Genomic DNA, 72089 nt, shown 5'->3' on the forward strand with positions numbered 1-72089 from the left:
TGGGTGCGGGGCCCAGGGCTTTCATATACTTATAGCTCTAGTGCATACATTGCATGGCAATCCCTACTCACTCACATTTATATCTATTGATGGGTATCTCCATAGCCCGTTGAGACGCCTAGTTGATGTGAGACTATCTTCTCCCTTTTTGTCTTCTCCACAACCACCATTCTATTCCACATATAGTGCTATGTACATGGCTCACGCTCATGTATTGCGTGAAGATTGAAAAAGTTTGAGAACACAAAAGGTATGAAACAATTGCTTGGCTTGTCATCGGGGTTGTGCATGATTTAAATACTTTGTGTGGTGAAGATAGAGCATAGCCAGACTATATGACTTTGTAGGGATAACTCTCTTTGGCCATGTTATTTTGAAAAGACATAATTTCTTATTTAGTATGCTTGAAGTATTATTATTTTTATGTCAATATTAAACTTTTGTCTTGAATCTTTCGCATCTGAATATGCATACCACAAATAAGAGAATTACATTGAGAATTATGCTAAGTAGCATTCCACATAAAAAATTATGTTTTTATCATTACCTACTCAAGGACGAGCAGGAATTAAGCTTGGGGATGCTTGATACGTCTCCAATGTATCTATAATTTTTTATTGTTCCATGCTATATTATATTCTGTTTTGGATGTTAATGGGCTTTATTATACACTTTATATTATTTTTGGGACTAACCTATTAACCGGAGGCCCAGCCCAGAATTGCTGTTTTTTTGCCTATTTCAGTGTTTCGCAGAAAAAGAATATCAAACGGAGTCCAAACGGAATGAAACCTTCGGGAACGTGATTTTTGGAACGAACATGATCCAGAGGACTTGGACCCTACGTCAAGAAAGCAACAAGGAGGGCACGAGGTAGGGGGCGCGCCTACCCCCCTGGGCGCGCCCTTCACCCTCGTGGGGCCCATGTTGCTCCACCGACATACTTCTTCCTCCTATATATACCTACGTACCCCAAACTACCAGATACGGAGGCAAAAACCTAATTCCACCGCCGCAACCTTCTGTACCCGTGAGATCCCATCTTGGGGCCTTTTCCGGAGCTCCGCCGGAGGGGGCATCGATCACGGAGGGCTTCTACATCAACACCATAGCCTCTCCAATGATGTGTGAGTAGTTTACCTTAGACCTTCGGGTCCATAGTTATTAGCTAGATGGCTTCTTCTCTCTCTTTGGATCTCAATACAAAGTTCTCAATTCGATGTAATCTTCTTTTGTGGTGTGTTTGTTGAGACCGATGAATTGTGGGTTTATGATTAAGTCTATCTATAAACAATATTTGAATCTTCTCTGAATTGTTTTATGTATGATTGGTTATCTTTGCAAGTCTCTTCGAATTATCAATTTGGTTTGTCCTACTAGATTGATCTTTCTTGCAATGGGAGAAGTGCTTAGCTCTGGGTTAAATCTTGCGGTGTCCTTTCCCTGTGACAGCAGGGGCAACAAGGCACGTATTGTATTGTTTCCATTGAGGATAACAAGATAGGGTTTATATCATATTGCATGAGTTTATCCCTCTACATCATGTCACACTGGTAGAAAAAGGGCCTATAGTCCCGGTTTCGTAAGGGCCTTTAGTCCCGGTTCAAGTCCCGGTTCAATCCAGAACCGGGACTAAAGGGCGCGGCCACGTGGAGCTCCACCTTTAGTCCCGGTTGGTAACACCAACCGGGACTAAAGGAAATTTTATGACTTTTTTTGAAAAAAAAATTTGAAATTTTTTTTTAATTTTTTTTTATTTTCAAACTTCTGAATTATTTTAACCTCTAGTCTGTAATCACCACCCCTCATCACTTCTCAATTTATCCTCTAATCACCCCTCATCATTCCAAATCATCTAACTTCCCGAACGGTCACCCATCCTCCCACTCCCCCAGCCTGAGCACGCTTAACTTCCGGGTTCTATTCTCCCTCGCTCCAAGTCTGCACTTGTTGCTTTCCTGACAATAGTAAGATGTCAATCCTATTAACCTTCAGGAATTTTGCTTGAGCATGAAGTGACACATTTCACTGTTTGAGTTTGAAACTATTGTTTTAAAAAACAATAATTATTTAGTAACACTAATATTTCTTGAATAATTAGTTTGACCATTGTTTGACCATAGTTTGACCACAGTTTGACCAGATTTGACCAAAATTAAAATAACTAAAATAATTATTTAGTAACACTAATATTCTAGAATAATTAGTTTGACCATTGTTTGACCACAGTTTGCCCACTCTAGATCTTAAAAGCCCCGTAACTTTTTTTCTATTAGGTTTTTGAGGATTTTGAAAATGTTTTACATCTCGAATGTAACTTTTTGAGTAGATGATTTTTCATATAAAAAACTTTTTCATCCGAGTTAGTATGCAAAAGTTATGCCCATTTTTACAAATTTCAGAGAGATTTTGCAAATAAAGTCAAAATTCACATTTGCAAATTTTCCCAACAACTAGACCACATATCACATGAGAAACTTATTTTCTTTTATTTTTTTGACATTTCCATTATTTTCTTTTATTTTTTTAAAACTGAAAAGGCGATCCACGGGGGGGGGGGGGGGGGTAGAGTTTGAAAATGGGACCTTTAGTACCGGTTCGTGGCACGAACCGGGACTAAAGGTCTCAACTCCATTAATCCCGGTTCGTGCCTCAAACCGGGACTAAAGGTCTAATCTTTAGTCCCGATTTGAGGCACGAACCGGGACTAAAGGTCACCGCACCCTTTAGTCCCGGTTCATGTCTTAAACTGGGACTAAAGGGACCGAGTGAACCGGGACTAATGCCTTAGCCGCACGAACCGGGACCAATGCTCACATTAGTCCCGGTTCTAGACTGAACCGGGACTAATGGGCTGAGCCGGCCTGGACCATAGCCATGTTTTCTACTAGTGTCATCTTGCTTAAAGCGTTACTCTGTTCCTACGAACTTAATACTCTAAATGCATGCTGGATAGCGGTCGATGTGTGGAGTAATAGTAGTAGATGCAGGCAGGAGTCGGTCTACTTATCACGGATGTGATGCCTATATACATGATCATACCTAGATATTATCATAACTATGCTCAATTCTATCAATTGCTCAACAGTAATTTGTTCACCACCGCAATACTTATGCTCTCGAGAGAAGCCACTAGTGAAACCTATGGCCCCGGGTCTATTTTCCATCATATTATTCTCCCGTCAACAAGTTATTTCTGGCGCCGTTTATTTTGTTGTATTTACTTTTTAGTCTTTATCATAAAAATACCAAAAATATTATCTTATCATATCAATCAGATCTCACTTTCGTAAGTGACCGTGAAGGGATTGACAACCCCTTTATTGCATTGGTTGCGAGGATCTTATTTGTTTGTGTAGGTGCGAGGGACTCGTGTGTGGCCTCCTACTGGATTGATACCTTGGTTCTCAAAAACTGAGGGAAATACTTACGCTACTTTGCTGCATCGCCCTTTCCTCTTCAAGAGAAAACCAACGCAGTGCTCAAGAGGTAGCAACGCGCTACTGGTAAGAGTGCGCTGCTGCTAACTTTATTCCCCTCGCTACTACTAGTTTTATTAGTTTCTTTTTTTCTGCATATTTGTTTTGTACTTGAACGGGCTTTATACAATAATCTTTACCATATGATACACATACAAATGTAATCATTGCATATACATACAAATAGTCTCGTCAAATCATCTCATCATCATAATCATCATCCAACACAAAGTGGTCTCTCGTCATCATCTCAACTACTTGCGCGAGAATAGATATCACTATGAGTGAGAGCGGAACTATGCAGTACATGAGTATGTATCCCTCTATCGCATTAGCGTGAACCTAAACTAACTATTCGTTGTCACTCGGAAACCAGAAAGTGGTACACCTGGGTCTGGCACTCTGGCCACTAGTCGTATACTCCTGGTGTAGCACTTCTTCGCCATCAATGAGCTATGCACCTGCATCGTCACATGAGTCAATGATATGCAACATATATAGTTGAGCAACAGAAAGAGACATGCTTGGCAAAAAATAGAAGCAACATATCATAAGCATAAATAACAAATTTCATCGTACCCAAAATGCACTAACTGGAGTAATCTTCGCTAATTGAGGAGGACGGTTTAGTTACATCACAAATAAAGTTCTGTCATGCATAACTCAAAGTTTCGTCATACAGAAAGTATGGACTAAACGGACACATTGTCATATATCGACAATCACTCCAACACGCCGTGCCATCCATCCAAGTCAGGGAGATAGTCCCCGAGCTTAGTGAAAGGCTTCAGGTCGAGACGCTGAGCGGCTATGCGTGTTCGGACGTCTTCCCGTGACATTTTCCCTTCCTCGTAGAACATCCCTGTTTTTTCGAGGACCTCCTTTATGCTGATTTGGGAAAGTTCACGCTGGATGTGATAGAACTCAGCTCGAAGTCGATGATCCGGGATATCTCCTAGGTTCTTTGCCCATTGCAGAATATGGGCATCGCCGGATGTAGGTGACATGCGAAGGTTCTGCTGATCCCGTCTGAACTCCAACATGTAGTGTAGGACATAGACTCCATCACTAAGAGTATCACTCGATTGCTGGATGCAGCAGAAGTCGGTCTTATGGCCGAAGGCGGGCCTGCCGTTCCTTGCCTTCTTCGTCTTGATATCTCCACCCCATACGCCGTAGTAAAAGATAGCACTGTCGAGAACAGACTTGATATGGGTGTAATCCTTTTTGTTCATGTTCTTCGATGAGTCTAAGTAAAGAGCGTGGGAGAATCGGGGGTAAAGGATGATGAGGACGGCGCGCCTGCCGCTGTGCAAAATAAGTACAAATCAAATTAGCCTCCACCGTGCAAATGAATGATTCAAATCGAAGGAAGGATATCCGCAGAGATGACTTACATGGGATGATAAGGCACCAGAATCGTATCCTTGTCCTTATTGGTGACCATGAAATTGACGATGTAGTCCCTCGCATATTCACGGTGCTCTGGGCAGACTGCCAAGAAGCCCTCGTGCATGAAGTACGGGTCAGCGACACGGATATAAGATATCTTCTCAATCCCGATGACGTAGTTCATGTACAAGGCCAAAAGGAGGACAAACGTAAAATCCAGCTTCTTCAAGTGAAACATGCCGAAGATGTAATCGAATCAAAGGAAGAACTTCTCTTCGCGGGGAATGTGTCGACGTACAACCTTTGCCACGACACGTTAACCACGTAGAGTGGGTATCCTAGATTTTCCGAGGCGATGAGGCTTTTCTCTCTCCGCAACACATCGTCATGAAGTCTCCTTAGATCGTCGTATATGGCCCCTACCGCTGCCTTAGGTAGGATTGGTTCACCGTGGATATGCCATTTTGCCGCACCGGGGATAGGTATACGGTCTTGAACCCGAGGCTGCTGAGGTGGTTGGATAATAGAAGCAGCTTTGTTGCCTTTCCTCGGTCACTTCCTATGCTTCTTTGCCACCGGAAGGTCGTCTATAATACTTTCAGTCTCCAGAGATGGCAATTCAAGCACCGACTCATGACGCTAAAACCTTGAGTACTCATACTGCTGAGCCATCAATCCTTCGTCATCGTAGACGCCAGTATTGAGATACTTTAGAGGGTCATCGTCATCCTCATCCTCATCTATGGTGACATCATCAGCGACTAATGGAGCCTCTTCCTCACCCCGCCGCTATCACCCAGCACGACAGGCGACGCTAATTGGGTAGGTGGGGTGTTGATGTTCATACCTTGCTGAGGCTGCGTGGTTGTGGGTGTGCTCTCGGCCGCCTCCAGACGAAGCACACTCTTTGTCCACAACAGGACCCACCCCTTGCAATCGCCAAGCCGCCGCGGGGTCTCATCGTCATCCCCCTAGTACCAGAGGATCCAAATTCTCGTGGCCCGGTTTGTCACTGGCTACGGAAACCTTGAAGACGTCAATGGGGATCGGCCGGCTGTGGAACAATGGTTCCTTCGGCTTCATTATCGTCGCCTTCCCCACGTCCACCTTCCAGTCGCTGATGGTGTACAATATGGTGCACGAGGTTACGTCAGCCTACAAAGACATGTCTGTGACGTGAGACATCTGAAAGGCAGCGGAAACGTGAGATTATACATTTATTGAAGTGGGCCGGTGTGACAGGTACCATCAGGGCTTAGAGCTCAGCCAAAGATGAAGCACCGCCGAGCACGTCCGAGATGGAGGACGGGCTGAGCAGGTCCGGGAGCCGGTGCAGGAGCAGGTGTTGGTGTTGGTGCAACGCTAGTCGAGCTGATTCCGAAGAAGTCGGCAAGGGGAAAGTCCGCTGCATTTTTATTTGGATTTTGCCTGCTCCAACTGACAACGGCGGGAAGCAAGCCACCAGACAAATTTGCAATTGCCCGTTTTGCGGCAGCTACCACTATTGCGACTGTCTCAACTGATTTCTTCCCAACCGCAATCTCAACCTTCTTGTCGATGTTTTCTTTAGTTAACCTCCGTCTTTCCTTTCTCTCCTCCGTGGTCTCACGGTAGTACTTCTTCCACGTGGCACCGTCTCCGACACCGTGCACGCGTCCATACGACGGCCAAGTGTCCACCAGGAGTCGTTTCAATATGTTCAACGCCCGGTTGAATTGGGTGTTCCACTTGCGCCTCGCCAACGCCTCACACGGCGAGTCGCTTTCGGCCGCAATCCCGTGCTGCTCTCTCCGCAAAAGGAACAAAGATCGTTTACAAATATGATTAAACGTGCAGTCGAATTGATCAAAAACTAATATTACCAGTAGTCTCATGAACTCCATCGTGACCGGGTCTGTCTCAAAAACCTTCTTGACTGGGTCCCTGCAGTAATTCTCAAACCTGATCCCGTTTATTTGATTGTTGTTGTACAGTTCAAGCATCATTCCTCTCTAGCTCACTGTCACAAAAACACAAACAGACTCTCATACACATGAGAATTGAACATGAACTAGCTAGGGAGGATTGAGCATCACTGACTGGACTTATGTGTAACCTTGCAGGTTCTTTACTTTTAATTGATGGTTCAGCAGCAGGAAAATTACTATTCACCAATCTCACCAAACCATGAGACTGTTTTTATGGTTTTAAGTACATTCAGAAAAAACACAAGGAGGCACCGTCACTGTCATCCAATGAAACCCATTCAAAGGTAGGTACATCGTCCTTTGGTTACTACTACTCCGTCCGTTTCTAAATATAAGCCCTTTTAGAGATTTCAATACGGACTACATATTGCTTCTTATATAGTTCATATTGAAATCTCTAGAAGGTCTTATATTTAGGAACTAGCGGCGTTACCCGCGCATTTGCACGGCTAGACCTATCACTAAAACACATTACATGGCTGACTTGCTCATAATATCCAGTCTTATTTGCCGTTTATATGTTATTTTGCATTGAGCAATATCTCCTTAGCACAACTGAAATATGTATGAATACTTTGACATGGTTTGTCTGTACAACATTTGGTTTGAAACACTGTTTCTCGCTCACCTTTTTTGTTTGTCTAATTATTTTGCGAACCCATGCTGTTTTGCTATGACTTATGATTTAGCACAACTGAAATTACCTGCAAAAAAAAGAAGAAATGACTTATTTCATATTTTATATGGCATGTCGATCGGATCCAATCTCTACTGTTACACTTATAACATCATTTTGCTTTCTGTACGATGCACATCTGACACATGTATCACGGTTGAAACATCACGCCTTGTCCTCTTAGTCGATGTCTTACATGTATTGAACTGTTTGCCCTACATGCATCTATTTTAATTCTTTCAAATCTATCATACGTTTTGACATGTCTTCGTCCAACCCACGTTCATTTATTTTCCTACATATTGTTCCACACATGCATGTTGGTAATCTTAGGCATTGTAGGTTGCCAATGTCATTAGTAGTAAGTCTTGGATGGTATAAAATAATTTATTTTAATTTAAAAGTTTTGATAATTTTAATATAAATATATTTTAAAGTTTGGTCAAATTCGTGATATAGTTATGGAACCAATATTTTTTTTATTAATTTCTTTATCTATAAACGACTTATTTTTGTCTACCTCACAGATATTTTTATTATATGTAGTATAAACTCTCATAATTTTTTTTAGTTTTGCAGCCAGACAGCCATATCATTTTTTTATTGCTACCGTCAGCAATGATCTCATTTCTTCCAATATAATAATAATCCGCTCATGTACAAATCCGGGTTAATAAGTCTTTCTACCCATTAGAATTAGAAAAGGCTACGTCGTAGGTGTATTGCCCAATTATCCTACTACATACTCTGTTCCAATTTAAAGGGACTATTCCAAAAATCATAATTTTCCTATTTGTAAGGCCCATTATCTTGAGAATATGCAAATATAGCTATCCCCAAATTAGATTGTGTCAAATTTCGGTTCTCAATGTGAAATCAACCTATGCATGAAGGAGCGAGAGGGCCATGCCTGTAGCATTAGTATGTTCTATAGCACTTAATTAGGTCCTCCTTTTTTCTGAGGAATTTTTTATGTGATTTGCAAGATGAGCCCAATTAACCGGATCGGAGGAGTATTAGATTGAACATTATAGTTGCTATAAATGCAAAAATGAAGCGGTGCTTCGAAAATAGTAGATGACGTCACCTTGTCAGTATACACATGTATCTTCTGTTTCTGGAAATCTTGAAGAAAAGACAGGCTTGGGAGTGTCAAAAACATAAATTACCTGCACTTTTTACAAAGAGTTATGCATATATGTCCTCTTCCATGTATAATAGTAGCTTCTTCCCTGTATAATAGCGCATATGTAAGTCTTTGAGTTTCTCTTCAAAATAACGATTTAGAAAAACATATTTTTTCCATTAAGAGGAAATCTAAAACATCATAACAGTGTGTACTCAATTTTGTTGTCTTAGATCAAATGGTGATCGTAACAATGACTTAAGATCAGATCAAAGTGTCTACGCTGAAGAAATAGGCTGTTACTAAAACACATGGTTTGCAAGATCTAGTATATTTCAAACTTCCTTCTGCATTTTATGGATCATCTTTTTTTCTTGATCAAGACGCCCATCTTAGTAACCATTTTACAATACAAAATAGTTATGTGTTTGCAACAGAAACTCGTGTATCTTTTTCTATCTTCATGTTGTCATGTACAGATACTACAAACAAAACTCCATAGGTTTGTCAAATTGTTTACTTCTTGTACCTTTCTTTTGAGTGAAAATATTATGAATATTTTTAATGGTTTTTTCGTGTTGAGATACTACAGAGACATGAAGGCTTACATATATAAGGCCCTATACAAAACTGGGAATAAAATAGATATTAAACCATTAGGAATTGAGTTTGTTGCTCCTTTAGCTTGACTACATGGTAGGTCTGGATTGAACGACACTACAGTAAGGTGGAAGGGGACATTGGATTAGAAATGCATAAAAAATAACCCTGATAAAATCTGTAAAAAACCTGACGTAGATGCTAAATGGATTGGATAATCTAACAGCAGCTTCTAATTAAGAAAGAATATATTTGGAACAATACCGGCTGGATCAAGCCAGAACTTGGTGGTGAACTGTGTTAGTATGGACAGGTGACATCGGCGGTGCTAGTGGCATGGCATGGAAGCTTACCTGCTGGAGGTGATGGTCACAGTCGAGCTAGGTCGATACTGTGACAGGGAATACCATGAGTAGTTTGAGATCTCGTTGGGATGGCGCGAGGTTGCCTGCTTTTCATGACTAATTAGGAGAGCAAGTCACCAATCTAACAACCTGTATAAGTACAAATTTATGTATTACTTCTAAAAACACATCCCTGTTATTCATAGGCAAACCTGTTTTAGAATAATCGAACAATGATGAATGAGCGTGGGTATAACATCCAAATTAGTCATATATTATGTGATAGATAATATCCACATGTATGTAAGCTTCTGCAGTAAGGAATTAGCACCTGATAAATAGCAATTTTGAAATTATTCCTATCAATTTACATGAGAAAGATTGAAATTACCACTGAAGATTGCTATAGACCAAAAAAAAAACTTTTCATCTTGGATGCTTACCAGATTAAACTACCCCTCGAAGCATGCCGTTGATAGGTGTCCTCCGGGGATCAGAGACGGCTAATAGTTCTTGTCAGGGTCCTATTGCTACGTGATGATCGAGGTAGGCCCCTACAGTGACACAATCGTCCGAGCTTTGACATGGATAGAAGCAGCCTGTGACGACATCAATCAAGCAGTTGGACATCAGCAACACAACAATCAGATGGAAGTTCTTGGTCGAGTTAGTAGTGTCTCATGTCGAGCTGTCCCGCTGCTGCTGCGCCGCCAGAATCCGTCCAGCATGAGCATCAAAGACGGAGGGATCTGACTATTCCCCACCTTGCACCACCTTAATTGGAGACTGGAAGGGACGATTATATGTGTTTTTATATTTGACTCATTTTTTATTACGGGAGGAGAGGAGTCTACCTCACGTGGGTGGAAGAGGTGGTGTTTTTGGAACTTGAATTGGATTTGAAACGCACCGGGACTCTCCATGAGACTTGTACTGTATTCAGCATTAGCCCTCATGTCCTTGCGTACGTACATCTATTTTGATGCTTTACAGATCAAGTATTTTAATCTATCACATCAGAGAATGTGTGGTGACTCGTTTCCAGATAAATTTTTCTATAATGCAGAAAAAGAAGTCCAGATTGATTAATATGCTGAAATCGTGGCATGATCAGATGCATTATTCTGCTCGGACTCGGTTTTTTTGTGTGGGTTGCTGGGACTCTTCCTTGTAGTTGGCAACCATACTATGAAGTCTCACGCCTGATTGTTTTGGGAAGATCTTTTTAATAGAAAAGGCATATGAATTGGATGATAGACGTGTCAAACTATATTGTGTGACATGCCAAATAGTTGTACATAACAATATTTGTATGTAACGCTATATCTTTAAAATCTAAGCCGTTAAAATCTAAAATTAACGATTGAGATAATTTAATCTATGTGGATGAACGTGGTGTCTTATTTTACTTACGTTTTAATTATATAATAGATAATAGATGGAGGGAGTAGATCCTACGGTAGCCTGTTTTCTCTATATTTTAGGTTGTATTAAAACCCAGCCAGCTCATCATTGTAGCTCTGAGATCCATTGCGGAAGGACCCTACCCATCCACGCCATCCAAGCCACACGACTGAGATCGTGCCCTCGCGTGGAAGCCACACGGCCGTCTTCTTCTCTGGGCTGCTGAAGATGTGACTGTGCCGCACGGAGGCTTGGAGGACTAGCACACATGACACATTTTTCTTCCTCCTCTATGGTTTGTGGCTACTCGTCTTGGTCATTTTGGGATTGATTCTCTTAGGACGCGTCAGAGAAGAGCCAACTGACGAACGACTCAAGCTTGTCTGACTCGGAGCCCGTTGTAATCTGCGGCTCAGCGGTCTGGAGCAGATCATTCTGGGCTTGCTGGTCGAATAGGTGGGACGCAAAACCCTCCCAGTCCATGTCCAGGAGATCCTCCACCCGAGGAGAGTGGCCTCCGTAGTCGATGCCAGTCAGCACACTAGCTGGCATGTCGCCAATGCTTGATAGCAGGGCCTCAATCTCCCTTCCCTCCTCCAAAATCCCAATCTGATCCATTGAGTTGTTGGCGTAGTTGGTCTCCAGGACATCACCATTCAGATCTACGGGGTCCATGCCCGTGGCCTCCTCGCTGCAGGGCATATCATCAGTGATGTTGTTAATGGGCTGGTTCTGGTCCGAGTCGCCCTGAGGTAGCCTTGATGTTGATGATGATATGGCACGGACCGGGCTACAGCCTTCCTTTGACTTCGTGGGCTCAGGCACCGGCTGCTTCTTCGTGCTGCTCCTGGGCGCCCGGCCGCCTCGCCGCTTGGAAGCGGCGGAAAGCCTGTTGATGTCGATGGTTATGGTGGTTTCGTTGCCAGCGGTGTACGTGTGCCGGAAGCTGTGGATCTGCCGACTGAGATGCGCGTTCCAGTAATTCTTGATCTCGTTGTCAGTCCGCCCTGGCATGTGGTTGGCGATCAGGGACCATCTGTGAGCCAGTTCAACAAAGTGCATGCTCGTCAATGAGAAATATTTAAATCTACATGGAAGACAGTATTTTACGAGCTAAGATAGTACTAATCAGAAACACCCGGCTGAGCGGACTAGTTAGAGAGTATAGCTTAGGATATAGATATATCCTCGACCGTATTGAGCGTTTATTGCATGGACCAAAAGAACCTGGCGCGGTGCTGACAGAAAGATCGACCACTGCACCTCCGATCCGACCGGTATGGACTGTTTTATCCTCGGTTTATAGGTAAGGCAAGTGGGCACGAATAAGATCTCGGCTTACACCCTATAAGCAGGTCCAATATAAGTTGAGTGTCCTAGCCGGGTGCAACACTCGGCTTACTATAAGCTGAGGCCAAATTTGTCCATGCTCAGTATTTTTGATACTCGGCTTTATATTATTTTCCTGTAGTGGGCCGGTACATACTAGATAAAGTACAGTTGGAGTAGTATAACAAGTATATTCTACCATCTTTATTTAAGATGGAACCTATACCATCCAATCCTGTCTAGGTACACATACTGTTCTTCGATGTATCCTCAAGTTCTAGAGTGTAACAGTAGGTGTTCCTCTTCACATGCAATTCAGCAAGGATGTCCTAGCTAGACCTTGCCCAACTCTCGCCGTGCTTCGGTGCTTGGACCCCATCACCGCCCTACCATCGATGATGTATGTGCTATTGTACTTAAGTGCCTGAACTAATCGGATACTGGAACCAGGCACCACTCTACCGCGAAATAATTCAGCGAAGGTCTCGTAGGTCTCGAGGATCAGATGGTTTACCTCTGGCATTGATAGTGCCATTTTACAAGTTTATGCCCAAACTAATTTGTAAGCTCTTTAATTAGTTATATTATCACTCATGTTTCATTGCTGGTACAGTTAATATGACCGACACAAATGTGGCGAGCATCATTGTAGGAACATGGGCACACGATCATGAACCATGCGATTTCTGGCTGGAAAGGACCAGTACGCATTCTCCATCACTGGGATTAGCATCAATCACCTCAGCTGGACAGCAATGTCATGTTCGGCATGGTTTTGTGCACTTTGCAAGATCCACACAGCACCACCAAGTACATTGACAACTACTGATGTCGAGAGCTGAGGTCCAGGGTTCTACTAGACTACTAGCAGCTGCCCTCTCTAGTGTACACTGACCTTTCTGATAGAGTGAGGACGTCTTGAGCACAGCACCAGATTCTGCTGTCCCACAAATATTAGAAATTAATGGTTTAGTGTACCCCCTCTTCTTTAAAACTTTAGACGTTCAATGAAACATACATCACAATCACGAATAGATCTGATCATTGAAACGTATATCATACATCACAATTATGAAGCCAACACGTTGGTTTAATGTTTAATGATTGTTGCATTAAACATCTAATAATCATTGATTTAGTAAACCTGTTCTTACTTTAAAACATATATAGCCAACAATTTACTATGCGTGGACTGCCTAGAAAAGGAGAACAGATATATAACTATCAGTTTTGCTAGAACTCATCTAGATGAGATATAATTTGGTCTCATTCACTTTTTATAGCCATTGGATGTGATGCTATAAGATGCGTGTGTGCTGACGTGGGTTGTATCTATTCTTGTTTTCGAAGTGAATGAGACCAAATTATATCTCATCTAGATGAGTTCTAGGTACTCCCACTATAACTATTGGGTGTTGCCTTTTGTATGTCAGCCAGTATTACATCCTATCTTGCATACAAGAGGATCGAAACTATATCTTTTGTGCGGTAAAATAAAATTAATTGATGGATCGAAGTTAAAAATAAATAAACACTGATTTTGAACACTGACCCACTTCACAGGTGCAAAGGTTAGATGTGATTGGATCCATAGTCTCCTCTTTTTCAGAACGAAAACAAGTGGATTGTATTTAAGAATGACGGTGATAGAGTTTCCGGATTTACCAAAGTGTGAGAGATTTAATAGAAGTTCAGTCAATGCACGAACGCAACCTTTGTCAATGTGTATGTTGTTGGATTTTTACCGCATAGTTAAGAGAATATATAGTGATAAACCGAGTGCATGGCAAACACGAAACCCAAGGTTTTTTTGCCAAGTCTTGTCACGTGAGAGTAGAGAAACTAAGTCGATGAAGAGATAGTACACTATTTTTGTACAATTATGTGGGCCATACAATCGTATAGTCGAGAGAAACTGCCTTTAATCTATAGGGACACAACATTAAGCCAACACTAAATGTGAAAAGGAGTGAAAAGGGGGATCACTAATTTATATTACGTGTTCCTTTTCGGTCAACTATGATAAGGAACTATGAAAGCATATATTATTTCTAGGTATGAAATGAATATAGCATCAGTTAAAATTAAAAGCATATATTAGTACAATATCATTAGCAGATTAACACACAGACGTTTACTACAATAAGTTCCTCAAATTTGTATGTAACTATCTACAACTTAATTCCTTTTTTTAAACCAGCAAAATATATATAAGAATATAACATTAATGGAAAATCAGTGTTTTTTCTTGGCATGCTTAATTTTTCCTTGGTCCTATTTTCCAAAGAGAATAAATTATCAACTTTAAATTTTCATTTATAAAAAGTATAATGTGACTTCGTTTATAAATAGTTGTTTTATATACTCACATATTCTCCAATGTTATTCTTTGACCCCTTTCCAACATTTTCTGTAGAGAAGCAATGCAAATTTATACAATGAAAATATTTTCATTGAAAATACAATGATGTATATATATTTGTGTGTATAGATATAGATATAGGTAAATTGTTTGGGGCACCTAGGTGCCTCAGCACCTAGCTTTTAATAGCTCGCATGTCAACCCATTTGCATTTATTGATTTGAAAAGAACAAAAACACACGGGATGGAGAGAGAATAACAGAATAAAAAGGAAAGACATATATACAAGTTTACATGCATCCTCTTTAGATTGAGGTATACATACATGTACACACAATGTGACTCGCCAGCTTGCGGACGTTCTACGAACAGATGAATACATGTCCACATAAAAATTGATACCTTCATAGGTATCCATCACAAAATATTTTTATTATTTATATCAACAAATTGTGCACCGACCCCAAATAATAGAGACATACCCGTGGTAAATATACCAACTAATGAAATTATGTACATATGCGGGTATGTATATATCCAATGATTTATTCTAGGTTCTAGCTAGTAAGAAATTATTTGAATACATGGATATGTATATACCTAGGGACAAAATTATATACATACGTGGGTGTGCATATACCTACTAACGAAAACATGTACATATGCGGGTATTCATATGCCAACTAACGAAATTATGTATATATGCGGGTACCATGCAAAAAAGTACATGTATGTATATACCCAACTATGTGGTGGTAATGTATATACGCAGTACTAAAATTACATATCATACTAGGGTATTTATATACCTTGTGATTTATTCTACCAATCAATAAGTGCTATATAAGGACGTAATAAATGTTGATTTTTATTCACTATGATATTTTAATCTCTTTCCTTTTCTATGATGTGACATGCATGCATGAGATGTTAAAATAATTAAAGTCTGCCAGAGTAACTAGTAATTAAGGCATTTACATTGGTTTTTAGATCAGCCACTAAACATGATCCAATGGTGGAGAGGCAAGGTGCCCAGGCACCTGGGTGTCTCAAGCGGCCTAGGGATGCCATGGAATGAAAATTCGGAGGCGATTCATCTGGCATGTCATACTAAGAATACACATTATTAACTCAATGTTGTGAGATTAGATGGAATAATGGGACAATCAATAGTTCTTTTTTTTTATATGGTATATCATCACATGGTTTTAAAGTTTTCATCACCGAGTAGAATATGGGTTTTGTATGTTCTACCAGTACACAGTTTCAAATTTGAACGTCGACTAGATCAATTCATCAGTTACTGAACCAACATATAATTAGTACATGTGAAAGCCGTACACTGTTGTGAAATTACATGAGCACAAAGAGTTTAAGATTTTGCTGCGAGACACCATTTTCGTCTCCTTACTGGGCTGACAGGTTGGTTTTCATGGCTTTCTATGTTCATAGTAAGGAAGTCGTCTGAAAATAGAACTACACACATAAATTTCAACAGAAAATAGTAGGATAACATATGTTCTTGGAAGGGTAAGATTGTGCCGGCTACATTTTATTGTTAAACGTGACACAAACTAAGAGAGGAGTATACTGTTGGGACAAACCCGGTTCGGCGTCGAACGCCAAGTAGTCTCCAGCGACACGAACGCCGGACAAACCTCTATCTCTCTTGCACTCGCTCAGATGGAGGTGGAAGATGATGAGGAATACATTGGATTTTCGGGCGACAAACATCCCGCCACACGAACGGCGCCATGCCAACGCACAACGGTTTCTTTTTTCTTTCGAGCTCAAATTCGCTCGGCACTGCACCGTATAACAATGGACTGGATTTCATGACTTAAGTAGCCAGACACACCGGCCACCACGCAGCCACTCTGGCATGCGCGCACACATGACCGGTCACTAACTCCACGTAGACGCGCTAACTAACTCAACTCACGGACGGCTTCCTAGCCTGCGGGACGCAGCGTCCAGGCTTCCGCTGCGCTAGCTGCGCACGCACGCACGACCGCCTGGCGACTCGCTTGCCTCGAACGGGAACACGGCCGGGCTCATACCACCGTGACACACACTGCCACTGCCACAGACGCAGACACCTACGGACATGACACGCACGCACACTGATTATCGGCTTATTCCTAACACTCACCTCCTAAGCCATGAACTAAAGGAGGGAGGGACTGTCGTCGTCGATGTCGCCATGTATACCTGGCCATCTGTCTTCTCGGACCCCGCTTCAAGACGTTGCACCGCTTTGCTGCAGCCTCCGCCGCCACGCAACACCTCCGCCGCCACGCCGCCGTGTGTCATGCCGCACCACACTGCGCCGTGCCGCCGCATCCACGACCTCTCCACCATCACGCAGTGGCTTCACGGCCGCGGCGCTCGCCGCGTGTTGTGCCGCATCACGCAACGCCGTGCCGCCGTGTCCGCGGCCTCTGCAACACCACGCAGCGCCTCTGCAGCCGCCGCGGACTCATTGCACGCCACGGCCCGAATCTTGATGCTCTGAATACCAAATGTTGGGACAAACCCGGTTCGGCATTGCACGCTGAGTAGCCTCCGGCGACACGAACGCCGGACGAACTTCTATCTCTCTCGCACTCGCTCGGACGGAGGTGAAAGATGATGAGGAGGACACTGGATTTTCCGCCGACAAACATCCCACCGCACGAACGGTGCCAGGCCGACGAACGGCGTTTTTTTTCTTTCTAGCTCAAACTCGCTCGGCATCACACCGTACAAAAATGAACTGAATTACATGACAAGTAATCAGACACACCGGCCACCATGCAGCCACTCTGGCATGCGCCCACACTTGTCCGGCCACTAACTCCACGTAACTAACTTCATCCATCTAAACAACCTAGACGCGCTAATTAACTCAGCTCACGGCCGCCTTTATAGCCCGCGGGACGCAGCGCCCGCGCTTCCGCTTTGCGAGCTGCGCGCGCACACACGAGCGTCTGACGACTCGCTCGTGTCGAACGGAGACATGGGCTCATACCACCGTGACACACGCTGCCACAGACACATACGCCTACCGACATGGCACTTCCACGAACCAGTGCCCGGCTCGACCAGCACGCACACGCACGCACACTTATCATATATATACTGGTAGCGGTATCCACATAGAGACCCATACCTGTTGCCAAGGGTGGCATGCAGCTTGACGATGAGATCGTCCTCCTCCCTAGAGAATTTGCCCCTTCTCACCTTGTCTGTCAGGTAGTTGAGCCACCGCAGCCTGCAGCTCTTGCCACACCTGAGTAGCCCTATATGCATACCAACCGAAGCAGCAGGGACATGTTACCATATGTAGCACGTACATGTTATCTCTTATCATTAAGATTTAATTAATTAATTAGTAGCTGCCAAGAACAAGCAAAACAGCTTATGCCATATTTACCCGCATTCTTGGGCAGAGACCTCCATAAGCCCTCGCCGTGCCGAGCAATATATTTTGCGAGTATATGGTCCTCCTCCGCCGTCCACCTTCCTCGCTTCAGCCCAACCTTCTGGCAGCAAGGTGCCCTCCCCATCCTCTCGATCGATAGATCTTGTCAGTTGAAAGGGGTAGCCCGGTTCCAAAGAAGTTGCTACTCCACGTATGTATAAAAAGGAGTTGGTGTGTGAGATCAAGCTAGGGACGGGTAGACTTATTATAGCTTGATCAAAGCCTGGGCCAATTATTAGTTCGTGATAACAGGCGACAATATATATTAGCTCCAAGAGCGGTAGCTAAGGTACTAGCTACGAGAGCTACGAGTGATGACTCTCTCTCTCTCTCTCTCTAGAGCAAGACTAGGCGTCATCTTGTACCTGCACGTAGTGGCCGTGTGGCTGTCTGACTGTGGAGGCCCCGTGGCACCAAGGCTCACCACCATTCCTTGCGTGGCCTCGCCAGCGACCACGTTGTCACACACATCGTCGGTCGCTCAATTGTACATATTTTTTGTGATGACCCAGACTGTTATATGTGTGCATGTAATCGTAAAGCTAGTGTTTCTGCTTCAGTAATTATTATCTAAATACTATTACAAGTTTTAAACAGCGGGTCATGCATGCTACTTAGCGGTGGCATGCTATGCCGGAGCTATAGCGAAGCTAAGCCCGACTTAAGGCTTCTTTGATTTAAAATACTCTCAATCAAATTTTGAAGGATTTTAATCCTTCGGAATATTTCTTATCCCGTTTTTTCACTCGTAGGATTGCAAAGCAAAGTTTTTTTCCTTAGGCGGATTCATTTGCACTTGATCTCAAAGAAATTTCCCGCCCACTCCAAGCTCTTTCAAAGAATCCTACGTTTTTCCTGTGTACCATCAAACATCCTTACAATTCTGTAGTATTTAAGGTGGCATGCCACACTATTCCTAAAAAGAATTTATCCATGTATTTTGGAATTCTTGCGAATCGGAGAGGTCGTTTTCGATAAATTATGAAAAATGAAGAAATAAGCATACAATTAATAGGCATCATATTTTATATATCACATATACTTGACGTAAACATGTTCATGCATCAAAAGACAAGCACTGATCATGCAGCGTAATTCAACCAACAAGCTTTTCACTAGTGCATCACATATAAACTACATGAATCCGCTAATTCTCCATCAACCGTAAACATACGGCAAAGGCCTAAAAATAGACGGTAAAGAATTCGCCTTCAGTTTGCTGACAACAAAGATATTCGACAAAGTATAAATCGGCAAAGAGCCGCTTTACCATCGGCTAAAAAAAGACAAACGACAAAGACTTCGCCGTCAGCGAAGGTACGTCTTTGCCGTTAGCGAAAGTACGTCTTTGCCATCAGTTGTATATCCAGAGACAACAAAGATAATAGTAAAATATTAAAAACAAAGCAATTGTCTGGGAGGTTGTGGTCGCCGGCCAGGGCATCGCAGCTCCTCCTCACCGCCGACCCATGGTGGTGGCCCAGCAGGAGGCCCTCTCCTGGAGGTGGCTCGGTTCGGCTCCGCCGAGCATAGGAGCTGGTGGGGCGAGAGAGGCGACCCAATAGAAGGCCCTCCACGCCGTGCGACCTAACTGGCAGTGCAAGGGAGGGGCGGCGCATCACCGCAGCTCCTCCCTGTCGAGGGCCCATGGAGGCGGCACAACAATATGCCCTCCCAGGTTGTGGCTCGGTGTGGCTCTGCCGTGCGACCCCGCCAGCGGGATGAGGAAGTGGCAGGGCGCGGCTTCTCTGAGGCACATTGCTATTGATGTGGCTCGCTGGAGCTCCTCCCGGGAGGCAACTCAGCAGAGGGTCATCCATGGCTCGGCTGCAGCTCTGCCACAAGCAGAGCCCCTCCACGCATCGCGACCCCACTGGGGGCAGGATGCATCGTCGTTCGTAGCGCTTTCTCGCCTGGGTGGAGAAGAGATTTTTCGATAAAGGGGGTTTCATTGAATTGATATATCGAGCTGATACAATCGCATCTAAAGAATGCCCGGCCTCTACATAACTTGATGCACACAGCCAAAAAGTCCAACCGACCCAAAAAAATCGTTTTACAACTTAAAAAGATAAATTAGTCCAAGCCTATGATGTGGCAGATTCTATCCGGAGATCACACCGCCATCCATGGGGGAGAAAACCTCCCTGGCCGTACGCTCAAGCCGCGTAGACGCCATCATCAAAAGGTCCCTGTCCTCCGGCCTCTGCAGGATAGACCAAGTACGGAGCCATCGCATACATACATAAATAACCTGCATAGGAGAGAAGAGATGGGGAAAGGAGAGCAAGAGAGAGAGAGAGAGAGAGAGACCAGTGGTGGGTAGTGCACGTGGTGGGGGTGGGCTTCCCTGCCATGTCACCGATCTTTGGGAGGTAGAGCCGGACCAATAGGAAGCAAGTACAATTTTCACTACGTCATTGGTCAGCGTAGTGTGTTTTCTCTTACCCGTGAGTAAAAAAAACAGACGACAAAGTTTGTCTTTACCATCAACAACATGAAGGCAAAAAGTGGTCTTTGCCGTTAGCCCTGATGAAAAAACTGACGGCAAAGAGCTCCACAGATGGCAAATTGCATGACTCCTATAGTGATATAAAAATTATGTGTAAGAATAAGGCAACAAATTGGCCCATTGCAACGTGATTTCAGCAATTTGAGAAATTTCTGGCCTAGCAGCTGCTTAATGGCCTAAATGACACCAAATTTAGTGAGCCACCACATGCAATTCCAGCTGGTCTGCTCTTTTGTCAATTCATCCAACCTTGTATGATTCATATTAGTATTTGTTTTAGTATTTCTGACTTGGAAATACTAACTTGGGTGTTTTCTATTTAATATATTCCAAAATATAGCTAATTTGTGTAAAAGTCATACAACATATTTTTACGTAAGATTCCAAAATCTTGATATTCATTAACGAAGTATATAAAAAAATACGCTAATATCTACAATACAAAATATAACATGCTTCAAAAATATATTTTATGATGAATCTAACGAAACTGATTTGATGTTGTACATAATAATTTCCCCCTATGAATCTGGTCATACATAAAAAAAGTTAACTTAGACAAAGCTAAAATCTCTGGGCAAACAAAAGGAGCATCACCGATGCAGTTAATAATACACGCCAGTGACCTGCCATTATAACAGACGATGTGCACCACTTCTGGAGAACTTGGTGTCCACTGCAATAATGACATCCTATACTGACGTGCTTCTCCTGACCATATGGGAGGACGACATCCTATCCACCGACAAGACACGAAGAAATTGAAGCCATCCTCCATTTCACCATGCATAGCTGGAGAAGAGTTCGGGGCAGCAAGGCGAAGTTGGTAGAGTGGCGAGCAATGAGAGAGAAGACCATACGATGGGTTATGCCAGGAGAGGCCAAGTTGGTTGGCAGGTCCATGTGGTGATAGTGCTAGCTCCGAGGTGGATGCTTTATTAAAGCAAGCAGTCAACAAATACGTAATTTGATACAAGCTCATAAAATGAGCAGAAGTAAAACAAAACTCGCAACAACCGTCATAAATAGGACCGGATGACTAAACATCTATCCTACTCCCCCGTCCGGTGAAGAGTGTAAGTACATGATACTTGCACCTTTGGAGGGAGTATTATTGAATCCTAATTTGAAACCGTCACCTAAACCAATTGTAAGTACATGATATTTGCACCTTTGGAGGGAGTATTATTGAATCTTAATTTGAAAACGAGCTCTGTTGGCAGTTTCGCACTGAGGTTAAATTTATGCCTTTTGCCGAGGGATGCTTGAGTTCGCTAGAAGGCGGAGTTGTGATCGCACAAATCCTAGTAGAGTAGAGTACTTTTCTGAGAGGGACCACTTCCAGTATTCCATACAAGTCATTATTACCTACACGAGTGATTGAGATACTGCTATTTACGTGGCCTGATGAGAATTTGGTAAGACTACCTACTCAGCTACACAGCCCCATATCTCATAGGTTTTCTCCTGAGGACACACGTACTTGTCGTCCAAGCCGTCATGCAAGTTTATAATATACGCAACATTAAAATCTAATCAAATCAAACAATGGTTCCTCAAAATCTTCAAAATAGCATACATTATATGGATATAAAAAAGGGGATCGGAGGAGGGTACCTTCTAGGATGAATTGGTGAAGGAATCCACGGACCAAATCGTCAGATCTGATGGATTTGGGAGAGGGGATTGAGAGAGGTAGTGGAGAGGGCCGCCGCCGCGGCTTCTTCTGTTCTGTAACTGCTGCAATGGGTTGGGTGGGGGAGGAGAGGGCCGCCGCGGCTGATATAAGTCACAGTGCAGCGCCCGACGGCTAGGCGCTGCACTGCTGGGTGCGGGGCCCAGGGCTGCCATGGTGGACTGGCGTGCAACGCCCCCGAGTTAGGTGTTGCACCGTAGGATGTGGCGCCTGTGTGGCGGGCGCTACACAAAAAGGTCAGAGACGTGAAATAGTTTCACGACCAGTTTATTTTATGAATTGATTTCATCCCAAGATCAAAATTGTCAAATTTGCCACCATTCGACGCCTAACTGGTTCCTAGCACTATGACTACGAGATACTGAACCCCACCTACGGTGCCAGAGAAAGCACCACGAGATGGCAGAGGGCCTCACCGCCTGAAACTGCCAATGGAGCTTGTTTTCAAATTTCAAATTTCCTTAACGCAATTTTTTTTGAAATTTTCTGTGCACACATGTATACTAAGTATGTGCGAAATTTCACAACGTTATACTTTCACATGTGATATATAGAAAAAAGACAAATAGATATTTCTAAAATTGGCCTTTTATTTTGTTGTTGGTCCTAAATTTTATATTTTTACAACCTACAAATCACAATATTTTTAAGCAAAATTTCATACATTTATTTGGAACACATATATCTTTCCATGAAAAAAGGTTTATGTTTTAAACTTTTAAATATGCTTTCGAATTTTTTAAAATACCAAGCTCTGTGGATGCCGAGCACCAAAGTCTACACTCCCTCGTCGACCAGCGTCCATCGATGCTCGTCGATGGACGAGCTAGGGACACTAGACACAGATCCGTCCGCGGATGGAACAACACAGATCCGCTGATGGAATCACCGCATGCAGCAAAAACATTTCTATATTATCCCGCAAGGCTACAGCCACATCCGGCCGCTGATTGGGGGATTTGTAGGTAACAATGCAAATATATAAGCCATCACCATCAAATCCAAAACCAGTTTTTTCTAAACACGTGAACTAAAAAGTTTCGTATTTTATCTATTTTCCGATAAAAGCGGCTTTTAGTAACAGGAAATGTACCATCATTAGGATATAAAGCATGATGAGCAACACACGGTCTCTGCACAAGTAGAATGCACACGGTCAAACACCAATGGTCTGACGAAAGATTAAAAAAACAAAATATCGATAACAGTAGAATCCTAAGAAATACAGTTAATGAACCTACTTGAAAAAACGTTCAACCAATGACCAGAAACAGTGTTTTATATACTCACACATTCTCCAATGTTATTCTTTGACCCTTTTCCGACATTTTCTGTTGAGAAGTATTGAAAATTTATACAATGCAAATATTTTCATGGAAAATACAATGATCTATATATATTGAAAGTACATTACAGAAGATTATTTTAAACCAATTAGGATCTCAGGTCAATCACTTATTGTGTGTGCGTGAGCTGGGGCTCGTTGTTATGCAATATTAATTTGATACCTATGTATATATAAACAATAAAACTTTGGATGAGACAAGCGTCTATATTATTATACATGATAATAATGCTATGGAATGAAAATTAGGGGGCGAGTCATCTTGCATGTCATACTGAGAACGTTATTAACTCAATGTTGTGAGATTAGATGGAATCATGGGACAATCAAATAGTTTTTGTATGTTCTATCAGTACATACTTTGAAGTTTGAACATCAACTAGATCAATTCATCATTTACTGAACCAATATACACTACCAGAAATTAGACTTTTACCAGCGGCTAATCATCGTCTGCCAAGTTTTCCCCTAGCGGCGGCTAGGGTTTCGTCTCCTCGCTGGCGATCTCCTGTCGGCGAGTTCCTACCCAACAAATCTTCGATCCCCTACCATAGGGCTCCTCCCCAGAGTAGGGTTCTCCTGTCCACCAATCAATTCCACGTCTTCATCGTCGTGATGAGCACCGCGACAGATGCGCAGTCCGGGACCAGCGGAGGCGGCAAAGAGGACATGAGATCAAATCTGGATGATTTCATGGAACAACTGAATCTAGAGGATGAAGAGTTCGACGATCTAGTTATCGACGAAGATGATCAGGAGATCAATGAAAGTGTGCGATGGCTTGCCCTAGCTAGGGTTCATACGGAGAAGTCCTTTAGCCACACGGCCTTCTACAAGGATATGCGCGCGGCCTGGAACCCGACGCAACAAGTAAGATTTCGACCAGTCGGCCCCAAATTGTTCATTGTTCAGGCATCCTGCCTCGGCGACTACGAACGCATGATCGATCAGGGACCATGGCTGTTCAGGAACTCTGCGGTTCTGATGTGTCCCTATGATGGATTCACTAAGGCGGAGGAGGTCCCAATGTTTTTTATGCCGATATGGCTTCAGATTCATAAACTTACTGAGGGTTTCTGCAAAGTTAGCATTGTTGAGCATCTGTTGAGGAATTCAGGGGAAATCTTGGATATGAGGTTGAACGACAATGTTCGCGGTGACTATGTTAGAATCAGGGTGCGCCATGACGTGCGCATGCCCTTTACTATGTTCGTGAGTATTGTCAGAGGCAAGGAACGACAAGTGTTCCTAGTGAGATACGAGAAACTAGCTCGCTTTTGTAGCGTTTGTGGCATCATTGGCCATGAGTACAAGGAGTGTGGGTCGGGGATCCATGATGAGAAGAGCAAGAAATTTGGGGCATGGTTGTATGCAGATGGCCCGAACAAGCAAAAGAATGAGGGATCATATGATCGGGGGGGGGGGGGGGTGGATATACTCAAACTCCCAAGTCCAGTCATAAATCAGGGAAGGTTGTTGTTGATCCCGAGGTTATGGACACGGCCTCTAGCCCCTCAAAGGTGCCTCAGGCAGTGGAAAGGATTGATAACACATCAAGGAAGAGGTTAGCGATGGATGGTGTGGACACCTCTATTAATAAGGCACAAACAGCAAAGGAAGCGACCCTTGCCCTAACTCTGGGTAAGGGAGAGGACAGTGGCGGTGCTATGTCACCCAGCAGCAGTAATGGCAGTAAGCGTGCGAGAGTGGACTCTGAAGATAAAAGATCGGCGGCCTCCTTCGAGGAGGACCGCCGGACACAATGAGTTCGCTAATCTGGAACTGCCGGGGGGGGGGGGGGACCGCCGGACAGTTCGTGAGGTCTTGGCCCTCTATAAAGCCAATTCCGCGGGGCTTGTTTTCCTTTCTAAAACTAGACAAGCCTCTAGTAAGATGGAGAAGCTTAAGTGGAGACTAAGAATGAAGGGTTTTGCTGGAGTTTCTAGCGATGGCCTCAGTGGGGGCCTTGCGCTATACTGGGACGAGAACCTTCAAGTTACAGTTCTTGATTCATGTGCACGGTTTATAGACGTGCGGATTGTTGACGGGGCGAATGATAGGTCTTGGAGAACAACTTATGTATACGGTGAACCGAGGACAGAAAATCGGCATCGTATGTGGAGCTTACTATCCAGTTTAAGAGCAGTGTCTGCAGAACCATGGTTAGTTTGTGGAGACTTCAACGAGGCAATATGGCAACATAAGCATTTTTCTCATACGCAGCGGTGCGAGACACAAATGCAACTGTTTCGTGACTGTTTGCTGTCGTGCGAACTAATGGACCTGGGCTTTACCGGTACTCCTTTCACATACGATAATTGTTGGAAATATGCCCTAGAGGCAATAATAAATTGATTATTATTATATTTCCTTGTTCATGATAATCGTTTATTATCCATGCTAGAATTGTATTGATAGGAAACTCAAATACATGTGTGGATACATAGACAACACCATGTCCCTAGTAAGCCTCTAGTTGACTAGCTCGTTGATCAATAGATGGTTACGGTTTCCTGACCATGGACATTGGATGTCATTGATAACGGGATCACATCATTAGGAGAATGATGTGATGGACAAAGACCCAATCCTAAGCCTAACACAAGATCATGTAGTTCGTATGCTAAAGCTTTTCTAATGTCAAGTATCATTTCCTTAGACCATGAGATTGTGCAACTCCCGGATACCGTAGGAGTGCTTTGGGTGTGCCAAACGTCACAACGTAACTGGGTGGCTATAAAGGTACACTACGGGTATCTCCGAAAGTGTCTATTGGGTTGGCACGAATCGAGACTGGGATTTTTCACTCCGTGTAAACGGAGAGGTATCTCTGGGCCCACTCGGTAGGACATCATCATAATGTGCACAATGTGATCAAGGAGTTGATCACGGGATGATGTGTTACGAAACGAGTTAAAGAGACTTGCCGGTAACGAGATTGAACAAGGTATCGGGATACCGACGATCGAATCTCGGGCAAGTATCGTACCGCTAGACAAAGGGAATTGTATACGGGATTGATTAAGTCCTTGACATCGTGGTTCATCTGATGAGATCATCGTGGAACAAGTGGGAGCCAACATGGGTATCCAGATCCCGCTGTTGGTTATTGACCGGAGAGTCATCTCGGTCATGTCTGCATGTCTCCCGAACCCGTAGGGTCTACACACTTAAGGTTCGGTGACGCTAGGGTTATAGAGATATTAGTATGCGGTAACCCGAAAGTTGTTCGGAGTCCCGGATGAGATCCCGGACGTCACGAGGAGTTCCGTAATGGTCCGGAGGTAAAGAATTATATATAGGAAGTGCTATTTCGGCCATCGGGACAAGTTTCGGGGTCACCGGTATTGTACCGGGACCACCGGAAGGGTCCCGGGGGTCCACCGGGTGGGGCCACCTGCCCCGGGGGGCCACATGGGCTGTAGGGGGTGCGCCTTGGCCTATATGGGCCAAGGGCACCAGCCCCAAGAGGCCCATGCGCCAAGAGAAGAGGGAAAGGAAGAGTCCTAAAGGGGGAAGGCACCTCCGAGGTGCCTTGGGGAGGAGGGACTCCTCCCTGGCCGCACCCTTCCTTGGAGGAAGGGTCAAAGGCTGTGCCCCCCCTCTCCCTTGGCCCTATATATAGTGGGGGAAAGGGAGGGCAACCAAACCTAAGCCCTGGCGCCTCCCTCTCCCTCCCATGACACATCTCCCTCCTCCCGCAGCGCTTGGCGAAGCCCTGTTGGAATCCCGCTACTTCCACCACCACGCCGTCGTGCTGCTGGATCTCCATCAACCTCTCCTTTCCCCTTGCTGGATCAAGAAGGAGGAGACGTCGCTGCTCCGTACGTGTGTTGAACGCAGAGGTGCCGTCCGTTCGGCGCTAGGATCATCGGTGATTTGGATCACGACGAGTACGACTCCATCAACCCCGTTCTCTTGAACACTTCCGCGCACGATCTACAAGGGTATGTAGATCCACTCCTCCCTTGTTGCTAGATGACTCCATAGATAGATCTTGGTGACACGTAGGAAAATTTTGAATTTATGCTACGTTCCCCAACAGTGGCATCATGAGCTAGGTATATGCGTAGTTTCTATGCACGAGTAGAACACAAAGTAGTTGTGGGCGTTGATTTTGTTCAATATGCTTAACGTTACTAGTCCAATCTTGATTCGGTGGCATTGTGGGATGAAGCGGCCCGGACCGACCTTACACGTACTCTTACGTGAGACTGGTTCCACCGACTGACATGCACTAGTTGCATAAGGTGGCTAGCGGGTGTCTGTCTCTCCCACTTTAGTCGGATCGGATTCGATGAAAAGGGTCCTTATGAAGGGTAAATAGCAATTGGCATATCACGTTGTGGTTTTTGCGTAGGTAAGAAAAGTTCTTGCTAGAAACCCATAGCAGCCACGTAAAACATGCAAACAACAATTAGAGGACGTCTAACTTATTTTTGCAGGGTATGCTATGTGATATGGTATGGCAAAAGGATGTGATGAATGATATATGTGATGTATGAGATTGATCATGTTCTTGTAATAGGAATCACGACTTGCATGTCGATGTGTATGACAACCGGCAGGAGCCATAGGAGTTGTCTTAATTTATTTATGACCTGCGTGTCAACATAAACGTCATGTAATTACTTTACTTTATTGCTAACGTTAGCTGTAGAAGTAGAAGTAATAGTTGGCGAGACAACTTCATGAAGACACAATGATGGAGATCATGATGATGGAGATCATGGTGTCATGCCGGTGACGATGATGATCATGGAGCCCCGAAGATGGAGATCAAAAGGAGCAATATGATATTGGCCATATCATGTCACTATTTGATTGCATATGATGTTTATCATGTTTATACATCTTATTTGCTTAGAACGACGGTAGTAAATAAGATGATCCCTCATTAAAATTTCAAGAAAGTTTTCCCCCTAACTGTGCACCGTTGCAAAAGTTCGTCGTTTCGAAGCACCACGTGATGATCGGGTGTGATAGATTCTTACGTTCACATACAACGGGTGTAAGCCAGATTTACACACGCAAAACACTTAGGTTGACTTGACGAGCCTAGCATGTACAGACATGGCCTCGGAACACAAGAGACCGAAAGGTCGAGCATGAGTCGTATAGAAGATACGATCAACATGAAGATGTTCACCGATGTTGACTAGTCCGTCTCACGTGATGATCGGACACGGCCTAGTTGACTCGGATCATGTAATCACTTAGATGACTAGAGGGATGTCTATCTGAGTGGGAGTTCATAAGATGAACTTAATTATCCTGAACATAGTCAAAAGGTCTTCGCAAATTATGTCATAGCTCACGCTTCAGTTCTACTGTTTAGATATGTTCCTAGAGAAAATTTAGTTGAAAGATGATAGTAGCAATTATGCGGACTAGGTCCGTAAACTGAGGATTGTCCTCATTGCTTCATAGAAGGCTTATGTCCTTAATGCACCGCTCAGTGTGCTGAACCTCGAACGTCATCTGTAGATGTTGGGAACATCTGACATACAAATTTTGATAACTACGTGATAGTTCAGTTAAACGGTTTAGAGTTGAGGCACCAAAGACGGTTTTGAAACGTCGCGAAACATATGAGATGTTTCGAGGGCTGAAAAATTGGGATTTCAGGCTCGTGCCCACGTCAAGAGGTATAAGACCTCTGACGATTTTCTTAGCCATAAACTAAGGGAGAAAAGCTCAATTGTTGAACTTGTGCTCAGATTGTCTGAGTACAACAATCGCTTGAATCGAGTGGGAGTTGATCTTCCAGATGAAATAGTGATGGTTCTCTGAAGTCATTACCACCAAGCTGCTAGAGCTTCGTGATGAACTATAATGTATCGGGGACATATATGATGATCCTTGAGATATTCGCGATGTTTGACACCACAAAAGTAGAAATCAAGAAGGAGCATCAATTGTTGATGGTTGCTGAAATCACTAGTTTCAAGAAGGGCAAGGGCAAGAAGGGATACTTCATGAAACGGCAAATCAGCTGCTGCTCTAGTGAAGAAACCCAAGGTTGAACCCAAACCCGAGACTAAGTGCTTCTGTAATAAGGGGAACAGCCACTGGAGCAGAATTACCCTAGATACTTGGTAGATGAGAAGGCTGGCAAGGTCGACAGAAGTATATTGGATATACATTGTGTTGATGTGTACTTTACTAGTAATCCTAGTAGCACCAGGGTATTAGATACCGGTTCGGTTGCTAAGTGTTAGTAACTCGAAATAAAAGCTACGGAATAAACAGAGACTAGCTAAAGGTGAGATGACGATATGTGTTGGAAGTATTTCCAAGGTTGATCACATATCGTACGCTCCCTCTACCATCGAGATTGGTGTTTGCGTTGAGCATAGACATGATTGGATTATGTCTATCGCAATACGGTTATTCATTTAAAGAGAATAATGGTTACTCTGTTTATTTGAATAATACCTTCAATGGTCTTACACCTGAAATGAATGGTTTATTGAATCTCGATCGTAGTGATACACATGTTCATGCCAAAAGATAGTAATGATAGTACCACCTACTTGTGGCACTGCCACGTAAGTCATATCGGTATAAAACGCACGAAGAAGCTCCATGTTGATGGATCTTTGGACTCACTCATTTTTGAAAGGATTGAGACATGTGAACCATGTTTGTTGGTAGATATGCATGAAGAAACTCTATACAGATGGATCGTTTGGACTCACTTGATTTTGAATCACTTGAGACATGCAAATCATACCACATGGGCAAGATGACTGAAAGCCTCGTTTTCAGTAAAATGGAACTAGAAAGCAACTTGTTGGAAGTAATACATTTTGATGTGTGCAGTCCAATGAGTGCTGAGGCGTGTAGTGGATATCGTTATGTTCTTACTTCACAGATGATTTGAGTAGATGTTGAGTATATTTACTTGATGAATCACAAGTCTGAATTATTGAAAGGTTCAAGTAATTTCAGGGTGAAGTTGAAAGATCGTCGTGACAAGAGGATAAAATATCTATGATATGATCATAGAGATGAATATCTGAATTACGAGTTTGGCACAGAATTAAGACATTGTGGAAATTGTTTCACAACTAATACAGCCTGGAACACCATAGTGTGATGCTTTGTCCGAACATCATAACTGCACCCTATTGGATATGATGCATACTATGATGTCTCTTATCGAATTACCACGATAGTTTATGGGTTAGGCATTAGAGACAACCACATTCACTTTAAATATGGCACCATGTAATTCCGATGAGATGACACCGTATGAACTATGGTTTAGAGAAACCTAAGCTGTCATTTCTTAAAAGTTTGGGGCTGCGATGCTTATGTGAAAAAGTTTCAGGCTGATAAGCTCGAACCCAAAGCGGATAAATGCATCTTCATAGGACACCCAAAACAATTGGGTATACCTCCTAGCTCAGATCTGAAAGCAATAAGGGATTGTTTCTAGAATCGGGTCCTTTCTCGAGGAAAAGTTTCTCTCGAAAGAATTGAGTGGGAGGATGGTGGAGACTCGATGAGGTTATTGAACCGTCTCTTCAACTAGTGTGTGGCAGGGCACAGGAAGTTGTTCCTGTGGCACCTACACCAATTGAAGTGGAAGCTTATGATAGTGATCATGAAACTTCAGATCAAGTCACTGCCAAACCTCGTGGGATGACAAGGATGCGTACTACTTCAGAGTGGTACGTAATCCTGTCTTGGAAGTCATGTTGCTAGACAACAATGAACCTACGAGCTATGGAGAAGCGATGGTGGGCCCGGATTCCGGCAAATGGCTCGAGGCCACAAAATCCGAGAGAGGATCCATGTATGAAAACAAAGTGTAGACTTTGGAAGAACTACCTGATGGTCGTAAGGCTATTGGGTACAGATGGATTTTAAAAGGGAAGACGGACAATGATGGTAAGTATCACCATTAAGAAAGCTCGACTTGTCGTTAAGATGTTTTCCGACAAGTTCAAGGAGTTGACTACGATGAGACTTTCTCACTCGTAGCGATGCTAAGAGTCTGTTGGAATTATATTAGCGATTACTGCATTATTTATGAAATCTTGCAGATAGGATGTCAAAACATTGTTTCCTCGACGATTTTCTTAAGGAAAGGTTGTATGTGATGCAACCGGAAGGTTTTGTCAATCCTGAAAGATGCTAATAAGTATGCAAAGCTCCAGCAATCCTTCTAAGGACTGGAGTAAGCATCTCGGAGTTGGAATGTATGCTTTGATGAGATGATCAAAGATTTTGGGTGTATACAAAGTTTATGAGAAACTTGTATTTCCAAAGAAGTGAGTGGGAGCACTATAGAATTTCCGATGAGTATGTGTTGTTAACATGTTGTTGATCGGAAATGACATAGAATTTCTGGAAAGCATATAGGGTTATTTGGAAAGTGTTTTTCAATGGAAAGCCTGGATTAAGCTACTTGAACATTGAGCATCAAGATCTATACGGATAGATCAAAATGCTTAATGGTACTTTCAAATGAGCACATACCTTGACATGATCTTGAAGGTGTTCAAGATGGATCAGTCAAAGAAGGAGTTCTTGCCTGAGTTGTAAGGTATGAAGTTAAGACTTAAAGCTCGACGACGGCAGAAGAAAGAGGAAGGACGAAGGTCGTCCCCTATACTTTTATCATAGGCTCTCTACAGTATGCTATGCTGTGTACCGCACCTGAAGTGTGCCTTGCCATGAGTCAGTCAAGGGGTACAAGAGTGATCCAAGAATGGATCACAGGACAGCGGTCAATGTTATCCTTAGTAACTAGTGGACTAAGGAATTTTCTCGATTATGGAGGTGGTAAAAGAGTTCATCGTAAAGGGTTACGCCGATGCAAACTTTGACACTAATCCAGATTATTCTGAGTAGTAAACTGGATTCGTATAGTAGAACAGTTATTTGGAATAGCTCCAAATGTAGCGTAGTAGTTGCATCTACAAGATGACATAGAAATTTGCGAAGTACATACGGATCTGAAAGATTCAGACCCGTTGACTATAACATCTCTCACAAGCATAACATGATCAAACCCAGAACTCATCGAGTGTTAATCACATGGTAATGTGAACTAGATTATTGACTCTAGTGAACTCTTTGGGTGTTAGTCACATGGGGATGTGACCTTGAGTGTTAGTCACATAGCGATGTGAACTGGATTATTGACTCTAGTGCAAGTGGGAGAGTGTTGGAAATATGCCCTAGAGGCAATAATAAATTGATTATTATTATATTTCCTTGTTCATGATAATCGTTTATTATCCATGCTAGAATTGTATTGATAGGAAACTCAAATACATGTGTGGATACATAGACAACACCATGTCCCTAGTAAGCCTCTAGTTGACTAGCTCGTTGATCAATAGATGGTTACGGTTTCCTGACCATGGACATTGGATGTCATTGATAACGGGATCACATCATTAGTAGAATGATGTGATGGACAAAGACCCAATCCTAAGCCTAGCACAAGATCATGTAGTTCGTATGCTAAAGCTTTTCTAGTGTCAAGTATCATTTCCTTAGACCAAGAGATTGTGCAACTCCCGGATACCGTAGGAGTGCTTTGGGTGTGCCAAACGTCACAACGTAACTGGGTGGCTATAAAGGTACACTACGGGTATCTCCGAAAGTGTCTGTTGGGTTGGCACGAATCGAGACTGGGATTTGTCACTCCGTGTAAACGGAGAGGTATCTCTGGGCCCACTCGGTAGGACATCATCATAATGTGCACAATGTGATCAAGGAGTTGATCACGGGATGATGTGTTACAAAACGACTTAAAGAGACTTGCCGATAACGAGATTTAACAAGGTATCGGGATACCGACGATCGAATCTCGGGCAAGTATCGTACCGCTAGACAAAGGGAATTGTATACGGGATTGATTAAGTCCTTGACATCGTGGTTCATCCGATGAGATCATCATGGAACATGTGGGAGCCAACATGGGTATCCAAATCCCGCTGTTGGTTATTGACCGAAGAGTCATCTCGGTCATGTCTGCATGTCTCCCGAACCCGTAGGGTCTACACACTTAAGGTTCGGTGACGCTAGGGTTATAGAGATATTAGTATGCGGTAACCCGAAAGTTGTTCGGGGTCCCGGATGAGATCCCAGACGTCACGAGGAGTTCCGGAATGGTCCGGAGGTAAAGAATTATATATAGGAAGTGCTATTTCGGCCATCGGGACAAGTTTCGGGGTCACCGGTATTGTACCGGGACCACCGGAAGGGTCCCGGGGGTCCACCGGGTGGGGCCACCTGCCCCGGGGGGCCACATGGGCTGTAGGGGGTGCGCCTTGGCCTATATGGGCCAAGGGCACCAGCCCCAAGAGGCCCATGCGCCAAGAGAAGAGGGAAAGGAAGAGTCCTAAATGGGGAAGGCACCTCCGAGGTGCCTTGGGGAGGAGGGACTCCTCCCTGGCCGCACCCTTCCTTGGAGGAAGGGTCAAAGGCTGCGCCCCCCCTCTCCCTTGGCCCTATATATAGTGGGGGAAAGGGAGGGCAACCAAACCTAAGCCCTGGCGCCTCCCTCTCCCTCCTCCCGCAGCGCTTGGCGAAGCCCTGTTGGAATCCCGCTACTTCCACCACCACGCCGTCGTGCTGCTGGATCTCCATCAACCTCTCCTTTCCCCTTGCTGGATCAAGAAGGAGGAGACGTCGCTGCTCCGTACGTGTGTTGAACGCGGAGGTGCCGTCCGTTCGGCGCTAGGATCATCGGTGATTTGGATCACGACGAGTACGACTCCATCAATCCCGTTCTCTTGAACGCTTCTGCGCGCGATCTACAAGGGTATGTAGATCCACTCCTCCCTCGTTGCTAGATGACCCCATAGATAGATCTTGGTGACACGTAGGAAAATTTTGAATTTATGCTACGTTCCCCAACAATAATGGCCAACTCGGGAGTGGTAATGTCAGGGTCCGTCTTGATAGAGCATGTGCGGATGAAGCTTGGAGAGAACTTTTCCCGTTCTCACAAGTGGTGCACTTGGCGTCGTCGTGTTCGGACCATTGTCCAATTTTCATACGGGTGGCACATGATGAGCTACCAAAAGCAAGGGCGTCGCCGCGGTATGAGATCATGTGGGAACGGTCTTCGGCGCTACCGTCGGTGATTGAGAAAAGATGGAGAAGGAGTAAGCCGGGAGCGAACTTGGGGGCGGTGCGAGATGCCCTCAAAGAAATGATGACTGAACTACGGTCCTGGAGCAAGCAAAACTTCGACCATGTTTCTTCAGAGATTGAGAAACTCCGAGGGGAACTTGCGGACCTCCAACTACATGATGCAGACAGGGCACTGATCCGACAGAAAATGTATGCCCTGGATGAACTACTCTATAGAGAGGAAATGTTGTGGCTTCAGAGGTCAAGGATTACATGGCTTAAGGAGGGGGAAAGGAACACGGCATACCTTCATCGACTGGCAGTTTGGCGTGCCCGGCGTAACTTTATTAAACGCCTCCGCCGAGAGAATGGCACGTGGTGTACCGTCCCGTCTGATATGGAACGTAAGGCGACCTCATATTTCAAGGAGGTATATACCAAGGATCCGACACTTTCGCCGGATGTGGTGTTGGGGGTATTGTACCTAAGGTTACCCAAGCTATGAATGATACACTCTGTGCTCCCTTTTCAGAGGAGGAGGTTTCTACTGCGCTCTTTCAGATTGGCCCTATCAAGGCGCCAGGTACGGACGGGCTGCCAGCGAGGTTTTATCAAAGAAACTGGGGGTGCTGAGGACAGAGATAGTGGCTGCAGTTTTGGACTTCTTTAAGTCAGGGATAATGCCGGACGGGGTAAACGATACGGCTATCGTTCTTATTCCGAAAGTTCCACACCCAAAGGAACTCAAGGACTTTAGACAGATTAGCTTATGTAATGTACTATACAAAATTATTTCGAAGTGCCTCGTCAACCGGCTTCGACCTATACTTGGAGATTTGATTTCTGAAAATCAAAGTGCCTTTATTCCAGGGCGTCTGATTTCGGATAACTCTATCATTGCCTTTGAGTGTTTACATCATATACAGTCGCTGAAGCAGAACAGACCGGCGGCGTGCGCCTACAAACTTGATCTGTCAAAGGCTTATGATCGGGTGGATTGGGAGTTTTTGGAGCAAGCCCTGGTCAAATGGGGCTTTTCCTCGGAGTGGATCTCATGGATTATGGCGTGTGTGAAATCGGTGAAATATTCGGTGAAGTTCAATGGGAGAATTTTAGAGTCATTTGCCCCATCTAGGGGTTTGAGGCAAGGTGATCCACTATCCCCCTTCTTGTTCCTATTTGTTGCTGATGCGCTATCCTCTCTTATCACAAATTCAGTTAACAATGGGGACTTGAGAGGGGTATCAATTTGCCGGGGTGCACCGGTGATTTCTCATTTGTTGTTTGCGGATGATACCATGTTACTCTTTGAAGCGTCAACCCAGCAATCAAGCGTTGTGAAGGGTTTGTTGAACACATACACCTCAGCTACTGGTCAACTTATTAACCCAGGGAAGTGTTCCATCCTTTTTTCCGATAATTGCATGCAGTCAGTGGCGAACGAAGTGAAACATATTCTGGAAATTACTCAGCAGGTTTTTGAGCCTAAATACTTGGGCTTACCGGTCCCGGAAGGTAGAATGCATAAAGGACAATTTGAGACTGTTCAAGAAAGATTACGGAAGAGACTTGTTGACTGGAGCGAGCAGTATGTATCGTCAGGCAACAAGGAGATTCTAATAAAGGTTGTCGTGCAAGCAATACCAACCTATGTCATGAGTGTTTTCCGTCTTCCTGCTTCGGTTTGTGATGATCTCACATGGATGATGAGACAATATTGGTGGGGTGTGGAAAATGGCAAAAGGAAAATGGCATGGCTCAGTTGGGAAAAGATGATACTACCCAAGAATATGGGAGGTATGGGGTTTCGAGACATGAGAGCTTTTAATCAAGCTTTGCTTGCAAAACAAGCGTGGAGATTACTGGACAGCCCTAATAGCTTATGTGCTCGCTTGCTTCGGGCTAAGTATTATCCTAATTAATGGGAACTTGTTGGACACAGTGTTCCCTACATCTTCGTCAGCTGTGTGGAGAGGCATCACACATGGCTTGGAGCTGCTCAAGAAGGGCCTGATTTGGAGGGTGGGCAACGGGTCTTTGATAAAAACTTGGAGAGATGCATGGATCCCGAGGGGGCACGACTTTAAGCCTATCACCCCGAAGGGTACTTGCAGGTATAGCTGGGTGGAAGATTTCCTCAAGGAGTCTGGCGCTTGGAATGTACAGCGGCTCCGGCAATACTTTTGGGACATGGATGTCCGTGAAATTTTGAAGATTCAGACATCTCCTAACAGGGGGCAAGACTTTCTCGCTTGGTTCCCGAAGAAGAGTGGAAGGTTCACCGTGAAGAGTGCGTATCGGCTCGCAACTGGCCATATGCACATGGGAGTGGCTGCGTCAAGTACTTCGCCGGATGGCGAGCGCTCGATCTGGCGGAGGGTCTGGGAGGCCAAGGTTCCTCTTAAGATGCGCATCCTTGCCTGGAAAGCTGTGACTGGAGCACTGGCGACGAACGGATGCAAGAAATATCGGCATATTGCGACGCGCGATACATGTCCTCTTTGTGGGACGGAGAAAGAGTCGAGCTTCCACGCGTTGGTGACCTGCGGACATGCTCGTCAATTTTGGATGGCGATGCGCCAGGTTTGGGAGCTCCCTGATCCAACGTTATTACAGGAGTCTGGCAATGAGTGGCTGTTAAATCTTCTGCTGCACTGTCATGATCACATGCGAGATTGTATTATCATGTTAATATGGAGGATATGGACTTTACGGTCTGATTTAACTCATGGTAAAGCAGTGCCATCGCTGGAAGTGACAACGGAGTATTTACGGAGCTACATGTCTTCTCTACATCAGGTTCGGAAATACTCGACCGAGGAGATGATGATAGGAAATATGCCAATGAGGGAGGAAGCCCCGGTAAAACAACGACCTGAAGCTACACCTGAACCATGGCCGAAGCCTCCAGTGGGGTGTGTGGCCTTATCAGTAGATGGAGCGTTTGATAGCTCAGACGGGTCCGCGGCTGCGGGTATGATCCTACGGCGGTCTGATGGGAGTGTTATATTTGTAGCTTACATGTGCATCTTCAATGGCAATGACGCTCTGGAGGCTGAGATACACGCCTTAATGCAAGGCATGGCCTTGGCTATTCAACACTAGGAAGGACCGGTGATTGTTCAGTCCGACTCCTCAGAAGCTTTGCGATCGTTGAAGGATGACAGTCTTTCTCGTTCCGCTTATGGACATCTAGTTGCTGAGATCCATCGTCTTATGGGTGAAAGGGAGTTTATTCCGTCGAAGATTAAACGTGATCAGAATAGGGTTGCAGATCGGCTGGCGTTTTATAGTCGTACGGAGAATACTACTGTTGTATGGCTAGGTAGGAGTCCACCATGTGTGGAGGAACTTGTGCCACTTGATTGTATCCCTATTGTTATGGAATAAAATCCTTTTATCCTCGCAAAAAAAAAGAAATTAGACTTTTACCAGCGGTGGTCCATTTTCCTATGAGGCCCGAATCATCTCACAGGAATATGGATTTTCCTGACGGGCATTTGTTGGCCGTGAGGAAAAATTGTCTATTTTACCGTAGCATAGGGTGCAACTCACAGGAACATGCATTGTCCCGTGAGTTGGCCCACACGGAAATAGTCAGACCAGCCCATTGCATCCAAGCCCGTGTTCGCGCCAAAAAAATTGCTATGCACGCGAAAAGATTCTACCCCCCAGGCCAAAAGACGAGAAGGTTCACGGGCCAAAAACTGGAAGGTTCGCGCGGGTTCAATTTTCCCGTGTGAAAAGACCCATGTGAGAAAAATAATAACGAGCAACAAAAAAATCCTCACGGAGAATTCTCCATTCATCGCTAACTACTCATATCAAGGCTCTCCGTCACTGTTCCACGCCGCCACCCACAACCACACCTCTAGGACTATGACCACCGCCGCCGCCGCCCCCACCCCACCTAGACCGCCGCCCCGCCCCACCCCACCTCCAAAGGCACTGTTCCGCCACCGCTGCCGCCGCCACACCAACCGCGCCGGCACAACCGTTGTCCCACCACCGCCGCCCATCCTACCTCCATCGCCGCCCATTCCACCACAGCCACCAATCCCCACCGCGGCCCTCCCGCCACCACCAATGGTCTCCAATCTTTCCCCCACTCCCATCACCGCACCCACCCCACCAGTCTCCCTTCTCCCGTCCCCACCGACTCAGCTCGTCAAGGTAACTCTGCTCCTCCCCTTTGCCATATTCTTTCCATTAATTTCTTCTCTTTGGTCATCTCAGGCTGGGTACTTGTAGATAACTTGTTGACTTGCGTTGCTGCTCTGTTCACCTCATTTCGCAGGATCTATTGGCCATAGTTGTTTTTTTTCATCGAGGAAGTGCATCGTCTCTCCTTTTGTCCAGACCTTACCCCCTCCCCCCCCCCCTTTGTTGTGGCAAGTCTCGACCTTTGTAATCAAAAGTAAAGAATACATGATTTTGTCACTTGATTCACTTGCTTATGTAATTTATTTAGAATCTAGGTCTGAGAACAACACGCTAATTCATTTCTTCTTGGGTCATTGGTGAAAAAATTAATCTTATGCATGAGAATGCCTTTTCTCTTTACCTTCGAAGTATATTGATTTGTTAGTTTTGATGATGCAAAAAATGGTATTTGCCCTTTGTATGCGAGCTCAAAGTTTGCGTGGTATGATGGTAGGCCATTGGCAACTCATTAAAAAACTGAAAATGTTAATGTCCATGTAATTTTTACCCTTCCTAGCTATGTGCCTTCTAGATTATATCGACATGGCGTTGAGAACACCATCCAATTTCGTCGTTGCAGGTGGAGAACGAGGTCCCTGTCACCGGAGGGTCCCATGGCAGCAGTGATCACCCCACGCGCCCGTCATGCCAGCACCACCCGTCATTCGTGACCCCTTGTCGTATGGTGACAAAGGAAGGAAGGGTGATGGCCGGGGGATGCCGACAAAGATCCAACGGCATGACGCTCATATCCGGACTCAGGATGACGTGGGGATGCGACTGTCACGTTGGGTGCAATGGGGGATTGTGGTGAGGACTAACCACACCATGAGGAGGCGGAGCATCTCTCCCGTCCATGGTCAAGCTGCGGTGGCACGATGGGCAGGACAATAAAGCATGGGTTGCTGATTTGGGGGTGCTGCCGTCGAGAGAGAGAGAGAGAGAGAGAGAGAGAGAGAGAGAGAGAGAGAGAGAGAGAGAGAGAGAGAAAGAGAAATAGCTGACTCTGACTGCTGGGTCATCAGTGGAATTCCAAAACCGACGACACATCCTCCCGATACCACTTTGATATGGTTTTGGAAGATTCATGTCAGTTTTAAGATATGAGGGACAAAATGTCGTCCAGAATATCTTCAAGGACTAAACTTGGAATTATGGTAAACTTGAGGGATCAAAAAACATACTTTTCTCATACAACATTTCGTGGGCCTGGGCAATTTAAAGCTGTTCTCAAATGAGTACATTGCTTTGAGGTTTAAGGTGAGTACATCTGTTCTGTCAAAAACTAGTTTGTTGAGAGATCGGTCCTGATAATTTATTTTATTTCTCAAACGAATGGAGAATATTTGCCTTATCCATTAATTAACAATAAGTGAGTTTCCCGGTTAATTAATGGGAAACTGAGCGAAAATCGCCTCAAACCGCTGAACGATACACGCAAGATAACCCACGCAAACCACTATAAATAAAGGCTCATCGAAGTAACACATTGGCTCCAATGTCATTACTTCTTCCCGAGCAAGCGCCATCGCCATCCCTTCTTCCTGAGCAAGCAACACCCACTTTTAAACAGACGTCCACCTACTCGGCCACCACTGTAAAGGCTGTATCAGTTAATTACATCCTCGGTGGGAACCATGTCCCAATGAGGACCTTTGCAATATCCATCTAGCTATGACCTATTTGATTAACTGCATCGATTTTTAGAGGTTGGATGGAAAAAAGTGGAGGCTGGTTGAGGAGAAACGAGGCTTCATATGGGGTTCGCTGCATCAATTTTTAGAGGTTGCATGGAGAAAATGAGCCAGGTTGAGGGAACCTGGTTGTGGAGAAACAGGGCTTGATACGGCGTTCACATGCTGTTTTGATTCCCTGTGTATAGCTTGCCCGCATCATGACATCAATTTCCCCCCGGTGTTTTGTTGCACACACACGCGTTCACATGAACATCACACACACTGGTGATAGCAGCCCCATGAGTTATTTTTATTTTTTGCGAATAGCAGTCCCACAAATTTGAAGCACCGTTGTACAGTATACCGGGGAGATTAGAAGGGGCTAGTGAGATGTATATGTATTTATCAACGAAACATTGAAATAGAATATGCACAACATGAAAGTCGTGTGAAACGGAGAGATGATAGAATGGTCAATTTGAGATACCTACAGATAAATCACGCTCAACAATTCTTACTACTAGATAGAAGATAATTATTTCTTTTATATAAGCACCAAGACGTATGTATCTCTTATGCGATCAGTGAACGTTATATTTGAAATAAACTACGGAATTATTCTGCATAATCAGTGCTCTAAACTATTCTAAACGACTTTAGAATTGCTCTTGTTTCCATTTATATTCAATGGATCCTCTGGCATGAAACAGTGTGCTTTCGGTGCAAACAATTGTTGTCTCAAAACTTTTGATCTTCAAACTCAATTTCAATGTCAGTCAGTCCACACAGCAGGCCCTGGTTTAATGAATCGCTTTTTTCTCATCGATTCTATATTTGTACGTTATATTGTTTAGGGATCCCACGTCACAGGTATCGGGTCCCAGACCAACACGTATATAGTCATGATATATGAATTTATTACACGCATAAAAGAAAATGAAACGATATTTATACAAGTCGCGAATCTTCGCACAAATTGATGACCCAAGATCCGCGTGCCCCACAAACCTGCGTGCTGTAAATCCCCGTGGATATAGAGATATGGGTAGACATATAAAAGGTGTAGGGTAGTATGGAAGGGGATAGAAGATACACAATGGGATGATGGTACAATTTATGGTAGGGGTAATGGATGGAGGCGCTGCATGGGAAGGAGCACGAGCGGCTGCTTCCTCGCACTCACCAGCGCCGCCTCGTCCTCCATGTCTAGCGGCGGCTTTGGCACCTCCCAGTCGAAACATTGCACCAGCGCGGCTAGGAACGCCGGCACGGCTTGCATGGCCAGTCCCATGCCGGGGCACGCGCGGCGCCCACTACCGAACGGCATTAGTTGCAGCTGCTGTCCTTTGGGGTCAACGCCCTCGCCGGCCCCGCCAGGCATGAACCGCTCCGGCCGGAACTCGAGTGGCTCTTCCCACCACGCGGCGTCGCGCCCGATGGTGAAGATGTTGAAGAAGACCGACGTCTTGACAGGGATTGTGTACCCGCGGACGTGTATGGGCTGCAGCGCCTCCCGCTGCGCGAACACCGCCGGCGGCCGCAGCCGCAAGATCTCCTTGAGCACTGCCTGCAGGTACGGCATCTGCGCCACGTCCGGCTCGCCCACCAGCCGTGACCTGCCCACCACGGCGTCGAGCTCCGTCCGCAGCTTCTGCAGACAGTCCGGATGGTTCAGCAGCTCTGCCATCATCCACTCCACCGTGATGGCCGTCGTGTCCGACCTGGCAGTGAAGATGTCCTATGTAATAGTACGTTATTAATAATTATTCGAGACTTGAGATCCAACTTAACATAATCCCTAACTTAATCCACGATGGCAGAGTGGGATAGGGTTACTCACGAGGATAAATGCCTTAATGCTGTCCCTGGTGAGCTTGACTTCAGCAGCCGGGTCAGCCGCCGCGTCCATGAGAAAGTCAAGCAGGTCCTTGGCATTAGCCTTGTCTGCTACCTCCTCCTTCTCCTTGGTCTTAATCATGGATTCCAGGAGGGCGTCGAACTTAGCGTGCACGTCGCGTGTCCTCCGGCTGAGCCCCTGCAGATCCCATCCGCGGCAGAGCGGCACATAGTCCTCCAGGTTGAACGCGCCCACCAGCTCCGCTACCTGCTTGGCACAGTCACGAGCCGCGTCAGCCATGTCGCCCGGCAGCTCGGTCGCCACCATCCTCATGATGGCGTTGTTGGACATGCGGATGAGCTGCCTGCTGATGTCCAAGGTCTCCCCTTTGGCAGACGCCGCTGACGCCGCGCGCAAGACCCCCGCAAGCTCGGCGGCGCGGACGGGGCGCAACTGCTCGATGGTGCGCGGGCCGAGCAGCTCCGACATGCAGAGGCGCTTCATGAAGCGCCAGTGCGGACCGTAGGGCGCGAAGGCGAAGCCCGCCCAGTCGTAGGCGAGGTGGCGCGTGACGGCTGTTAGCGGGCGCTCCGGGATGCTGCCCTCGAACTTGAGAACGTCGTGGGCCAAGCCGGAGGTAAACGAGGGGTCCGTGGCGCGCCATGATGCGGTCGAATGCGCGGTGGGGAGGTGGGCGGATGAGGTGGAGGTGGCCAATGAACGGGAGTGACATGGGGCTCGGGGGAAGGCGGCCATGCCTGCCGCCATGTCTGACCAGCGTGAGGATGAAGATGGCGACGGCAATGGCAACGATCAGCGACCCCACAAGCAGAGGCGCTCCACTGTCAGAGGCCACTCCGAGTTGCTCCATGGTACCTGCTCACCTACTAGCTTAATTGACCTGCAGTTGTGTTGTGTTGTGTTCTGTTGTGTTGAGCCGTGCTCGCCTTCCAAAATATATAATGTCTACCGTCATGTATGTACTCCTATAACCGATGAACAATTCGGCGCATGCTGTAGATTCACACCGCTCGTGTCACCAACCGCGCCGATCGAGACCTTTCAAAAAAAAAAACCGCACCGATCGAGTGTGTGTTAGGCCAACTATAACACACGACCACATTTGGTCTGTCCCTGTGTGTTCGGTTCAAAGCGGACAGAAAACACAGCCCAACACGCTAAAGCAAACGGACACACATTCGTCTTTCGTCCGTTCACGACCCATTTTCGGTCCAAATTTGATCCGATTTTGCGTTGAAACAGACAAGGCGTGGCCGCGCACGACGCCCACCCTTGTCCTCCCTCTTGCACGCCCGTCGGGGGCACTACCTCCCTATTTCTCCTCTTCCCTCCCAAAAACCCTCCCGCTCGCCCTCCCGCCACCCGCCAAGGCCACTGCGCCAAACATCGTCGTTGTCGCCATCCCAGCCACCACTGCGGCCGCGTGCCCAGAGAGAAAGCCCAATAAGGTCCTCCCTGGAGGAGCTTGCCCGAGAATCAGCAAAGAGGACGAGCTTTAGGGCAAGAGATTTTGAGAGGAAAGCCGCCGCCACTACTAGGAAAAGGGCTATAGCTAATATGGACATTAATGGCGCACACATGTGGTGCGCCACTGCTATATAGCAGTGGCGCACCATGTGTAGGTACGCCGTTAGTGTGCATATCACTAATGGCGCACCACACCCACGATGTGCCACAACTAACAATTTTTTTCCAAAACTAGTAATGGCGCACCAGGGGCAGTGCGCCATTACTACTTTTAACTAGTAATGGCGCACCGCACACTCTGTGCGCCACTACTAACATTTTTTTTTACTTTTTTTTTAAAACTAGTAATGGCGCACCAGGGGATAGTGCGTCATTACTAGTTTTACTAGTAATGGTGCACTGCCCCTGGTGCACAACTACTAACATTTACACATCACACGTCTGAGCCTTACAAAAAATTCACCAAATGCACCCCCCTGACCGCCTTTTCAGTATCAAAAAATATAAAAGAAAATGATAGAAATGTCAAAAAAATAAAAGAAAATAAGATTCCCATATGATATGTGGTCTAGTTGTTAGTAAAATTTACAAACATGAATTTTTGATTTTTTTGCAAAATCTCTCGAGAATTCGTAAAATGGGCATAACTTTTGCATACGAACTCTGATGAAAAAGTTTTTTAATATGAAAAATCATCTACTCGAAAAGTTACATCCAAGATGTAAAACATTTTCAAAATCCTCAAAAACCTAACAGAAAAAAGTTACCGGGCTTTCAAGATCTGGAGAGGCAAAATAATTCAAAAAAGATTAAAAAAAATCACACTCAGTAATGCCGCACCTGCCCATGTGCGCCAGTACTATCTTCCCGCCTTCAAAATTCAAACTATATCAAAAAAAAGGTTAGTAATGGCGCACCTGCCCAAGGTGCGCCATTACTATCTTCCCGCCTTCAAAATTCAAAATAAATAAAAAAAAGTTAGTAATGGCGCACCTGCCCACAGTGCGCCATTACTATGCCGTATATATGGCTGGGCAGGGTCCTCCCCTCCTTACCTCTTCATTGTTCTCCTCCACTCCACCTCTCCTTCACTCCATCTCCTCCTCTCCTCCACTCCATCTCCCCTCCTCTCCTCCACCATACTCCCCTCCTCCTCTCCGGCGACCTCCTCCTCCTCCTCCTCCTCCTCTCCGCGACCTCCTCCTCCCTCCTCTCCTCCCCTCCCCTCACGGTTTCTCCTCCCTCCTCTCCGGTGAGCTCCTCCTCCCTCCTCTCCGGTGATGTCCTCCTCCCTCCTCTCCGGTGATCTCCTCCTCCCTCCTCTCTGGTGAGCTTCTCCTCCCTCCTCTCCTCCCCTCCCCTCACGGTTTCTCCCCCCTCCTCTCTGGTGAACTCCTCTCCGGTGACCTCGTCCTCCTCTCCGGTGACCTCCTCCTCCTCCTCTCCGGTGACCTCGGCCCTCCTCTCCGGCGAACTCCTCTCCGGCAAAAGAACGTACAAGATCGAAAAACGAGAACAAAATTTGAAAAAATATCATGCAAAAATACGAGAAAAAGGCAAAAAAATCGTGATCCAGATCTAAATTCAAAATTCAAAAATAGCAATGGCGCACGGTGGGGGTTAGACGGTGCGCCACTACTATTTTTCCGCCTTCAAAATTCAGAAAAAAATAAAAAATAATAAAAAAAAGTTCACTACAAGGTGCGCCACTGTTACCTGCAATACTAATGGCGCACCAGAGGTGCGCCATTAGTATTTGTTACTAGTCGCGTGGTAATAGTGGCACACCTATAGTGCGCCATTAATGGCCAAAGCAGGTGCGCCACTAATTAGCCTTTTCCTAGTAGTACGCCCAGGCCGCCGTCGAAGCCGCCGCCGCGCAACAGAGGGCTACCATTCAGGAGAAAGAGGCCATCATCGCCGGGCCACGCAACAGGCCCTCCTCATGCAAGGGTTCGGTCTCCCCACCCCGGCCATTCTTACCGCCGCCGCCATGGCCACGACAAGCACCGGCTAGTCGACTGTTCGCCCTCCACAAGTGCGGTCGCTGCGCACCTCCACAATGCCTCCATGCGCCACAAGACCCGGTAGCGACCCGCTTCTCCACCCCACCGGAAGGTAGCGTGATCGCGCCGGCCACCCCCGCTCCCACAGCCAGCATTGACATCAACACCGCCTCATTCCGGCGCTGACCACCGTGACACAAAAGAAGCAAACCTTGGGATATTCCTACGACCAACCTTCCCAACGCCCGCAACCTGTTCGACGAAACGCTGTTCTCGACGCCGATGCAAGACGACCCGTCCTAATACCATGATTTCATGGAGAATATCAGCTTTGAGGGCCATGGACAAGGTTGCGATGCCGAGGAGACCCAGGGCCAAGATGGGCGCTGCAAAGATGAAGGTGCCCAAAACATTAGCGTTCATTGCAACCAAGAAGCAACCGACGACCCATGCGAGCAATGACATGAATATGTGTATTGTTTAGATGTAGAATATGGCGTAGACATTGAGGGGGGGTGGGCATAGTTTGCCGATGACCTCACTAAACAATCCAACGCACAAAAGAGGAGACAAAGCATTCGGGCAGGAGCATACACGAAAGATGATGACAAGTTCATTTGCGGAGGTTGGTAGGAAATAGGGCAAGATCCCAAGACCGGGACCAAGCAAAGAAGAGCCCGTTTTTTTGGGGGGGGGGAGTTCATGTCTACTTCCATGGACATAGGAAGTTCCTGCCCTACAAGTTTTCGAGCAACCATGGCGTCAACTCAATCCAAAAGAGGTGGGGGTTAATCCAACAAGAATGCAACATGTTTTGTGCCGACCTTGAGAGCATTGAAGGCCGTCCCGTGAGTGACATGGTGTAACACTTCTTCCCTTTGTTCATATGTCATTTCCATGTTTGTTGCATTTGTGCCCTTCGCTATTAGATTGAGGCCTTCACTTTTATTTGTAGGCATTTCAAACTTTGGAAGCCTTCAAGGTCCAACATAGGAACAAACCGTTCACCTTCATCCATTGTTGGACAATCAACAACAATTGCCCGAAGTTTAGGGAGCAATATGCCGCCCAAAAGAAGAATGGAGGGCAGGTGGATATCGTTGAGGATGTAGAAGGAGAGAAGCGGCTGAGGAGCAAGACCAACTCTAAGGTGGACGAGAAGCCTGATGCGGCATAATTCACCTTGCAAGAAACTTTGCAAGGCATGATGACCCAAAAGGAAGCAAAGGACAAGAGGAAGCACCAAAGAAAGAGGGGCAAATGAAGGCCTACATTGAGCTAGGAATGAAGAAGCTAGACATGGAGGAGGCCATCAAAAGGAGGAAGCTCGATATTGAGGAGGCTGTCAAAACGAAAAACCTCGAGATTGAGGCGACCAATGCGAACACCAAAGCAAAAGATGTGCGCTAGCTTTTATTGTCAAGGAGGTTGTCGGTGTCAAAACCGGCGGATCTCGATTAGGGGGTCCCGAACTGTGCGTCTAGGCCGGATGGTAACAGGAGACAAGGGACACGATGTTTTTACCCAGGTTCGGGCCCTCTCGATGGAGGTAAAACCCTACTCCTGCTTGATTAATATTGATGATATGGGTAGTACAAGAGTAGATCTACCACGAGATCAAGGAGGCTAAACCCTAGAAGCTAGCCTAAGGTATGAATGTTGTATGATGATGTTGTCCTACGGACTAAAACCCTTCGGTTTATATAGACACCGGATAGGGTTAGGATTACACAGAGTCGGTTACAATGGTAGGAGATCTTGAATATCCGCATCGCCAAGCTTGCCTTCCACGCCAAGGAAAGTCCCATCCGGACACGGGACGAAGTCTTCAATCTTGTATCTTCATAGTCCTGGAGTCCGGCTGAAGGTATAGTCCGGCTACCCGAACACCCCTAATCCAGGACTCCCTCAGTAGCCCCTGAACCAGGCTTCAATGACGACGAGTCCGGTGCGCAGATTGTCTTCGGCATTGCAAGGCGGGTTCCTCCTCCAAGTTTTCATAGAAGATTGTAAACACCAAGAGTAGTGTACGGCTCTGCAAAAATAAGTTTCCACATATTGCCATAGAGAGAATAACATTAACACAAATCAAATCTGCTGACGTATTCCGCGGTATGTCATCACACTACGGCCAAGTCTTTTACTCGAGTCGTTTTACTTCTCCACCTCAGCACGTTTTGTGAGGCGGTTTCCTTGGCACGTCTTGTCAAAGCAGAGATCGTGTCCCCCTTTTACGGGATTCTCATCAGTACGGACGTGGGTAACCCCGCTGCGCCATTTATCACGGCGCTTGGGAGGCAAGTGAGTTTTACTAGGCTGGTGGTGACGCACAACCGCATCCGCCCATATAAGGGGATAAGGATCCACCTTTTTACCTACGCCTTCTTCCTCCTTTGCCTATCCATCTCCTGCGCGCTCGAGCTCCAGCGCCCAAGCTCGCGCTTCCCACCTCAACCTTCTCCACCAATGTCCGGAGCGGGAGGCAAGTGGATGGTCTCCTCCGTCACGGAGGGCCATGTCAAAAAGCTAAGGAAGGCCGGATACTTGTCCAAAGACATCGCGCATCGGCTTCCCGAGGAGGGGCAGCTTCTCCCCACTCCAAGGCCCCATGAGAGGGTAGTGTTCCTTCCCCACTTCCTCCACGGACTGGGTTTTCCAGTCCACCCATTCGTCCGGGGGCTCATGTTCTACTACGGCCTGGATTTCCACGATCTGGCCCCGAACTTCATCCTCAACATCTCGGTGTTTATCGTCGTGTGCGAGGCCTTCCTCCGCATCCGCCCCCATTTCGGCCTCTGGCTCAAGACCTTCAACGTCAAGCCTTAGGTGGTGAGTGGCCGCCAGGCGGAGTGCGGAGGCGCCATGGCGGGCAAGATGGCCAACGCCCTATGGTTCGAGGGCTCCTTCGTGGAGAGCCTAAAGGGGTGGCAATCCGGGTGGTTTTACATCACCGAGCCACGCGATCCGAAATGGATCACAGCCCCCGAGTTCCGATCCGGACCCCCCACGCGGCTTATGTCCTGGAAAGAGACGGGCCTGTCGTGGGGTGACGAAGAAGAGGTGACTGGACTGCAAACATGCATCCAGTCCCTGGTGAACAAGCCAATCAAGCTTTTTAATGTAGTCCAGGTTATGCTCATCCGCCGGATCCTCCCGTGTCAACAACGGGAATTTAATTTGTGGGAGTTTGACCCGGCGCAGCACCGAACCCTTAACAGGCTCTTCGACACGACGTATGAAGACGTCTGGAGGGTGCTATCCAAAGGCGCCGAGGCTCCCGCATCCGCTTCCGAGGACCGCGGATACAGCTCGCAGCGTCACGCTAGCGAGGTAAGCTATTTTCACCCTTTACAGGATGTTAGGTTTTTTTCATAGTTTGGCTGTATGCGGGATCTAAACTCCCTTACCTTTGACAGGCTTGGCAGGCGACGTCCGGACCGATTAACTGTCCGGCTCCCTTGCCCGAAGACCCAGCCCCTGCTCTCCTAGTGAAGCTGCTGGTTCCGGCGCCCTATGTGGTGCCGGAGAAGAAGGCCAAGAAGAAGAAGGCCACGGGGACTCGAAAGAGTGCCCGTAATATGGTGGTGTCGGACTCGTCATCCGACGAGTCCGAGATGCTCTCCTCCCATGGGAACGAGGAGGAGGAAGAAGAAACCTCCCCCCCTCCAGCGGGGGGAGGAAAGAAAAGAAAGGCCACCCCCACGGGGGAGGCCGAAGGGTCCAGGAAGAGGAAGACCCCTCCGCCGGACTACTCCCCCGACGCCGAAGAGGACGAAGAGGAGTGGCCAGACAGGGCCAAGCGTCCGGCGAAATCGTATGTTCGGATATCAGAGTAACTCACAACGTTCCTTTGTTGCACAACTTTCCCTAATGTCGAACATAATCATGCAGCCCGCCCCGGGCCGGACTCGACGAATCGTCGAGCGGCTCCCTGGATTCATCGGACGTGAACTCAGTTCCGCCCGCTGTCTCCCCCCGCACCATGGACGACGCCGAAGTGGCATCGCGACAAGCTCCTGGGCAGGAGGAGGTAGTCCTGGAGGAGCCGCAAGGCGACCTCCCGTACTCCGGGAGTAAAGGGGACAAGACCCCCGAGGGCTCCAAGTCTGGCTTTGAGCCGGACACCGCGCCGGAATCTTCAACAGTTCCGGACCGTGGTAGGCGAACTCCTCCCAAGAGGAGCAAGCCTTCTGAGCCGGCGGCCTCCGTCCAACCGGGGGCGCCGGACAATCTGCTGGAGGTGCTTGACGGTGCCTCCATCGACGAGGAGCACCGTACTATTATGAGTACGGTGATCCAGAAGGTCCAGTCCGCCAAGAGCGGACTGACTGAAGCTTGTGCTAGCCTTCTAACAGGCTTCGAGGTAAGTAAAAATATGTAAAAATATTACCGCATAGACAGTAGCCCCTGATGCTCTGTTTGGCGTTCGGAAAGAAAAGCCAAATAGAGGATCTATCAAATTTCGCAAGAGTCTAACGAAAAAGAGTCAATATGCGTATGCAGGCTTCCCTGCTAACCACCGCTGCACTGACTGCGGAGGTGGGTGCCCTGAAAGAGGGCCTCGAGCGGACCGAGCAAGAGCTCGGCCTTGCCAAGCGGTAGCTCGAGGAGAAAGAAGGTAAGAAATACCTTTCAGAAAAAGTGCCTATAAAAAGACGTGATTGCAAAAAATAACAGGATTGTACTGCTTATTGTAGGGGCCACGACTGAGGTGGCGGCCCTCAAGCAGGCGCTGTCCGAGGCCGAAGAGAAAGCGGATGCGGAGTGCACCGGGCGAGAGAAACTTGAGGCCCAGGTCTGCGAGGTGCAGCAAGAGCTTCAGGCTCTCATGAAAAAACATGAGAGTTTGGAGCTTGAGTCAAAGACGCAAGCGTCCGAGCTCGCGGCGGCCCTTGAGACTGCCAAGTCTGCCAAGGCCGAAGCCCAAAAGGCCCTCCAAGAGTTGGAGGAGATGAAAAAGATAACGGCGGGTAAGGCATTCTTTATGCAAAGCAGAAAATTAAAAGTAAACTACTTGTTACTTACCCGAATCCGGAGCTCTCCAGGGGCATTCACAGATCTTCCCCGCAGCGTATCCGACGCCGCCGCATTCTACCGAGCCGAGGAGGACAGCTCGACGGAGAAGGTGTTCTGGTCTCAGTATGCTGAGGCCGGACACCCTGTGCCCTTGAGCGACCAATTGAAACAGCTGGTCGAGCTCCACAAGGCGGCCGAATAGGCCATGAAGGGCTTCATAGTTCGGCTGTGGCCCGGAGAGGCCCTGCCCGGGAGCTACTTCGGGCTGGTGCGGCGGCTGGTGGAGGCCTGTCCAAGGCTTGAGGTCATCAAGCGCTCCTTCTGCATCGAAGGTGCCCGTAGGGCCCTTGCCCGTGCAAAGGTGCACTGGGGTAAGCTGGACGGTGAGAAGCTTGTGAGGGACGGGCCGCCGCCGGGGAAGGAGCATCGCAAGCCCGAGAACTACTATAAGGATGTTCTTGTGGGTGCCCGCCTTGTGGCAGATGAATGTACCAAGGATGTAATTTTTGAATGAACTCGCTCGTGTTTATCCTGTGCGCCGAAAACTTGTTCATAGGCGCGAAGCAATGCTTGTTGAATTTAAAATATTACTTTCTGTGCGGCCGTTTATGAAAAAATTGAGAGATGGCCAGTCGTCGGCTTCTGCCCCCATGCCGCTAGTGCTGGGGTGTTCAGGATAAACCTGAGCGCTCTTTTTCCCATAGTTGGGTCCTTCGAGGGAGGCGCTCAGCACAACGAACCAGGCAATCGGACTATAATGCTTGAACACTCTCACTTAGCCATAGAACTCTATAGTTTTAAATTTCGGTGAAGCCCCTAGTTCGTAAGACCGAGTTCGGGGCGCTATCCACGCCTTGGCCGGACAAATCCGGCTACTCGCTCGAAGCGGCATAAGTCTTTAGGGACTCGAAAAACCTCTCGAACAGCGACCGGTCTCTCGCCTCATCATGACAGTCAGTTTTAGCTTTCTCCACTGAGGTGCTTAACCCAGCTCAACCGGGGCACAATCGCAGTGGTTCTCCTAGTGCTACCTTAGCCGATAGAGCGGAACGTAAGGCACCAAAACATAGGAGCTGGGCAAACCCAACTATTGACCCAAATCATGATTCGGAGCCGATGCATATAGTGCTATAAGTTCGGGGTGCCGCACTTGTGAAAGTGTACGGGCTTCTCACACCATATTGAGGGGTATCAAAGCCCCTGGCGTATTTTGCCGTACCATAGTGTACGGGTGCAACATGTCATAAACATATGTATAAAAATAGGATAATGCAAAAAATAGACAGAAAGCTATGCATTGTCTATAGAAAGGCTGTTATCAGAGCAGAACGATACAAGTGGTATGATAAGCAAAAGATATTGGACTATTTAACATGTCCTGGCCAGGGGCAGGCCGCGGAATTGTATTCAAAACAGGTAAGCTGCTCGTAACAGAGACCACTTGGGAGTTCGATAATGCGGCATGGCTTATCTGCCTCCCTGGATCTTGCATCGTTTGTGCGGCGGTTGAATTGCCGAACAGATCGTCCGAAGTATGGATTCCTGAAAGTAAGAGAAAATTGAAAAAAGGAATTCGGCAGCCCCTAGTATGTTTTAAGCCGCATTTTGGGCTTGCCGTTATTGTGCCCCTTCCCCTGCGCCCATGGTGTTTCAAGAGCGTAGTTATCTACACGAGGCACTGGTTTCGCTATGTCGCGAGGGCTGGGGTTGGGGCCGCATTGCTACGCCTGCTCAGAACGTGCCAGGCGGTCTTGTTGTAGGTTACTCCGGGCGCGCTTGGCAATGTCTGGCTTTTTAACGGCCGGACTGGAGAATTGCCTAAGAAGGCTGTTTTGTACTTCCGCTGCGAGAGCCGGCGTGTGCTCCTCCGTATGGAGGGAGCGTTCGGTGTTTCCGTTGACCGTAATTACTCCTCGAGGGCCTGGCATTTTGAGCTTGAGATATGCGTAGTGCGGAACCGCATTGAACTTTGCAAATGCGGTTCGCCCGACCAGGGCATGATAGCCACTGCGAAACGGGACTGTATCGAAGATTAACTCTTCACTTCGGAAATTGTCCGGAGATCCGAAGACCACTTCAAGTGTTACTGAGCCTGTGTAGTTGGCCTCTACACCTGGTATAATGCCTTTAAAGGTCGTTTTTGTGGGCTTAATCCTCGAGGGATCTATGCCCATTTTCCGCACTGTGTCCTGGTAAAGCAGGTTCAGGCTACTTCCGCCGTCCATGAGGACTCTTGTGAGATGAAATCCTCGATAATTGGGTCAAGAACCAATGCGGCAAAGCCGCCGTGACGGATGCTAGTGGGGTGGTCCCTTCGATCAAAAGTGATCGGGCAGGAGGACCATGGGTTGAACTTTGGGGCGACTGGCTCCGTCGCGTATACGTCCCGTAGCGCACACTTCCGCTCCCTCATGGGAATGTGGGTTGCGTATATCATGTTCACCGTCCGCACTTGTGGGGGAAAACCCTTTTGTCCACTGTTGTTCGGCGGCCTGGGCTCCTCCTCGTCATCGCTATGCAGCCCCTTGTCTTTATTTTCGGCTCTTAACTTGCCTGCCTGCTTGAACACCCAACAATCCCTGTTGGTGTGATTGGCTGGCTTTTCGGGGGTGCCATGTATCTGGCACAAGCGGTCGAGTATTCGGTCCAAACTGGACGGGCCCTGGGTGTTCTTTTTGAATGGCTTTTTCCGCTGACCGGATTTATAGCCTCTGAATCCGGCATTAACTGCCGTGTCTTCGTTGCTGTCGCTGCTAACGCGGCACTTTTGTTTGTTCCGACGTGTCCTGCCACTTTTGTCCTTGGTATCCGAATTACCAGGGTTCTGTGCTAAGTTTTTACTGCGAGCTAGCCAGCTGTCTTCTCCCGCGCAAAAGCGGGTCATGAGTGTCGTGAGGGCTGCCTTGGTTTTTGGATTTTCCTGTCCCAGGTGCTGGGCAAGCCACTTGTCGCGGATGTTATGCTTGAAGGCTGCTAGGGCCTCTGCGTTCGGACAGTCGACTATCTGATTTTTCTTTGTTAGGAACCGTGTCCAGAATTGCCTGGCCGATTCCTCTGGCTGCTGAATTATGTGGCTTAAGTCATCGGCGTCCGGTGGTCGCACATAAGTGCCTTGGAAGTTGTCGAGGAATGCGGCTTCCAGGTCCTCCCAAGAACCGATTGAGTCTGCCGGCAAGCTGTTAAGCCAATGCCGGCCCGGTCCCTTAAGTTTGAGCGGGAGGTATTTGATGGCGTGTAGATCATCGCCGCGGGCCATGTGGATATGAAGGAGATAATCCTCAATCCATACCGCAGGATCTATTGTTCCATCGTATGATTCGATGTTTACGGGTTTGAAACCCTCTGGGATTTTATGATCCATTACTTCGTCTATGAAGCATAGTGGGTGTGCGGCGCCTCTGTACTGGGCTATATCACGACGCAGCTCGGAGGAGCTGTGTCTGTTGTGTTCGGCCCGGCCGGATTTGTTGTATCCGGTATGAAGATCACCGTCACGTGTCATGGGGCGCCTGCGCGATCCGTAGATCGATCTTGTTTGTCTTGCCTTCTCCTCGAGTACATCTCGCAGGTCTGGCACATTTTCCCGTGCCTTAGTTGAACGGTGCCGGGGCATGGCTTGGGTGGAGGGCCGAGAGGCCTCTCTGTCGCGGCCACGAGGTGGCCGGTCGGCCATGTCATGCGCTGGCGATGTAGGTGCTTCCTCCTCTGATCGGGGTAGCGGCCTGCGCTTTGGGTAACTCTTGGAGGATCGTTCGAGTTCATACTCTTCGGCCGCAAGGACTTCAGTTCATCTGTCAGCTAGCAAGTCTTGATCAGCTCTAAGCTGTTGCTGCTTTTTCTTGAGGCTGCTTGCTGTGGCTAGAAGCCTGCGTTTGAAACGCTCTTGTTCGGCGGGGACTGATGGTACGACGAATTTTGTCGTCGTCGAGGCTTGCCTCGTCTTCGGAGGGAGGCATATAGTTATCATCCTCAACCTCGCGGTCTGCCGCTCTCTCATGAGGGCTGGCTTCTCCATCCTCAACCCCGAATCTTGCTGGAGGGGGTGTTCTTCGGCGATATCCGGGGTATTATTATCTCCCGTGCCGGAATCACCGTTTTTGCTTTGGCGGGATTTAGAGCGGCGCCGCTGACGCCGGTGCTTTGGCTGTTTCTTGGAGGTGTCATCCCCCGCTGTTCCATCGCCATCTCCATCTTTTGGAGTATCCACCATGTATATGTCATATGACGAGGTGGCCTTCCAACGCCCTACAGGTGCTGGTTCCTGTTCATGTCCTGCATTGTCGTCCATACCGTCGATGTCTTCGGAGCCAAAGTCAAGCATGTCGGTTAAATCATCGACAGTGGCTACAAAGTGGGTGGTGGGTGGGCTTTGAATTTCTTCATCGTCCGCATCCCATTCTTGCTGACCGTAGTCCGGCCATGTCTCTCCTGATTAGGAGAGAGACTTTAGTGAGTTCAGGATGTCGCCGAAGGGCGAGTGCTGAAAGATGTCTGCTGCGGTGAACTCCATTATCGGCGCCCAATCGGATTCGATTGGCCGGGGCGCGGGGGTTTCGGAGCCCGGAGAGGAATCCGGATCCTCGGAGTCACGGGTCATGCAGAGTGCGGGGCTGGTGTTCGGCTCGATCGCCTTTGATATCGCAGCCCCCGAGGTGACATCCAACTGCTCATCCTCGATTGGCGCAGTAGGCTCCGAATTAAGGGTCGGAACCGGTGCGTGTGCGGCCTCCAGGACACTGTTCGGAGGCAGAGCTAGATCGTGCCCCTTGAGACAGTGCGGCGCGCTTGGCCGTGGCTCGAATCCGTCGAAGATCAAGTCCCCGCGGATGTCAGCCGTGTAGTTTAAGCTTCCAAACCTGACCTGATGGCCAGGGGCGTAGCTTTCGATCTGCTCCAGGTGGCCAAGCAAATTGGCCCGCAGTGCGAAGCCGCCGAAGACGAAGATCTGTCCGGGGCGAAAAGTCTCGCCCTGGACTTCATCGTTATAAATGATTAAAGGAGCCATCGAGCCCAAAAGTGACGACATAGAGGAACTCTCAATGAAAGCACCAATGTCGGTGTCAAAACCGGCGGATCTCGGGTAGGGGGTCCCGAACTGTGCGTCTAGGCCGGATAGTAACATGAGACAAGGGACACGATGTTTTTACCTAGGTTTGGGCCCACTCAATGGAGGTAAAACCCTACTCCTGCTTGATTAATATTGATGATATGGGTAGTACAAGAGTAGATCTACCACGAGATCAAGGAGGCTAAACCCTAGAAGCTAGCCTACGGTATGAATGTTGTATGATGATGTTGTCCTACGGACTAAAACCCTCCGGTTTATATAGACACCGGATAGGGTTAGGGTTACACAGAGTCGGTTACAATGGTAGGAGATCTTGAATATCCGCATCGCCAAGCTTGCCTTCCACGCCAAGGGAAGTCCCATCCGGACACGGGACGAAGTCTTCAATCTTGTATCTTCATAGTCCTGGAGTCCGGCTGAAGGTATAGTCCGGCTACCAGAACACCCCCTAATCCAGGACTCCCTCAGAGGTGAAGACCATGACGATGGATTTGAGCAAGGTGTTCCCAAGGAGAGGAGTTTAGTTTGAGAGGAAGCAAAGGCGATCCTCGGCCTAGATGATTGAGCTACCGCCAAAAGCAACATCATTTGGTATGCCAGTTTTTATGCGGGCATGAATAGGGCTGCGAGTGTGTCAGATCCTGGCAAGTGTGCCGCTTGAACCGTGGCAGATTTTTCAGATAACATTTCCACCAGTCCCTGGCGCTCTAGCTGGTATGAACTACAGTCGTTGGCATGACTATGACCGCAGGCCCTAATTTTAGTTTTTATTTTCTTTTCCATGCAAAAATTATGACACTCGAACAAAATATGTCCGCCGGTTGTCCGCACGGGCCAGATTTGATTAGGTGGGGGGGGGGGGCGACGGACCCCTTTATCTGATTCAAACGGACAGAATTTGGAAAGAATGAATGTTCCTTCGTGCATTGGAGTTAGCCTTACCACCGGGCAAACCGATCTTGTCCGCAAGGTCGCCAGCCGAGCTGTGACAAGCTTTCCATGGTGCACGGCTGGGCCAGGTTGGTGCCATCAGCGGTCAGGCTTTAGTTCACGCCCGAACGGACCGCCCTAGCTAGGATGGGACTAGCGATTGGTGGCACTAGGGCAAGTACATTTAGTTTAGACGGTTGCTGTCTGTAGAGTACCTGCCACCTAACTTCACAACGAGACTGCTCAACAGACACATTATCGCTGAGCTAACCTGACTTTCTGAAACAGCTTACTGCGTCCTTCTGCCATTTAGTTTCTTCACTACAGAAAGATGAGGCACAAATAAGATGAACGTAAATCAGGTTATATGCCTGATTAGTTGTGACACTCCAAGCGGGGATTAAAAACAGGGATAAAATGTCCAAATTGGGCAACTGAGAAGAACAAAAACTAACTAGCTAAATGCCCGTCTGTGGCCACGAAATAGAAATTAAGAGATGTATAACATGATTATTTAACTATAATTTTTATTTTGTGAATATTTGCCTTATCTGTAACCTATCAAAAAAACAAATATCTTGTTTCTATTGATTTCCTATATATGACGATCCACATGCACCCATCTATTCTTCTTTGCCCTAGCCAAATGTCACCTTACTCACCCGCTTTAGAGAAGAAATTTTGCTCCTTATCCTTCCTTCCTTATGTCTTAAAACTCTTTGTTGCTCTATCGCTGTTTCAAAACAAATAGAAGGGTGATGAAAAAAAAATCGATGTCGAGACTGCACCTTCTCCTACACCATCTACACCCTAAAAGAGCGGGCACATGTCGAGAGGTGGTCGCCGCGCTCGCTCTCCGGGCCCCTTGGCATCCACGGTGGCCGGCTCCTGCAGCAAGGTGGACCGTGCGCCATTGCAGCAGCCCCGCCTCCTCGCGGAGGCTGCTCTGACCGACGAATACTTCGGCCATCAAATGTAGATCATGATGGAGTAATCGTGTCTAGGTGCCCACGCCCCCTTGCAACCGCGACATCCAGATCGGGCGTTGTGTGAAGGAGGAACCGGTGTCGGGCTCGTGCATTGATGGGCCCGTGCCGCCGTCCCACTGCGACCGCCGGGTCTAGGATGAGCTTCTGCCCAAGAACAAGAAGGCACGAGGCCGCATACTCCATTACCTCTGAGGCGGCGGTCCCTCGGGATTGAGGGTCGTCGTGTCGGAGGAGGTGCGTCGGGCAAGGCATCAGGCATGGTACAACTGCCTTCGTCGTTCGCCAAGTCGGACGCGCCGTCTGAATGGGTCTGCAGTGACGTAGGCCTCACCGCCGCGTGGGCCCTCGACCGCTCTGTCACCACCACAGAGATGGTCACGAGGCGCCATCGTCTCCTTGACAGCAAGACTAGCAAGATCGGCGAGAAGTGGTCGCTTATCGACTCCTGCGCCAATGCTAGAGGTTAGCAACATACTAAACGATCAAGTGCTAAGCTAACGGAATGGGTCAAGTCAATCACATCATTCTCCTAATGATGTGATCCTGTTAATCAAATGACAACTCATGTCTATGGTTAGGAAACGTAACCGTCTTTGATCAACGAGCTAGTCAAGTAGAGGCATACTAGTGACACTCCGTTTGTCTATGTATTCACACATGTATTATGTTTCCGGTTAATACAATTCTAGCATGAGTAATAAACATTTATCATGAAATAAGGAAATAAATAATAACTTTATTATTGCCTCTAGGGCATATTTCCTTCAGGACGACCCATGCGAGCAATGACATGAATACATGTATTGTTTAGATGTAGAATATGGCGTAGACAATGAGGGGGGGGGGTGGGCATAGTTTGTCGATGACCTCACTAAACAAGCCAACGCACAGAAGAGGAGACAAAGCCGGGCAGGAGCATACACCAAAGATGATGACAAGTTCATTTGCGGAGGTTGGTAGGAAATAGGGCAAGATCCCAAGACCGGGACCAAGCAAAGAAGACGTAGGGTTGTTATCTCCACCGTGAGAGGCCCAAACTCGCTCAAACCACCGTGTCACCCATATGCATCTCGATAGATCATGCTCCTTTATCCTACCCCTCTCTTATTGTCGGAATCGTTACCATGACAGTTGGCGCCCACCGTGGGGCAGGTGTCTTAGCCACTTGTTGGAGAAGTTGCGATTTTTTCCGATCCAAATCATCATGGTTTCTAGCGGAGTTTTGGTGGAGGGCCGCGAAATCCGTCTCGGCGCGCTCACGTTCATCGCCGACGACTCCGCTTGGCTTCAGGAGGCTCCGCTCGACGTCGACGCGCTTCCTATCCGCGGGGCAACGCACTTTCGCGCGTGCGTCCGTGGCGTCCTCTTGCGGCAACTGTCAACCCATTATCGGTCGGCCCCTGTGTTGTCCTCCCTCCTTGTTTCCCGCCGGCGCAAGCGCTTCGGTCGGTCGAGACTTCAGCGGTGGGTGAGACACGCGGTGGCACGCCAGTCGGCCACCCCTCAAGTCGCGGTGATCGAGCCCGACGAATCCCTCTATGGCTTGTTCGACCTGTCGACTGGCTACGCAGAGACTGCATCTGAGTGCGACAACAGTGATCCAATGGCGGAGGTTCTGATGGTCGATGGACCGCGCAGCCCCCCCGGTTTCCACGCACCGACGGTGGCGCTGGTGGAGGCGACCCTTCACATCCCCATGAGGAATATCTCCACGAGCCTCTCACGTCGCTGCAGCGAGAAGAACTTCGTCGCCGGAACATGGATGCACTGCACACTCCTATCGTTGGAGAAACCCCCGAGAACCGTGCCTTGGAGGACGCGCGCCTGACCAACTTGGCTGAGCGCACTCGACTGGAGAACCTCCAGCGAGCACTCGGTGAGCGTGCGCGACAACGGGTTCCCGAATCCAGTCGACGTCAGCTCTTTCCGCCCCCGCAGGTATATCGAACTCCGATTCAGAATTTAGCACCTGCAACCCGTATAGCAGAGTCGATTCAGCCTTCCCAGTCAGAGGCTGGCAGAGGCTTGCTGCAGATCAGAGCGTTACTCCGGGCAGCAGGAGACCAGAATTCCGCTGTTTCTCAGTCGCGGAACAGGATCCATAGCAGATCCATTGCTGCAGACAGAGTCCAGTCGGCTCACAGCCCAAGATCGTCCCCGAGGCATGAGGGACGTGGGGACCGGCGTGATCAGTACAGGAACCGTGAGTAGTATGATCACCGATTCGATCGCGACGATCGACGTCGAGTGCCCACCCCTCCCCCAAGTAGTGGATCGTATGTGCCTCGACAGCAGGATGACAGGTGCCCTCATAGTGTTAGGCGAAGGATTCCAGTCGACCCCAGGGAACCAGGCTTTGCTGCGAGATCCATTCTCGTTCAAGGTTTGGTCGACAGGAACAGAGCTCACCGAGAAGGTCACGACAGAGATGCACCTACCAGCAGCAGAGTACATGTTTCAGGGCCAGAGTGCTCTAGTAGAGCCATCAGGGCCGCTGTGATTCCTCCCAACATCAGGTTGGCGACTGGAGTCAGTAAGTTCACTGGTGAGTCCAAGCCCGATACTTGGCTTGAAGACTACCGAGTGGCTGTCCAGATTGGCGGTGGCAATGATGAAGTAGCCATGAAGCACCTGCCTCTCATGTTGGAGGGCTCGGCCAGAGCGTGGTTGAATCAGTTAGCACCCAATAGCATTTACACTTGGGAAGTTCTTGCCCGAGTGTTTGTCACAACATTTGAAGGAACATGCAAGCGACCGGCAGGGCTGGCGGAACTGCGGTCTTGCGTGCAGAAGCCGAATGAAACTTTGAGGGATACATCCAGAGATGGATCACGTTGCATCACACGGTAGAGAATGTGCCTGATCATCAAGCAGTCTGTGCCTTCAAGGAAGGCGTCAAGTATAGAGAGCTGAATCTGAAATTCGGTCAAACCGGAGACATGTCTATGAATCGGATGATGGAGATTGCCACCAAGTACGCTAATGGTGAAGATGAGGATCGACTCCGGAGTGGCAAGCTCAAGTCAGTCGCCCAAGAAACCGGAGAAGGAAATTCCAATCGGAAACAGAAGCAGAAAGCCGAGCCAGCTGCTCCCGGGGAAGCCTTGGCTGTAACTCAAGGAAAGTTTAAGGGGAAACCCAAAGGGCCTTGGAACCCCAAGAAAGTTAAAGACCAAGACGGAAATGATGTGTTGCATTTGCCATGTCACATCCACACAAAGAAAGATGAAGAGGGTAAACTCATTTACCCGAAACATACCACTCGACAGTGTCGGCTCTTGATCCAGCAGTTCCAGGGCAAACAACCCAAAGATAGGGAAAAGGAGTCAGACAAAGTTGAGGACAAGGAACATAGTGATGATGGATACCCCCAGGTCAATTCCACCCTGATGATTTTTGCTGATGTTGAAAGCAAAAGTGGACTGAAAGTTATCAACCGTGAGGTGAATATGGTTGCTCCGGCGACACCCAGTTATTTGAAGTGGTCTCAGACTGTCATCATATTCTTCCAGTCCAATCACCCAACGCACATTGCCACCCCTGGGAGGCAAGCTTTGGTGGTCGACCCAGTTGTTGAAGGCACTCGATTGACCAAAGTCTTGATGGATGGTGGCAGTGGTTTGAACATACTTTATGCAGAGGCGTTGAAAGGGATGGGCATTCCGATGTCCAGACTCAGTACCAGCAACATGAGTTTCCATGGAGTCATTCCTGGGAAGAAGGCTGAGTCACTCGGCCAAATTGCTCTTGATGTGGTTTTCGGTGATTCCAAGAATTACCGCAAAGAAAAGTTGACATTCGAAGTTGTGGATTTCCAGAGTGCTTATCACGCTATTTTGGGCAGGCCAGCTTATGCACGCTTCATGGCTCGACCATGTTATGTGTATCTCAAATTGAAGATGCCTGGTCCCAAAGGTGTGATCACTGTTACAGGCAATCGGAAGAAGGCAGAAGAGTGTTTTCAGAAAGGATCAAAGATCGCTGATGCTCAGATGGCAGTGGTGGAGCTGCAGGAGTACCAGAAGACTGCAGACCCGAGTGATTTGTTGCGAGCCAAGAAGCCCGCTACTGAATCAGCTTTTCAGTCGTCTGGTGAAACGAAGCCGGTTCACATTCACCCGACCGATCCCAGTGCTGCTCCGACTCATATCTCAACAACACTCGACTCAAAATAGGAAGAAGCACTCATCCAGTTCCTTCGTGAGAACTGGGACATCTTCGCATGGAAGCCTTCTGACATGTCGGGTGTTCCCAGGGGGCTGGCTGAGCACCGCCTACGAGTCGACCCAAAAGTGAAACCTGTCAAAGAACATCTCCGATGGTCTGCCGTCCAGAAGAGAAAGGCTATTGGTGAGGAGGTGGCTCGGCTCTTAGCAGCGGAGTTCATCCGAGAGATTTACCACTCCGAGTGGCTTGCCAACGTTGTCATGGTCCCCAAGAAGGACAAGTCACTTCGCATGTGCATTGACTTTAAGCATATCAATCGGGCCTGCCCGAAAGATCATTTTCCTCTCCCCCGCATCGACCAGATAGTCGACTCGACTGCGGGATGTGAGCGACTGTCTTTTTTAGATGCCTATTCCGGGTACCATCAGATCCGTCTGTATGGACCCGACGAGATCAAAACAGCTTTCATCACTCCATTCGGGTGCTTCTGTTATGTTACCATGCCATTTGGCCTCAAGAATGCCGGAGCCACGTTCATGAGGATGATTCAGAAGTGTTTGCTCACTCAAATCAGTCGGAATGTGGAAGCATACATGGATGATATTGTGGTCAAGTCACGGAAGGGTTCCGACCTGCTGACTGACCTTGCTGAAATCTTTGCCAACCTCAGGAGGTACGATATCAAGCTCAATCCATCAAAGTGCACATTCGGAGTTCCTGGCGGAAAGTTACTCGGTTTTCTCGTTTCCGAACGGGGAATCAATGCCAATCCAGAAAAAGCTGGTACTATACTCCGGATGAAACGTCCTATGCGTGTGCACGACGTCCAGAAGCTTACAGGTTGCTTGGCCGCTTTAAGTCAATTCATCTCTCGTCTCGGTGAAACGGCATTGCCTCTTTACCGACTGATGAAGAAGTCAGACAAGTTCGAGTGGACTCTTGAAGCTGATGCAGCGTTTGCAGAGCTCAAAGCTCTGCTCTCCACCCAGCCGGTGTTTGCTGCCCTAATCAGCAAAGAGCCTTTGCTGCTTTACATCGCAGCCACGGGACAAGTCGTTAGTATAGTACTTACGGTCGAGCGGGAAGAAGAAGGAAAGGCCTTCAAAGTTCAGCGCCCAGTATATTATGTTTCTGAAGTTTTGACCCCGTCAAAGCAAAGATACCCTCATTATCAGAAGCTTGTATATGGGATTTATATGACCACAAAGAAGGTTGCTCACTACTTCTCTGATCATTCCATTACAGTCGTCAGCGATGCTCCATTGTCAGAGATCCTGCACAACAGAGATGCAACTGGTCCAGTGGCAAAATGGGCGATTGAACTCCTTCCCCTAGATATCAAGTTTCAGGAAAAGAAAGCTATCAAGTCCCAAGCAATAGCGGATTTCGTCGCCGAGTGGATTGAACAGCAACTGCCGACTCAATTTCACTCGGAGCACTGGACCATGTTCTTCGACGGTTCCAAGATGCTGAATGGTTCCGGTGCTGGGGTAGTATTGGTTTCCCCCCGAGGAGATAAGCTCAGATATGTTGTTCAAATCCACTTCGATTCCTCCAATAACGAAGCAGAATATTAAGCACTTTTGTATGGGTTGCGCATGGCCATTTCACTCGGCGTCCGTCGCCTCATGGTCCACTACAATAAGAACCCCCCTATGCCAACACATGTCTACCAACGATATGATAATAAGTGTTGTTTGTTTAACCTCCCACTTCCCACGCGCCACACTCCTCATTCCCTGAGGAATAGCCTCCTCGCGCCCACCTCCCACCCTCGTCCGGTCGTCCCCATCCAAATATTACGCAACCCATGTAAAAAAAGAAATAAATCACGCAGCCAAAATTTCTATGTGCCCTCTCCCTCTCCCTCTCCCCTGATTTCTCTCTCTCAACCATGATACTGCCGCCACCACCTCACCGGCTAGATCCAGCGCTCTCCCACACTCGTCGTAGGCCCGGATTCCCCTCGGTCCTCTCCTCCGATCGCTGCCGCCACCTCACCAGCTAGATCCGGCGCTCTCCCACGCCCGTCGCTCGTAGGCCTGGATTCCCTTTCGCCCTCTCCTTTGATTTTCCGTCGCGGCGACGTTCTCCACGCCTCCGCATGCGCCCCGCAGAAACCCTGGTGACCACAGGTCGCCGGCGCGGCTCCATCGCCTCTGGTTTGTATCTGGTGCTACCGGACCGCGGATGACGGTGCGTACCTGCCTCGGCTGTGTTGACGGTTAATCTGTACTACAGTTTGGATCAGAAACACAGTGCTTTATAGGCCCGTAAGGCATAATGCAACCCAAAGGTACGATTTTAGCTGCTGATGCTTTCCCCCTTTTGTTTTCAAGCTAAAACATCTCTGTTCTGGAGGATCTGGAGGAGTTCCAGGCTGTATTGACATTGGCTTTGGAATGAAATTTCTAAGCTCTGCAAACCACTTCCACACTGAAGTTGTACTACTCCATGACGGGGAGATTTGTGTCATTTGTATCTAATTATTTCTCCACGTGTATCTCATTATGTGATTTTCCCCTTATAGTTTTTGTGCCCGTGAGATGTCAGCTAACAATTTGTCAGTCTCTGAATACTTGCAGTAACCATGATTTTGGTTTGGTATGAAATTACCCTACACGTGTGGTTTCGAACTGTTGACAATAGATGCACAGATAGGTAAGATTATGTAAAAACTTTTAGCTTGCCTTGGCTGATTGTGTGAGGATTCACTTGCTTTAATTCCATACAGCTTCATGGGCAGATGGATATGTACAGCTTACGACAGCATTGGAGAAAGTGTAGCAACCCATTTGCTTCCTTGATACACCCTTGACCCTCCCCTGATTCAGAAGGCCACTAACACATGTCAGTTTCCTTATCGTAGAATTCTTATTTAGTAGACATCCGTAATTTTTACACTAACTGATCCAGTGAGTCAAGTGTGCCATCATATGTCTGTTACACAGTGTTAACTTTTGTCTAGTCCCATATTTTGTACATTCATATAGGAATTGATGATCCGTTATCCAATGACAGGACAAATGGTACACGATTTGGGAGCTGAGTGGTGACAGGGATCGAATTCTCTTGATTATATGATATGCCACATTGGCAGCAAAGGGGCATGGGTAGTGTTTCTTTAAACTTGGCAAGTACTGACAAAAATTGTTCAACCTTTACTTAGATTTGCTTTTATTTAGACTGTTCAGTCATTACGTAGGTCACCTCTGATGCATTTTCTTAAATATTTATCCAGCTTTTGTACTAGGTTGGTCTTGAAATATTAAATGGTGCCACATTAATTTCGTTTTATTTCTCTGTAAACATCTTGGATCCCACTTCTCTAGAAACAAAATTCCCCTTCTATTCCTAGAGAAGCCCATGTGATGATGTGTTTCTTTTACATGTTGTTGCTTCTGCTGGTTCCTTAATTATCTGTGGATTTGAAGAGTCTAATGTGTGGCATTGTAACTCTTAGGTAACTAGAAAGTTTGTCTAATTTAGATTATTAAATGATTTTGAGCTCCAATTTATGTCTAAATAGTCCAGGGGCAGGGGCCTACTCGATGGGCCGAAAAAGCGGAGGTTCGGTTGCGGTTCCCAGATGCACAGCAGCGGTGCGGCGACTCCCATATGCACAAGAGTGGCACGACGACTGCGAGATGTACAGATGTGGCACAACTGCTCTAGAGTGATGGTTTGTAGTGCAGCACCACCAGTTAGTCATCTGCCTCATCCCGTACAATAATCCAGTACCATAGCTCAGTCACCTAGGCTGATTTGTCCTCTCATATTTCTAATGCCGCATTGATGCGTCTATGATTAGTGGTTTGCATTCATTGTAGTTTTTTTGTGGCGCTCCATGGGTTTTTGTTTCTCGTATGTCTATTAATTTATACTTCTTGATAGCAACTTAGCCATATTCCTACAGTACAATGCAAGATGCAGCAGCTAGAAGCTATACGGATATTACTAGGAGTAATTGCAGCTATCCATTTTGTACCAGTATGGTTGTTCAGTCAAGTAGGAAAAGTTAGATGCATGTACATGTATGAAACTGTCTACACAGTATGCAAGTTTGCAGCAATTTTTTCGTCGAAAAAAACTAATCACTATTGAAAAAGTAGCTTCTATTTTGACAGTAATCTTTTAGTTTAAATACTTAACCATTTCGCCTGACAAAGTTTATCTATTAATTAAATAGATTGGCAATGCAAAGCGCACAAATTTCTCAGTATTTTAGATTATCTTACGAGAGTTTGTATTTAGAGAACCATTTGGGCTGGAGACCTTTGTGTGAGTAATGATGTTATCACAGTTTGTCTATGGAGCAACTTTAAAGTCAGTATACTTACATTTGAAATATTGGTTTGTGGTCCTCAAAATTACCAATACATATGTTGTATCATCGGGTTACAGAAACTGGATTGTTCCAGGCAGTGACGACGTTGCTTGTGTTTTACTACATTTAAGTGTAGTTTGTGTACGTGTAATTTAAAATATAGTTTTCAAATCACAACTTGTGAATCCTAGAACCAGCACTGCTTCCATGCAATATTCTCGGCACTAAAACCTAGAACACCACTAGTGCCAAGTGGGAACTCATGTGAGGTAATTTGTAATTGTAGTTCTATCACCTGTGCAAAATCTGACCAGTTGATAAGACCACAAAAAAGTTCAAAATTATTGGTGATGCAGTCGGATTAATTATTGCATAGCCTTCAACTTTTTTTTGTTGTCTTCTAAATTTTTCTGCTCTATTGACCTTTTTTTCTACCGGAAGTTACTGATCTCATTCCTTTATTTTTGTAGGTTCCTATGATATTTTTATGATGCATGGCTCAGATGTTGATTGCAAGGTCGGGAATGGCATTGCTACTAGATAGTCTTATGTTATATTTTAGGACATCATTTCCAGTGTTAATGTTTCAAACATTATGTTTTAGAATAGTTGAGACATCGATTGAAACGTCCAGGATTGGCTGGTACTAGTTAGTATCAAAGCATGTAACCCTTAGAGTCATGTTCTTTGTGATGCAACAGAGTAAATTTAATATATTACACCTTTCTCTTTATTATTTGTTCCTCCTATTAACTATCACCATTGATCTTATCATTCTGGAAGGCGATATATAAAATACATTTTATGACCATTTGAATATCCTTTTGTGCAGGGTGCTAGCAACGCATATAATATGTTGTCACACTCTCACTCAATATGTTGCTACCATGCAATGCATTTACACATGGTTTACCAACGCATGTGTATATGTTGTTGTAGACCTTTGCAACGCCACCAACGACAACGCATATTAATCCGTTGGTGTAGACCTTAGCAACGGTTACATGGACATGCACCAACGCATCGATGCGTTGCTAAAGGGGGGTTCGTGTTGTAGTGGTCTATGGCGACTCAGATTTGGTGGTTAATCAAGTGATGAAGGAGTGGGACATCAGAAGTCCAGCCATGACTGGTTATTGCAATGCAGTGAGAAAGTTGGATAAGAAATTCGAGGGGTTAGAACTTCATCACATACCCCGACTGAAAAATCAAGCAGCTGATGATTTGGCGAAAATAGGTTCCAAGAGGGAAGCCATTCCCAGCAATGTGTTTTTGGAACACATCCACACACCATCAGTTCAAGAGGATCCCTTCACTGAAGAAGCCCCGCAGCCAAAAAGTGCCACGGATCCGACTGAAGTTGGAATTCCAGCTATGGTCGACCTGACCATGGAAGTTTTGGTCATCACTGCCGATTGGACGGTACCGTACATCGCGTACATCCTAAGGAAAGAACTCCCAGAGGACGAAGAAGAGGCTCGACAGATCGTTCGTCGATCCAAGGCCTTTACAGTCATAAAGGGACAGTTGTATAGAGAAAGCGCGACTGGAGTCAGTCAGAAGTGTATAACATGAGAAGAAGGTCAGATAATCCTTGATGATATCCACTCGGGGACCTGTGGTCATCATGCGTCCTCTCGGACCATTGTGGCTAAAGCATACCGAGCGGGATTCTGCTGGCCGGGGGCAAATGAAATGGCAAAAAAGATAGTCGACAAATGTGAAGGATGCCCGTTTTACTCCAATATGTCGCACAAACCCGCGTCAGCCTTGAAGACCATTCCACTCGTCTGGTCTTTCGCTGTTTGGGGACTGGACATGGTTGGACCACTGAGAACGGGCAGGAGCGGTTTCACTCATGTGCTAGTAGCAGTCGACAAGTTCACCAAATGGATTGAAGCTAAGCCTATCAAGAATCTTGATGCTTGCACTGCTATCAGTTTCATCAGAGAGTTGATATTCAGATATGGAGTTCCGCACAACATCATCACCGACAATAGGTCAAACTTAGATTCTGACAAGTTCAGAGCTTTTTGCGCCTCATAAGGCACACGAGTCGACTACGCTTCAGTCGCTCACCCCCAGTCGAATGGACAAGCGGAAAGAGCAAACGGCTTAATTCTCAAAGGACTGAAACCCCGACTGATGCACGATCTCAAGCACGCAACGGGTGCATGGGTCGACGAGCTTCCATTAGTTCTTTGGGGATTGAGGACAACCCCGAACCGATCGACTGGAAGAACCCCATTCTTTCTGGTCTACGGAGCTGAAGCAGTTTTGCCGAGTGACCTGCTTCACAACGCACCCCGAGTCGAGCTCTACTCTAAAGATGAAGCAGAACAAGCCCGGTAGGACGCAGTCGACCTCCTAGAAGAAGAAAGAGAAATGGCCATGATCCGATCGACCATCTATCAGCAAGACTTCCGTCGATTCCATGCAGGAAATTTGAAGAGTCGAGCCTTCCAAGAAGGAGACTTGGTCCTCCGAGTGGATCAACAGAAACCACACAAACTTGCTCCTACTTGGGAAGGTCCCTTCATCGTCACCAGAGTCCTCCACAATGGAGCGTACCACCTTTATAATGTCGATCGCTAGATTGATGAGCCACGAGCCTGGAATGCAGAGCTACTCCACCACTTTTATACTTGAATTCTCACTCAGATGAGATGTAATAAGAAAAACTTCTGTAGTTTATTTATCAAAGACAAGAGCCTTATAATTTTCCCAGTGATTGTTATTTCTTTTGTTTGCGTGAGAAATCCCCCAGTGGGTGGCTTAGCTACGAATCCGTTTCACCTAAGTTTGTAAAAAATAATTTCCTACCGAGTGGTGAGCAAGTCTCTCACTCGGAGGATTAGCTGCGAACCCGTTTCGCCTAAGTGTTTGAAAATCCCACCGAGTGGTGAGCCAGCCTCTCACTCGGAGGCTTAGTTGCGAACCCGTTTCGCCTAAGTGTTTGAAAATCCTACCGAGTGGTGAGCCAGCCTCCCACTCGGGGGCTTAGCTGCAGTCCACTACTCGCCTAAGTTTGAAAAATCCTACCGAGTCGAGAGCGACCCTCCCACTCGGGGGCTTAGCTGCAGTCCAGTACTCGCCTAAGTGTTTGAAAATCCTACCGAGTGGTGAGCCACCCTCCGACTCGGGGGCATAGCTGCAGTCCAGTACTCGCCTAAGTGTTTGAAAATCCTACCGAGTGGAGAGCCAGCCTCCCACTCGGGGGCTTAGCTGCAGCCCAGTACTTGCCTAAGTGTTTGAAAATCCTACCGAGTGGTGAGCCAGCCTCCCACTCGGGGGCTTAGCTGCAGTCCAGTACTCACCTAAGTTTGAAAAATCCTACCGAGTCGAGAGTGACCCTCCCACTCGGGGGCTTAGCTGCAGTCCAGTACTCGCCTAAGTGTTTGAAAATCCTACCGAGTGGAGAGCGGCCCTCCCACTTGGGGGCTTAGCTGCAGACCAGTACTCGCCTAAGTGTTTGAAAATCCCACCGAGTGGAGAGCGACCCTCCCACTCGGGGGCTTAGCTGCAGTCCAGTACTCGCCTAAGTGTTTGAAAATCCCACCGAGTGGAGAGCGACCCTCCCACTCGGGGGCTTAGCTGCAGTCCGGAACTCGCCTAAGTTTGAAAAATCCTACCGAGTGGAGAGCGACCCTCCCACTCGGGGGCTTAGCTGCAGTCCAGTACTCGCCTAAGTACGAAACACATCCCAATCCGCAAGGACGACGAGGTGTAGGTCGATTGCTACCTTCTCCTTCGGAGCTTCGCCACAAATACAACGTGCGCTCCATCCCGACCCACAAGGACGACGAGGTGCAGGTCGACTGCTACCTTCTCCTTTGGAGCTGCACCACAAATACAAAAGTTATCTCGAGTGAAGAACAAGTTCCACTCGACAGAGAATTCATGAAGATATTCAACGATAAACCAAGTTCAGATAAATCCTAAAGGTCCCAGACCGCAGATCAAAGTACTCGAGCATTCAGCCCGAAAGAGTTTAACGGTTACAAAATCCACTCAGAATTCCGAGGCAAATTTAAGGTGAAGCATAGAAGTTTTACTCCTCAGGCAGAGGACTGGAGGGTGCGACAAACTGGTCCAGGTCAATCCCGTCAGCAATCCGAGTGGCAGCAGCAATGATGGTCTCCATGAAAGACTGAAAGTTGTGCTTCCTGGTATTGGCAACTTGGATAGCAGCCAGCTTTTCCTCTCGCGCCTCCTTGCAGTGAACACGGACCAAGGACAGAGCGACGTCAGCGCTGCACCTAGCAGAAGATTTCTTCCATTCATGAACTCGACCTGGAACTTCATTCAGTCGAGTCATCAGAGACTCGAGGTCATTTAGAAGCGTTGTTCCAGGCCAGAGCGCCGTGTCGATCCGCGACGCAGCAACCTTCAGTCGAGCAAGGTAGTCAACCACACCAGCAACACGAGACTCCAGTCGGAGCACGTTCATAGCAGCCTCATCCTTCACCGGAGAATTAATGGGGTCCAAGCTCGTCTCCACTCGACTGGTCTCCTCCTCGAAGTTCTGGCAAAATTCTATAAGCACAATTCAAAGATAAGTCAGTGGCTTTACGTTGATGACAACAAGTCAGTCAGGCAGGAGAGATTACCTTCAAGCATGACGAATAACTTCTTGGCGAGCCCTCCAAGATAAGCCTCCAGATCGTTCCTCTTCCCTGCCAGTTCACTTGCCTTGTCACTCAGAGCTATCTTATCATTCTTCATACGGCTGACCTCTTGGTTGGCCGCGTCAAGAGCAGCTTTCAGTTTGGAGTTCTCCTCTTCAAGGTTACCGACTGAAGCCAGTTTTTCTTGCGCAAGCTTCATTTTGTCCAAAGCCTCCTTCTGCGCTTCGGCAAGATCACAGTCGTTCTTCTTCAGAGCCTCCTCCATTTTATCTGCGGAATGACAGTGAGATCAACATCAAGAATGGGCAGAAAAGAAAGGACAGTGGTCAAATTCTCACCAGCCATACCTTTTGCTTCGTCTCTCGCCTTCTGCAAGTTCTCTTGGGCAAGCTTCAAGTCAAGGTTGAGCTGGATCTGTTTGTTTTCCAATTCAGTATAGCAAGCCACAAGCTCGCAGGATTTCTGCGAAGAATCAGTTGACATATATCAAAGGTGGGTTGCTTCCGAGCAACTAAGAGAAAAATCGTGACGTTTCTAAGACTACAGCCGAATCAAAAATATTCGATAGTAGTCTCGGGGACTACACCCAGTGGGTGCACTCAGCGTGCCCCCCTGGTTCGACCGAAAGAGACTAAGAGGTTATGATCTCATCATGATCTACAAAAAAAAAGTCGACTGCCCGCAGTCGACCATGTTCTCCAGGACTACACCCAGTTGGTGCACTCAGCGTGCCCCCACTAGTTCCAAGATTCCATTCGACATCGCCTGACCAGACCGAGTGAAGAAGTTCGAGTGAAGCAACACAATATAAAGACTACAGTCGACTGCCAGTAGTCCACCGTAGTCTCGGGGACTACACCTAGTGGGTGCACTCAGCGTGCCCCCACTAGTCCAAAAAATTCAATCGACACACCCAGTGGGTGTACAGATAAAAAGATCTTTGGAAAAGAGAGTCT

The 72089-nt window shown here is 47.1% G+C and overlaps 1 protein-coding gene and 1 pseudogene across 1 annotated transcript; both read right to left on the reverse strand.

Moving 5' to 3' along the window:
• Window positions 1-11110: 11110 nt before the first annotated feature.
• LOC125532489 (transcription factor Y1-like) lies at window positions 11111-18227 on the reverse strand. Its single transcript, XM_048696547.2, has 3 exons — window positions 18095-18227; window positions 17831-17960; window positions 11111-12024 (listed from the first exon to the last, which is right to left on the reverse strand). Exons 1-3 carry the CDS (start codon window positions 18225-18227, stop codon window positions 11325-11327), a joined length of 963 nt encoding a protein of 320 aa, XP_048552504.1. The 3' UTR covers window positions 11111-11324.
• Window positions 18228-41791: 23564 nt separating this feature from the next.
• LOC147988145 (cytochrome P450 93G2-like) lies at window positions 41792-43415 on the reverse strand (annotated as a pseudogene).
• Window positions 43416-72089: the final 28674 nt, after the last annotated feature.

This window comes from Triticum urartu, chromosome 1A (assembly GCF_056163025.1).
Source record: "Triticum urartu cultivar PI428250 chromosome 1A, HENAU_Tu73, whole genome shotgun sequence".
NCBI lineage: Eukaryota > Viridiplantae > Streptophyta > Magnoliopsida > Poales > Poaceae > Triticum > Triticum urartu.

What these genes read in the sequence shown, in the direction of transcription:
- LOC125532489 (XM_048696547.2), bottom strand. Translation starts at nt 18,227, where the DNA reads ATGGGGAGGGCACCTTGCTGCCAGAAGGTTGGGCTGAAGCGAGGAAGG. An exon ending in GTCTCTGCCCAAGAATGCGG is followed by an intron (nt 17,961 to 18,094) that starts GTAAATATGGCA and finishes GTATGCATATAG; the next exon opens with GGCTACTCAGGTGTGGCAAG. An exon ending in CATGCCACCCTTGGCAACAG is followed by an intron (nt 12,025 to 17,830) that starts GTATGGGTCTCT and finishes ACTGGCTCACAG; the next exon opens with ATGGTCCCTGATCGCCAACC.